Genomic DNA, 72,089 nt, shown 5'->3' on the forward strand with positions numbered 1-72,089 from the left:
TTATTTTAATACTAGAAAACAAGTGGCGCTTAGTTAAAGTTGTAAATGGAGCTCGACGTTCGACTCGCCTACACTCTCGCGAGCAATAGGAACACTCGTAGACCGTTTTAAAGGGAAGACATCGTTATTTCCGATTATTTGTCGTCATTATTTAGGGCAATCAACGGGAAACACATCAGTTGACCTGTTTCCCTCTGAACGTTAGTCGTTTCGTCTATTTGGCTGGAATATATTCGGGCAGTTACATGTCTTGTCTGTTAATATGCGGCTGGTATAAATGTGAAAGTTCGTAAGATTGGATGTTTTTAATATAATTTTATGTTAAAGGAAGAGTTTTGTTAAGTTTTGCATGAACGACGTCGCGGAAATATTATTAAAAGTGACGTTTATGGATGAAGAAATGTCACATTGGACACTGACAGATCAAATACATAACAAATTCATAACATGTTAAAGAAATAGAATAAGAAAATAAAATGTCATTATAAAATTGAATTCCAGTCTAAATCGCTATTAGTGTGTGTCTCTCTGTTTTCAACCAAAAGGGTATTAATTGTCGGTTGTCAATAAGGCGCTCTTTTCATATACCAGCTATTTTAAATCAAACTTATCAACACCTTATCAACACCCGAAAATTGATTTAAAATAGCTGGTATATGAAAAGAGCGCCTTATTTACAACCGTCAATTAATACCCTTTTGGTTGTAAACAGACAGACACACACTTAACGGTCAAAGTTATAATAGGTACCCCTCTTTATGCGTCGGGGTTAAAAAACGTCATTTTAGAACAAAAGACGCTCATCACGAAAAATCCTGACATATTGACAAAATTGTACTAGATAAGTCTCCTAAATAAAATGACGAGCATATTTTGAACTGCACCTGTAAAGAAAAGCACTTTTCTATCAATTTGTACAAAATGACCGTTCTCATTTGCTCTTAAATGTATTTAACTGCTTTATTTTAAAGACCGAATGGTTTTAGAAATGACGTAAGAGTATTTGATTGATGTTAAAACATAAATAGCATCGTGACTTGGCAAAGTGAAATGTCACGCCACTTAATTATGAGACCAAGTTGTGAGTTCGTAATATTAGTTTAAGCTCTGTACGGCTACCATCAGTTTGGCACTGACTTATAAACGCCGTCGATAACGTAATTTACTTTCTATACATCTCGCTCGTACTCGCATATTAGCGCAAACGAGATGTATAGAAAGTAAATTACGTTCTCTATAGCGTAAATGTCAGTTTTGACACTGTCAGTGACTTATGGTACGGGCTCTGAGCCCCGAGCGTTCGCGTTTGCGTTATGTCTATTTTTGTATGTGATTTTGAACAGCGCTCCAAGCGGGACGTTTTAGAAACTCAAAATACCATAGAAAATGTTACTGAACGCAAACGCGTACGTCACGTCACGCTATCGAATGAAATTAACACTGAGCAGTTTGAACATAAACAACTATAGTGCTAAAGTCAGAAAATGTAGTCATTAACTAAGTAACAACTAGTTTTAGTAGTAATAACAAGCATAGAATGTCCTAGAATGTACTTACTACGAGTATATACAAGATTGCCTGTCAAATATCAAAAACGCGACCAAAATCAGAATGTCCAGTGTCATTAGACGTATTGAATTTAGAAATAATATGTGATTGTGTGAATTACCTACTCATAAACCCCTAGTTTTATGGTAGGTATTGAAAATAACCTAACAAACATTTTTATGGCAGATATATAAGCCCTTTCCATAATGGGGCATCCCGTACTTAGCATATTAGTAGAACCGTAGAACATTTCTTATGTATAACATTTCTTCTAACAGACTATGCTACTATATACTATTGTCACCTGGCTGACGGGACAGAATAACAACAAAAAGTTGATCCACCCATATATGACTGAATTAACTCTTTTAGTAAATATAAGTTTAGTTTATTACAAGTTTATTATTCATGATTTTAACGATAAAATAAGCAACAACATCCAACGCCCCAATCCACAAACTTACAAATTAATTAGCATTTAAATTATAACGATCATGCGCGCACGCAGGAAAAATGGCGGCGCTGGGCGTGGCCCAACGAACGCACCTGATTGGCCGGCTGTTTAATATTAATTAACATTCGTTACGTGCAGATGCCTTGATATGAGGTAGCTGATTCGTTTTTGTTCACTAGGACAGTAATGGGATCATTGTTGTCGTATTTTTAGTTTATAACTTAATTAGTTAGTGCCTACAGTTTTAAAATGATGTAGATATAGTGACATTGTTTGTAGATATAATTGTTGTCGATAAAGGCGAGTTTTTATTAATTTGACAGATTGGAATTATTGACAGCCAACAATTATATATCTTGAACTTAAAAGTTACAAAAGCAATCACTATTCACTACATTTACTAGGTTCCACCATCTATATAAACACCATCACCACCAGTCCACTACCACCAATATTACTACCACTACCTATTGTATTTGTATACATACACTTTTACAGGCCAATTCAAACTTACACTGACATCAGAATGATATCTGAACGATGTCACTGATGTCTGAGTATCTACGTTCGACGAAAATTTATCCCAGGATTGTCAAAAATAGTAACAATTTGTTGTCACTCGATAATTGTATTGGCATAAATGTTTACTTATAACATTTGCGTGAAATTATTTGTTTCTTTAATGAACTAGGTATTTTAAATTACAAAACACGATTAAACCACGTTAACTGAACGTATTACCAGCAAGATCACATTGCACCTCATAAATATTCTATCCCATTAGAAAAAGAACTCCCAGTTACGGCGAAGACAAATCGCCTTTCTATTCATGTTATTTGTAAAGCAAAACAGATGCGATATCTCACTGGTTTTGAAAAGCAAGGCACTTTGAAAACTAATTGACTGAGAAATCCTAAAAAACTAGTTTTCACCGAGGGATTGGTACATTCGTTTTAACTAGGGAAAACGCGTTATCACTCGAAACGTTATTTTAGGTAGTATACGGGACTATGGGTACGGTTGAAACCGTTCGAATATTTACAAAAACCGCTATTGAAATAAAAGAGTAAACATACAAACTATAAACTAAAATAAACCTAAGATTAAAACTACATAACTTAACAAGTAAAATATTACCCCCCACTCTGATCCCCCGGACCAAATGTGCCAAAAATAATAAATAAAATGAAGTTGTATATTGAAAGTAGGGATCCAATCACCGATAATAATGTTATATGTATTAGGTACCTAATGTTAGTAGGTAAATAAATTACTAACAAAATGCAAAACTATTAAATACAGTAAACTCCAGTCTCGGCAATCAAGTAACAAAGAAATGCCTAAAGTTATTTTGCAAACTAAGTAAAACTTAAGAAGTATGCTTGCGTTTGCAACTTGAATATATAAAGGCAAACTTCCCAACCACTTTGAAATAATTCCTTAGAGTTCCGTGCTTACTAAAACGATTAAAAATTTATCATTTGTCACCTAGCCTGTCACGTTCTAATAAGTATGTAAGTGAGAAAGTGACGCCATAACATGACAGCCAATAGGTGATGACACCGCTGCAGATTTTAAGCATTTGTACAGAAATTGATTTGTTTCTCCATAGTAGGCGGTGATAGGCATATAATAAATAGGTGGATCAACTTTTTTTTGTTGCTCTATCTATCCCGTCAGCCAGGCGACAATAGTAGCAAGGGTGAAGACGAAATGATAATACTACCTTCTACTAATGTGCTAAGTGGATGGCTCATTATGGAAAGGGCTTATAACTGTCATGTTTAGTTATTTTACATACCATAAAACCAAGATTTTTCAAGTAGGTAACCCAGGCGACTGTAACCATGGGAAGTGTGAAAAAAAAGTTTTAGTCGCTAAAAACTGCTATAAATGCATGTTGTTTATAAAATTGTGATTAATTTAGTAGCTCGTAAGTTAAATTTCACCTGTGATATTTCCGACATGATTGTAAAATTGTTATGGAATAAACTATCTTATCTTATCTTATAAAAAGAAAATAGAATAAGTAAGTTGACATTTTGTAGGTATGCAAAACTTTTACTCGCTCATTTTTAGGGTTCCGTAGCCAAATGGCAAAAAACGGAACCCTTATAGATTCGTCATGTCTGTCTGTCTGTCTGTCTGTCTGTCCGTCTGTCCGTCTGTCCGTCTGTCCGTCTGTCTGTCCGTCCGTATGTCACAGCCACTTTTCTCCGAAACTATAAGAACTATACTGTTGAAACTTGGTAAGTAGATGTATTCTGTGAACCGCATTAAGATTTTCACACAAAAATAGAAAAAAAACAATAAATTTTTGGGGTTCCCCATACTTCGAACTGAAACTCAAAAAATTTTTTTTCATCAAACCCATACGTGTGGGGTATCTATGGATAGCTCTTTAAAAATGATATTGAGGTTTCTAATATCATTTTTTTCTAAACTGAATAGTTTGCGCGAAGGACACTTCCAAAGTGGTAAAATGTGTGTCCCCCCCCCCCTGTAACTTCTAAAATAAGAGAATGATAAAACTAAAAAAAATATATGATGTACATTACCATGTAAACTTCCACCGAAAATTAGTTTGAACGAGATCTAGTAAGTAGTTTTTTTTTTATACGTCATAAATCGCCTAAATACGGAACCCTTCATGGGCGAGTCCGACTCGCACTTGGCCGCTTTTTTTGTATTACAGCTACTAAAAAAACTATATTTTTTTCTCATCAATCAATCCCATTACTAAATAAATAAAATTTGTCTTTAAGAGCCAACAGGAGTGGACATTTCTCCATACAAACGTACTCGACTGTTTCCTCCGTGGGTTTTGAAGCTAGAGCAATGATTTTTTCAACACAGGTTAATATTATCAATATCTGTGTCGGACCGTTTTGCTTTTTTTGATATTTTTGTTTTTTAAGGCGCTAGAGCCCTTCAAAAATGGCCAAAATGGCCTAATTGACTATGCCGTAATGAGACGCGTGCTATTCAAAACTGACATCAATTAGTCAAAAAAGCAAAACGGTCCGACACAGATAATGTCATAATCATTTAGATTTCCAAATTTGGTTACAATTGGTTAAGTTTTGGAGGAGGAAACAGTCGAGTACGAAACCTCGATTTTTGATTTTTTTTTTTTTTTTTTATTAAAAATGGGCTTACTCATGGCCACAGACTAGCCGAGGCGAAGACGTGGCCTACGATGGAGCGAGTCTGCCCAGAAAGTGCCTGTTCACCCTTGATTTAAAGGTTGCCGGGTTATATGAGCTCGGAAATATAGACGCCGGCAAGGAATTCCATTCCTTGGCAGTGCGCATAAGGAAAGAGGAAGCAAAGCGCTTCGTGCGGATTCGTGGAATATCTACCAAGTAAGGATGGTGACAAGAAGCTAACGGGTAAGCTTCAGTCTTGATATTTTTACGCAGGATTTTTCGCCTTGTCCTTATCGCACTAGTTTTAGGAACCGCTTCCGTTAGCGAGACGGGTATATTTACCTAAAATATTTAAATCTTAGCTCCTGTTGGCTCTTAACGAACAAGTTACGGAACCACTCAATTGCTCGCTATTATGTAAATATGCAGGAAATCTCGTAAAGAGGTCGGTTACCTGCCTGGAAATGTGTTTACGTCGCCAGCAAAGTGATGGGAAACTATAACTTTCCTGCGTATGATTAATAAACATATTGTAAGCGGTTGTTTTTGTTTATGTTGTGTAGGGGGAAAGATTTGACATGTCTTTCGGCAGATGAATGATTCTTGTCGGATTTACATGAAGATGTAGATAAAACAAAATTAAAAGAAGCATAGTATAGTAACTTGCAAATCAATTATCAAAAGAAAACAACGATTTCTACTAAATTGGACAAATAGGCAAATATAGGCTTTATTAATTAAATAAATAAATAAATAATTTATCTAATTTTTTTAAGAATCATGTAATATTTAATAACCAATTTAAACATTATTTGTATTGTATGTTTAATTGTTTATAGTAAATGCTATAACGCAGTAGAACATTTAAATCACCGAACGACAAACATACTCGTAGGTATTAATCACATAAGTTTTGAATAATCACGTGACTCATTGGCCAGAATAATCGAATCATCTCGAGATTGACGACCGGTCTGGCCTAGTAGGTAGTGACCCGCCTGCGAAGCCGATGGTCCTGGGTTCGAATCCCGGTAAGGGCATTTATTTGTGTGATGAACACTAATATTTGTTCCGGAGTCATGGATGTTTTCTATGTAGGTATATAAGTATGTATTTATCTATATAACTTACTTATACTTATGTATATCGTCGCCTAGTACCCATAGTACAAGCTTTGCTTAGTTTGGGGCTAGGTTGATCTGTGTAAGATGTCCCCCAATATTTATTTATTTATTCCACGTGTGGTGTTCAATAATGTGTGGCTACTGTGGCTAGTTAGGTAATGTTGGTGTGACTCTTAAGGGTAACATTCCATTTCTGACCGCAGCTACTACTGGTACTGAACGCGTCGGTGTTACTCTCAATTTCCATAGTAAAATGAACAGTAGTGCAGAGCTGTCGTTGGAAATGGACTGTCACCTTAATGTGTGTCACCTGTCGCTGTTGCGCGCAAGTGCGAGTCGGACTCACCCACCGAGGGTTCCGTACTTTTTAGTATTTGTTGTTATAGCGGTAACGAAAAAACATCATCTGTGAAAATGTCAACTGTCTAGCCGTCACGGTTCATGAGATACAGCCTGGTGACAGGCAGACGGACAGTGGAGTCTTAGTAATAGGGTCCCGTTTTTACCCTTTGCGTACGGAACCCAAAAACATGTCTTTAGAAAGGCCAAATCCAAATACATAGTACAGTCACCTCCAATAATATGTTACACAACGAAGGCCGCAAAAATATCTGACACGATCTTATTTGTAGAGCCATAAGAGCGTGTCACATATTTTTGCGGCCTTAAAAGAGTAACAAATTATTGCAGCTGACTGTACCTGTGTATATTGTGCAACGAGGGGGGTAAGTGAAACAATGGAAACTAGGGTGTTCATTCACGACAGCCTCAGGCTATTACCTATTAATAAGCATAAATACGAATCTTCGAATATTAGAAAAAAAAGATTAATTGGACTATTTACTTTTTTGGCTTTAACTATTGACCACCATCATATTACGTAATAATTGGTCATTTTTAAATTTTACAGCAATGTCGTAACAGACTCAATTAAAAGCTAATTTATGAACGATTTGATAGACTGGTCAATCCTGATTATAATTCATTTGGAATCATCCAATAATAAGTTTTAAGACGATTAAGATAAGGTTCAGAGTCGTATGTTCATTAAATAAATACAGGGTCGATGGTCACAGAAGGTTATAATCTTGTAGTAACTCGACTGGTTCTTACCAAACAATTATTAATCTCTTGACACGTTACAGATTAAGTTTTAATTGGCTTGAGACTTAATTTTTAGAGACAGTTTTAAACTAAATTAATTTTAGTAGGTATTTTTCATGTATCAACCGCACCAATTCCAATACATGTACCGACGAGTATATTGATGTCACAATGTAAGTTGGTCAAAATGGCCTCCATATCTACATAAAAACCGGCCAAGTGCGAGTCGGACTCGCGCACGGAGGGTTCCGCACCATCAACAAAAAATAAGCAAAACAAGCAAAAAACGGTCACCCATCCAAGTACTGACCCCGCCCGACGTTGCTGCGGTCAAAAATCACGTTTGTTGTATGGGAGCCCCACTTAAATCTTTATTTTATTCTGTTTTAGTTCTGTTTATTTGTTGTTATAGCGGTAACAGAAATGCATCATCTGTGAAAATTTCAACTGTATAGCTATCACGGTTCGTGAGATACAGCCTGGTGACAGACGGACGGACCGACGGACGGACGGACGGACGGACAGCGGAGTCTTAGTAATAGGGTCCCGTTTTTACCCTTTGGGTAGGGAACCCTAAAAATAGCCACAGCCGAATACAGAACCTTCTCATTTTTAGTGCATGTACCGCACAAAACTTTGTTCGCGGTACACTTATTTGGAATTGAAGTCGGTTAAAAAGTAACTCCATTCGAACTCTGACACGGACACTAAAGTCAAACCTCTGTATAACAAATTATCTGTATCGTTATAACATGTTACAGTTTTCCAAAAACAAGCCTCTATCCCCGGCGGGATTGATAATTTACCCATCCAAGGGCTATGATTAGGGTCGTTACACACGAGATGATTAGTGGGTGCTGACGTCAACGTCTCATGTGAACAACGCCTAAGATCGTACACAAAGTTGCTAACCGACCGAGAACCTTATTTAATAGTAAAAAGGTCTGTTTTATGTCAGTCAGATGTGCTGAAGTGAGTATGAAATCCGCGACGCTTAAGTTGTTTTTAAGTTTTTTTTAATTTTGGGTTTAAAAGAACAAACAATGTCTTGGGTCGTTAGTAAAAATGTGGTTATTATGACATAACTAGGGATACCGGATACGGGTTTCGGATGAGTTTTTAACCATTGGTTTAGCGAATTTTTGTTTTTTTGTGGTCAATTTTATCGGCAGGTTTTAGCGTGTTTTTTTTTTACTTAGAAGGTTTAAAGTGGTTTTAACCATATGATGCATAAGTAGCTAATGAGTTGCTTTACAATTAAAATGTATAGTTATACTATACCTTTTATATATATAATAGGTACATATAAAAGGTATAGTTTAGTGCAGTATTTCATGGAAAATAACTAGTGACGCTGTGAGCTGTAGACCTCGCAAGAACACGAGAAAGTTTTTAAACTAAATTTCATCACATACAAAAAGCTCCACTCCGTCACATTTTTTGGGGACAAAAAACAAGACAACGAAAATAATTTTGACCCGCTTCAAATAAAACGGAATAAATGTATTGGCTCCGCAATTTCGAAAAAAAAAAACAAAAACAGATGACAAAAAAATGTAAGTAGTCAATCATTTAATCATTTATTGCTCACATAATGTATATACATATAAATATATTATATGTAATATATGTTTAGTATTTATGTATTAAATATATTAAAAACGGGTCACTCATGTATTTTAAGTCGAAAATTGCTCGTCATGTTTCACTTCGTACCTCGTGTTCGTGTTTCGTTCGTAGTATTTATGTATGTAGCATGTATTTTATTTTATAATATTATTTATGTATTTTATTTACTTTTGGACATATTGGTTAGTTTAATACTTTTAAATTGTTACTGTGCATTCCGTAAGTTTGTCTATCTAATTTGAATTCTCCCCTAGTCCCCTCATCTACTCGAAGGTTAGCTGGAAGAGATCCTTTACAGGGATGAGTTCGCCTTTGTACCTTATTTATTTCTGTAAATATTATGTAAACCTGTGTTGTGTACAATAAAGTGATTACTACTACTACTATAATTTCAAGAGAATCGCTTGAGAATAGCGACCTGTATCCGGACATACGAAAGCATTTGATTCGTCCAAATTTACTAAAGGTTGCATAACTCTTTGTACTAGTCAGGATTTGAAGCCGTTCTAATCCTTTCCTTCAACCATCATCAGTTCAACCAACAAATTCAGTTTATATTGCAGTTTGTTTGTTAAGCAATATCGGATGATCCTGGGGATTAAATTAATTGAGATTAAGGATTACCGTTTAGGTTGCGGTTAAACTTACCGACGGCTCGGCTTACTGACGGCTCGTAATTGGGTCGTAACTATCGAGTTTACACAGAGTGTTTGAACGATAAAAGCACCATTTTGACATTTATTTAACACTAGCGACCCGCCCCGTGCGAAGCCGGGTTAACAAATCATACATAAACCTTCCTCTTGAATCACTCTATCTATTAAAAAAACGCATCAAAATCCGTTGCGTAGTTTTAAAGATATAAGAATACATAGGGACAGACAGACAGCGGGAAGCGACTTTGTTTTATACTATATGTAGTGATTATATACTCACAGTGTTTTTCGCTCGCTGGAACTTGTTAATGATGCGAACGGGGTCTACTATCTATTATCACACGTGAGTAAGAGTCATCTTCTGCAGCGGTATCATGGTCGCGTTTTTATCACCTGTCATGTCATGTGTCACTTTCACACTTACATACTTGTTAGAACGTGACAGTCATGGTGACAAATGATAAAGAGCCGGCCATCTTAGCCCTTCTGATGACATTTAATTTGACACGTGTCACGGATAAAGCGGAGTATCTGTTACTGTTCTTCTAATTGAGTATTATTCTTATTGTAGGATTACCATGCATGTCGTAAATAAATTAAAACTTTTTTTAACACTAATATTTAATTCGAAGCCCAGGTATGATAATACTATTACTTATTCTGTGGCCCAGGGCAGGGGCCCATTTCTCTAACGGTACCTATTAGACTAATATTATTAGTCCACGAACTGTCAAATAGTATGGGTTGCCATGACAACAGACTAATAAAATAATATTAGACTAGAAATATCGTTCGAGAAATGGGGCTCAGAAAGCGCCTGTTCCACCTATCCCTACCGGGTTGTCTCCACTGGTGAGGATGCATGGATTTTTTTTCCGTCTTTCCCCACTGGTAGTGATAGGTGGAATCTATTTAGACGCTCCTATTTTTAGTGGGGATAGGTGGAAATATTATGGCTTTGTATCTCTACTGGTAGGGATACTTAGTTAAAAGACAAAATATTTCCACTCATCTCTACTAAACATGAAGTGAGAGAGAGTGAGAGTCAAGGCGAGGCATTGGCAGTCAGCCTAGATATAGCGAAGGCATTCGATCGGGTCTGGCATCGGGGTCTCCTGTCGAGGTTACCATGTTATGGATTGCCGGAGGGACTGTGCAAGTGGATCGCTAGCTTTTTGTCCGGCAGACGCATACGAGCTGTAGTAGACGGAAGCTGCTCCGATAGCATGGGCATTAACGCTGGCGTCCCGCAAGGTTCTGTGCTATCCCCAACGCTGTTCTTGCTGCACATCAATGACATGTTGTCTATCGACGACATTCATTGCTATGCGGACGACAGTACTGGGGATGCCTTTTACACAGGCCGTGCCAACATCCCTCGTTCTGTGGTGCTTGAGAGTCGTGAAAAGCTTGTGTCGGACATTGAGAACACTCTATCCAGAGTTTCGGTGTGGGGTCGGGACAATTTAGTCCGATTCAACCCCACCAAGACACAAGTTTGCGCCTTCACCGCTAAGAAAACCCCATTTACTGTGGTCCCACAGTTCCAAGGCACAGCCCTTACCATGTCAGGGAGTATTGGGATCCTTGGTGTCGACATCTCCAGTGACGTCCAATTCCGTAGCCACCTGGAAGGTAAGGCTAAGCTGGCATCGAAAAAACTCGGTGTGCTCAATAAAGCGAGGCGATACTTTACTCCGGGGCAAAGACTGCTGCTTTATAAATCGCAAGTCAGACCCCATATGGAGTACTGCTGTCACCTTTGGGCAGGAGCACCTGGATGCCAGCTTGGACCCTTCGACTCAATCCAAAGGCGCGCTGTACGAATCGTCGATGATCCCAAACTCACAAGCGGTATTGAACCTTTAAGTCTGAGGAGAGACCTTGCCTCCTTATGTGTGTTCTACCGCTTGTACAATGGGCTGTGCTCTGAAGAATTGTTTGACATGATGCCAACGGCAGCTTTCTATCACCGCACCGCTCGCCATCGGCAGGGTGTTCATCCACACACCCTAGAACCTAAATGGTCGCGTACTGTGCGGTTTAAGAGGAATTTCCTCCCGCGGACGCTCCGGCTGTGGAATGAGCTCCCTTCCGAGGTTTTCCCGAGGGTCTACGATATGGGGTTCTTCAAAAAAGGAGTGTACAGGTTTTTAAAAAAAGGTCGGCAACGCGCATGTAACACCTCTGGAGTTGCAGGCGTCCATAGGCTACGGTGACTGCTTACCATCAGGCGGCCCGTATGCTTGTTTGCCACCTATGTGGTATAAAAAAAAAAATGAAGTGTTTTCTTGAGTGTCTAGATATGATACAAAAATATGATAGAAATGATACTTTCACGCCTCGTACAAGAAAAAATGTGCCCCAAAAACTCAATTCCAGACCGTCTCATTTTTGTATTGACTTTTTTTTTATGAACGTTACGCTCTGGGAACAAAAATCATACAACATTTTGGGTCACCTTTTTCATGTTGAAAATACAAATGACTCTGAGTAAAATGAGCTTCATATGGCAATATTTTGGAGATATAAATGAAATATACAAATTAATTAAAATACGCTCGCTCGCCGGTAAGGGTTTTACCATATGATGTGTCTATTATTTGATTTTGACTATACTAAAATAATCTAATCAACCCCGATGTACAATCTTCCTAAACCACCAAGAAATGACAAGGTATGCAATTAATGATATATCGTTTTTTTTTATTTATTACATTATCGACACAATACATAACAGTCACTTAATTTAATAAAAAAACATTATAGGTAGTAGAGATTGATGAAGTAAAATATCCACTTAGCCCTCTTGGTAGCGAATAATGGAAAATAAGTCCACCTATCCCTACCAGGGGGGATAGCTTAGTAGATATACATGAACTTTTTTTCCACCTATCACTACCGGTAGGGATAGATGGAAAAAAAATCCATGCATCCCTACCAGTGGAGATAACCCGGTAGGGATAGGTGGAACAGGCGTCAGAAAGCACCTTTTTGCTTATGGTCAAATACAGTACCTTATTCTATTTTCAAACTGTCGTACTTTAAAATGTTATAATACCACAATAATGCAGTACCTACTTAAAAACCAAGTTTTTACCAGTCCGCGATCCCTGATTACACTGGTGGCAATAATAACGGTAATTTAAAAAATAAAGCCCCATTCTTAGAACCGATTTGCTTGTTTCCTTTGGTGAATGCAGGTGATTAGTTTTTTTGCCAGGCACTGTAATAAAACGTTCTGTTGCTGTACCTACTTAGATAGTGTAGCAATGGTGTAATTATATTATGAGCTTTAAAAGAATTCATTGTTTATAAATATCTGACACAAGTCGTTAATTTACAACACAGCGTACAATAGTATAAAGTAATTTAATAATAAGTTTTGGCAAAAATTTCATTTTTGGTACAAGCTTTTATCGCTGACTGTACTTTTCTTACGAGTTACGACAGACAACTAATACTCATCGAGACAATTCTAAAAACCCCTAACACAATTAGGTTGCGTGGTTTCATCTCAGAGTTTCTATGGCCACCTCCTGTCTCCTTCATCAGATCAGCTCGATGGTACCATAATATTGCATTGTCACCCGACTTACATGTGTATGCAAAATTTCAGCTCAATCGGAAACCGGGAAGTGGATCAAATTTAACTTGTAAGATTCCATTACATAGTTACATACAGGTCGACCTAATAAAAGCTTGTTAATAAACATAAATAAACTATTCTGCTAAAACAATTATTTTTATCAGTGAAAATATGTTGAGATATTGCTGTCACCACGTAAGTTAATAGTTCTGTCCAATTTGTTTAATTAAATTTCTAGTAGGTACCTACATAATAACTAAATGCTCTGCTGATAATATGGCTGAGAAATAAACACGAATTTTATTCTGCTCATAAATTCAATATGTAGTTATATCTTATCAGGTAACACACTTTAAAATTCTGTCCGCTTAGAATTTTATTCAAAATGAAGTTTATTTACCAAAAACGGATGTCCTTAGTAACAAAAAAATGATACCCGCGGGACAACCCACTTTTTTGTTGTTTTTCATTTATTTTTAAAAATCGATCATAGGAAACGATTATCCTCGCTATGAAAAAAATGAGCGAACACAATTGTTAGAATTGAACAATCGAATTGTATCTTATTTCAAGTAAAGCACACAAGCAATTTAATATCAATAAATGTGATGATTTTAATAAATTAAAGTTAATTTTAGAATAATTTGTTTAGATTTCTTTTTACGTAGGGTAAGCTAATAATACTGTTATACAAACTACCGGCCTCCCACTCAATAAGTAGTGGGGAGACGGGTAAAAACGAGGTGTCCGGATGGACGAGCGGCAGTTGTTGTCGAGCATTAGTCGTAGGCAAAGGCCTGAGTAGTGGCTCTCAAGTCGAGAGTCCGTGTTATAAAGTACTAAAATAAGTGTCACTGTTGTGAAATTGTATTTAATGCGTCTGTGAAATAATAATTAAGTGACTTGAATAAAGTGTACTGATTGTGAATCTTGGAGTTTTAATTACATTTCAGAAGCAGGGATAAAGAACCGTAAGTAAAAATCGACACTAAAGTAATTAGTAATGTTGACAATACATAAATAAATGTAAGTTATTGAAATCGCACCACAATGGTGTATTTATAACTCACGCCTAAATGGGGATAACATGAGGTCAAGGCACTGTGTATGGTTGTAAAAAGAGAAAATTGGGTTTTGTTGGAGGATAAATATTTTTTTTGTTCTATTTTTAACCATATGCGGACAAGTGTGTTTTACAGGCTAAATATAAAGTATGCCTGATATCGGCCACGTGGATCATGCATTTCCTTTCTACTACACGTGCCGTACATGTTAATATATTCTCGTAGGTTATAATACCACGTGTTTTTGGTACAAGTCAGTTAGGCTGATACTAGCCACGTGACCCATGTGTTTGTGTACCTGTATGATTTTTATGGTACCACGTGTGTGGTACAGGCCCAGTATGCCTGATACCAGCCGCGTGTGCCATGTTTGTTTACCTGTATGATTTTATGGTACCACGTGTGTGGTACAGGCCCAGTATGCCTGATACCAGCCGCGTGTGCCATGTTTTGTTTACCTGTATAATTTTATGGTACCACGTGTGTGGTACAAGCCCAGTATGCCTGATACCAGCCGCGTGTGCCATGTTTTGTTTACCTGTATGATTTTATGGTACCACGTGTGTGGTACAGGCCCAGTATGCCTGATACCAGCCGCGTGTGCCATGTTTTGTTTACCTGTATGATTTTATGGTACCACGTGTGTGGTACAGACCCAGTATGCCTGATACCAGCCGCGTGTGCCATGTTTTGTTTACCTGTATGATTTTATGGTACCACGTGTGGTACAGGCCCAGTATGCCTGATACCAGCCGCGTGTGCCATGTTTTGTTTACCTGTATGATTTTATGGTACCACGTGTGTGGTACAGGCCCAGTATGCCTGATACCAGCCGCGTGTGCCATGTTTTGTTTATCTGTATGATTTTATGGTACCACGTGTGTGGTACAGGCCCAGTATGCCTGATACCAGCCGCGTGTGCCATGTTTTGTTTACCTGTATGATTTTATGGTACCACGTGTGTGGTACAGGCCCAGTATGCCTGATGCCAGCCGCGTGTACCATGTTTTGTTTACCTGTATGATTTTATGGTACCAAGTGTGTGGTACAGGCTAAGTATGCCTGATTCCAGCCGTGTGTGACATGTGTGTGTAATTTGTGGTTCTACATGTGTGGTACAGGCGAATTATGCCTGATACCAGCCGTGTGTGTCATTTGTGTGTAGTTTGTGGTTCTACATGTGTGGTACAGGCGAAGTATGCCTGATATCAACCGTGTGCGCCATGTGTGTGTAGTTTGTGATTCTACATGTATGGTACAGGCTAAGTATGCCTGATATCAACCGTGTGCGCCAAGTGTGTGTAGTTTGTGGTTCTACTTGTGTGGTACAGGCGAAGTATGCCTGATATCAACCGTCTGCGCCAAGTGTGTGTAGTTTGTGGTTCTACATGTGTGGTACAGGCTAAGTATGCCTGATATCAACCGTGTGCGCCATGTGTGTGTGTAGTTTGTGGTTCTACATGTGTGGTACAGGCGAAGTATGCCTGATATCAACCGTGTGTGCCATGTGTGTATAGTTTGAGGTTAATCTCAGCCCAGAGTGCTGTAATCTCAGCCCAGAGTGCTGTAATCTCAGCCCAGAGTGCTGTAATCTCAGCCCAGAGTGCTGTAATCTCAGCCCAGAGTGCTGTAATCTCAGCCCAGAGTGCTGTAATCTCAGCCCAGAGTGCTGTAATCTCAGCCCAGAGTGCTGAGATGATCATATTGGACACAACATCTTAAAGATAAGTATAATTGACCATACACAAATATGAAGTTTGGTAGCAATATATATATATGGACATGTATGTCCCATGTCGATTATTATATTTGACAATGATAATTACTCATGTGGTTTAGTGATGAACTTAATTTAATACATATTTTTTGGATTTTTCAATATGATTTGTGAGAAAACAATAATCATAGTACCTAATAACGAAGTTGGAATAATTGAATAAATTATATTAACAGATTTTCCCGTAATAATTATTCATTTATTTAACTACAATCATTGCAGTAAGACCATGGCTTCGGATGACGATGAGCGTGCCGGTATATCGTATACGCCACCACTACCGAAACGCAAGCGAAAGAAGCGACGCAGGAGGTCGTCGAATTCATCCTCAAGTGACAGCAGTCCACACCGAAAATCGAGTCGGATGACTACAAGGGACGTCATCAAGCTGCTCGCTACATGGAAAAATGGACCTAGTAAGAACTTTACCTTAAGCAGTAGTAATATGAACAATGTGGTACCTGAATTTAACCCAATGAACAAAGCACAGACTGTCGAAATCTGGATTAATAAGGTCAACGAGTGTAGGACCATATATGGATGGGAGGAGAAACAAACTATTCATTTTTCATTGCAAAAGCTCAGTGGACTCGCAAAGACATGGTATGAGACTCTTCCCTCCGTTGTGTACACTTGGGAGGAGTGGCAACACAAACTCAAGAGGGCGTTTCCAAGCGAAGAAAATCACGGACGCCTTCTTGAAGAAATGTTGGCACGCACTTCCCGGACTGATGAAAGCTATCGCGAGTACTTTTATGCAAAACTAGGCTTACTAAATAGGTGTGAAATTAAGGGAAAGAAGGCTGTTGATTGCATCGTGCATGGTATTGGTGACCGAACAGTAAGGAGTGGTGCTCAGGCTCAAAACTGTACGGAACCGGAAGATCTGCTCAATTACCTCTGCTCTCAGCGAACTACCCCATCTTTTGTCAATAATAAAGGCAGGGATCGTATCGTGAATAGAAGTAATGACTCTAGTAACACTAACAGAGCACAGTCCACTTCTAATGAGATTACAGGAATATGTTATAATTGTAGAGAGAAAGGGCATCCGTTCTACAAATGTCCCAAACCAATTATTAAATGCAAAAAATGTTTTAGGGTTGGACACGATACCGACAATTGCAAATTAGAACCTTTAAAAACAGATAATGTCCACCGTAACAGCGATAGTGAGTAATTTTAAAAATTCTTTATTATGTGATCTTTATAAGTATTTAATTAGCAAAATACGATGTTGATTGTATATTATATTCATTTTGCGAATGTGATGATTCCATAACTTAGTCTCGCATTATTGAAGCGAGAATGTTTTAAGTATATTCGTTATAAAATTATAATTTTTATTAGCCCATTGTAACTTCAAGTATTACCGCCATGTAATCAAATATTTTTACTTTAAATTAATGATCTAGCAAATTGTCAATCCTTGGAGCGGAGCTTGATTTTATTATGTTGCTTTATATTTTACGTACGTGCGCCAGGTGGCAGCACGATGTCTGATGGCCGAATGTGATGATTTTAATAAATTAAAGTTAATTTTAGAATAATTTGTTTAGATTTCTTTTTACGTAGGGTAAGCTAATAATACTGTTATACAAACTACCGGCCTCCCACTCAATAAGTAGTGGGGAGACGGGTAAAAACGAGGTGTCCGGATGGACGAGCGGCAGTTGTTGTCGAGCATTAGTCGTAGGCAAAGGCCTGAGTAGTGGCTCTCAAGTCGAGAGTCCGTGTTATAAAGTACTAAAATAAGTGTCACTGTTGTGAAATTGTATTTAATGCGTCTGTGAAATAATAATTAAGTGACTTGAATAAAGTGTACTGATTGTGAATCTTGGAGTTTTAATTACATTATGTATCTTCCATTACAATGTGGTTGTTACAATGAAGTTCAAATGAACAATAGTTCTAAAGATCGACAACTGTTTGATAGATTGTATATCCTTGGAAATCTCAATTTGAATCTTATTTTATCCAAGTAGAGTTCCAGCGAGGGAATGCTGCCAGCATCTTTGGCACAATGCCGCGGGGGCCTTTTCTAGTTTATATTTATCTTTAGTTTTTAATATTAAATTGCAATTTTATGTTGTGGTTGAATACATTTTTAACAGTCAGTAGAGTTTATAATTTATATTTATAATTATTTTTTAAATACAAAACTAAAATTTATTTTTTCTACTCCAGCACTTAAATGTGTCAATTAAATGACTGACAGTGATATCTAAAGCAATGTCATTTGAATGCTTTGTCTATAGGCTCATAAGATGACTGCTAGCAGTCATCTTATGAGTATAATACAACTGCTTTATTTTTTTTAAAGATACAAGTTCCGATCATCTTGATTGAAAGAGGTATGTTTTCATTTACAATAATCATTTTTTTTTTAAATAATAACTCAATTTTTTTTAAATAATAACTCTTTTTTTTTAATAATAACTCTTTTTTTTTAATAATAACTTTTTTTTTTTTTTTTTTGCTGCAGCTGTCATAGAAAAAGTAATGTATGCAACAGCTCATAATTGTATGTATATATGTATAAACTCTTTATTGTACAAAACAAAGAACACAAAAATATATGTGCCTTATAATGTTTATTAAGCGTCTTGGTTTGTGAATTTTTTTACACTTTTTATCCGTCTTCGATGTGTGGAAAGTTAAAACACCTAGTAGGCTATGAGCCGTATTTAGGTTAAAAAGCGGCCAAGTGCGAGTCGGAATCGCCCATTAAGGGTTCCGTATTTAGGGGATTTATGACGTATTACAAAAAAACTACTTACTAGATCTCGTTCAAACCAATTTTCGGTGGAAGTTTGCATGGTAATGTACATCATATATTTTTTTTTAGTTTTATCATTCTCTTATTTTAGAAGTTATAGGGGGGGGCGACACACATTATACCACTTTGGAAGTGTCTCTCGCGCAAACTATTCAGTTCAGAAAAAAATGATATTAGAAACCTCAATATCATTTTTGAAGACCTATCCATAGAAACCCCACACGCATAGGTTTGATGAATTTTTTTTTTTATTTTCAGTTCTAAGTATGGGGAACCCCAAAAAAAACTACTTACCTACTAGATCTCGTTTAAACCAATTTTCGGTGGAAGTTTGCATGGTAATGTACACCATATTTTTTTTTTAATTGTATCATTCATCATCATCATTTTAGAAGTTACAGGGGGGGGGGGGACACATTTAACCACTTTGGAAGTGTCTCTCGCGCAAACTATTCAGTTTAGAAAAAAAAAATATTAGAAACCTCAATATCATTTTTGAAGACCTATCCCCATACGTGTGGGGTATCTATCTATCTATACCCCACACGTCCATACGTATGATGAAAAAAAAAATTTGAGTTTCAGTTCTAAGTATGGGGAACCCCCAAAATTTGTTGTTTTTTTTCTATTTTTGTGTGAAAATCTCAATGCGGTTCACAGAATACATCTACGTACCAAGTTTCAACAGTATAGTTCTTATAGTGTCGGAAAAAAGTTGCTGTAATATACAGACGGACAGACAGACATGACGAATCCATAAGGGTTCCGTTTTTTGCCATTTGGCTACGGAACCCTAAAAACAATGATTTAAAAATGTCCAGTATTACAATTAGTGCATCTTGCTCGCACATATTGTTAATGGACAAATGGACATCAAGAACAAATCGAATAACTTAATGTTGAATAGGTAGTTTATGAGTCAAAAACTTTATTGACCTTATTTAAAAAACATGTTTCGTGTAAAAAATATATCAAACATTAATCATAAGTGCCTAAATCATGGTCTCAATGCTAACGCTTATTTTTAGGGTTCCGTACCCGAAAGGTAAAAACGGGACCCTATTACTAAGACTCTTCTGTTCGTCCCTCTGTCTGTCACCAGGCTGTATCTCATGAACCGTGATAGCTAGACAGTTGAAATTTCCACAGACGATGTATTTCTGTTGCCGCTATAACAACAAACACTAAAAGGCACGGAACCCTCGGTGGGCGAGTCCAACTCGCACGTGGTTTTTTAGCGAACATATACCTATACAGTAACCGACATAATATGACACCCACCCCGAACATGATACTTTGAACCACCCACGATAGCCTATCGCTTTACAACCGCTTACAAACCCTAAAGGTCTCAACACACTACACTTTACTTCAAACATAAGACGTTGTATGCGAGTAGGATTACAGGAAACCAGTTGCAACAATTGTACCATTCATATTCCGGATGTGACTAAAATAGCAGCCGATTATAAGCCCATGCTTCATTGTGTGCGGTGTGGCGGATATAAAACTGTGGATTGCAACAATGAATGGCGTTACTTCGTTTTGTGGTCTCCTAAGCTTATAATATCAGCTGGAGATCCGTCATTTGTTTATGATATAATGGCTCCGCCACACGATGGCCCAGCGTTGGACCAGCGAGATTGCCATGCGATGGTTATGTCTTCTATACGATGGCACATCGCTGGACCAGCGAGCTGGCCATGCGACGGTTGAGAGCATGCACTATGGAATAAGCCACATGTAGATGCGTACGCATCATCGCTGGCCCACTACCTTTGATGTGCGGACGAAAAACCGACACCGTGGCCATCCCATCGCTATCCCGCCGCGCCATAAGCCATCGACACCATTACCACTACCCTCTACCCTCTCTACACGCTGGCCCATCTTATACATACCGTACCTTAAACTGTTTTTTGACAAGTTTTCACAGACAATAAACTATGACATTGATACATCAACGCGGTTTGTTTACAAAGGGCCGACCGGGAAACGCGAAATCTGCCTCTTTATCGCTCGAATGTGCAAGAGTGATAGAGAGGTTAGATAACAAAATTTCGACTCTCTCGTTTACGATAGACCCTTAGATTGTGACGGATTGGGTTTACTAATGAATGGGCCAAAAACGTTTCCCAAAGTATCACATCCCAAACTATGTTTCCCAAATTATCATTTCCCAAAAAAATGTTTGGCAAAACAACTTATCGCAATTTTTCAGTTAGCAATAGTCTTTTTTGGCAAGTTATTGTTTAGCAAATAATTACTTGGTCAAGTTTCATTTTACCAAGTATTATTTAGTCAAATGTATCATTAAGCATAACTTACATGTCCCAAAATATTACATAGCATACCATTTACATACCAATAGAGGGCCTGCAGTATTTTTATTTTTGCTTTCATTTGAAATACTTTATCATTTTGGTTATGTTTTACGCAAACGGATGTAATTTGTTGAACCATGAACAATAATATTTCTGCAATAATATTTTCTAGAATTATATAAGGACCTAAAATAAAAATTAAGTAATTAAGATTCGGTAATCAATGGGATTGGCCGGTCAAAGTATTTAGCAGATGGCGCCAGCATAGATTGCTCTGTCAATCCCTAGAATTGTGTCAAATTCTTGTTTTTTATATAGAATTTTATGCCCTAGATGCCAGCCCTATAAGCCAAATCTCACAGAACTCAACTAGAGAAGGGGCAAGCCCCGGCAAGCTATGATGGTGCCATCTATGCAAACCATTGATAGTTGCCAATCCTATTCAGTGTAGTGTAACTGGTAAAGCGGTATCCAGACGGGATGATCAAATCGATCGATTTGATCAGAAGTGAAATTGACTTGATTTTGACATTTTGATGATTAAAAATTTAAAAAACATAGTAATTTTTTTGGTACTGCATTGTACCTAACTTAATTTATGAAGATTACCCCCAATCTGCATTACACAGAACTGTGATTTTTTTATATTATTTCCAGTCAGAATCACGAGCTCTTTCGACCCTAATACGAGAAAAAAAGTGTCCCCAAAATTTCATACAAATGCACCAAAAACTTGTGGACATTTTTTCTCAGTTAGAATGGAGAAAGCTACTGATTGTGAGTAGAAATATTATATCAATTCAAAATTCTAACAGAATGAAATTAGGTTCAAATTTAAATAGAGATGCCTATTTGCCAAATTTGCGAAGTGACAATTTGAGCAAACATCTTTTTGGAATATAATATTAGCCAATAAAAAACGTTTGCTAAATAAGTTTTTGTCCTAATAACATTTGACAAAGTAAAATCATGCCAAATGATAATTTGACCAAATAAGTTATATGCGAAGTGTAACTTTGCTAAAGGTTCCTTTGGGAAATGAAACTATTGCGATAAGTTTGTTGGGAAGTGAAATTTGGCGAAATGTATTTGGGCCAAACGGAAGTACACCGACGGATTGTGGAAGTGGCGCCCCCTATGCAGAGTTTCGCGTAATTTCCCTATTGCAGCTGTAGTTGCCATTCGTAAGTCACCTTAAAGAAACAATGGGCCTGATTCCGATTTTGAACTAGATATCTATTATATATCTCTATTAGACATCACCAAGATATGTCAGTGTCAAACAGGTGTCAAAATTGACGTGTTTGTTTCAATCAATCTTTGGGTAATATGGCTCCATCGATACTGTCGATGATTTCGCCAACGTCGAAGTGGATCCCTCGTGGGATCGAATTAATATTATTTGTAATAAATAAACTTCAGCCAGTGTACGGTATATAAAACTATAAAATTATGGCCTCTAGGGCTCTAGCCAGCCACGGTTAGAGGTAGAAATACCAAATGCTCGTAGAGCACGACGTTGTTCGGTTGTATTATGAGCTCTTGTAAGGCGATAGCTGGACTTTACAAGGGCCACGTGGGGCTACCTGGCGTTGACGCCAGAATGGCGATTAAACTCGTATCAAGATTAATTCTTCATTATCCGCACACTTCCATATTAGTTTACTGTATAATAAGCTATCAGTATTACACTTTAAACAACATTAATGGGCAAAAACAAAGAAATTAATCACGACCCGATGTGACCAAGATGGCGGTCGACAAGAAGCCGACGTGTTTGTTTGAAGAACCGCCAATATTGACACTTGTTTGACACTGACATATCCAATCCATATCGTTTCAATATCTAGTATTTGACGTACCTAAGTATCTTAAAGTTCGAATATAGCTGAATTGCATTATACTTTTGTACAACTCAAATCATACGCGGCCTTCAAAATCAAAATCTGATTGCACTTACCCAACAACGCATATAATTTTGTTATGCACACGGATACTTATTAGAAAAAGGTCTCAAGCCAACATATAAAGCTCATATACACTTGCATTCTTCTAGAATTGTTATGAAGATGCGCATACGCTCACAATGAGACTCGTTAGGCTCGTTCAGGAAATGCTACGGATTTGGTAATCATTGTACTTTAACTGACCTTCGTTGGACCCTATGTCTTTGGGATAAGGCTTACAAATAGCCAGTTGACAGTGTCGTACGCATGTAATCAGATGACTTGGACGTATGAGAAGTGTATAGAGATGGTGTTACCACCATTCGCTAAAATCTCTAATTAAGTCTTCTGTTTACAGAACTTAACTTTTTTTACGGATTCTTGATAATACTTAATTAATGAAGTAATTTATTTGTGTTTAGTAGTTTATCTATAATGATTTATAATCTAATTAAAAATTCCTAATGAAAATATATTAATAAATAATATTATAATATAATTATATTATTTATTTATTAAATAATATTCGCTATTTTTTTTTCAATAGTTCTAACAGAAATAATTGTAATGTTTTAAATAGGTAAATACTAATTAAAACAATTAATAATATCCTTAAATAATTTGTTATTTTTATTCACAAATAAACCCACGTTATATTTTTTCATTTATTTAGTGCTATCTAAAATAAGTTCGACGTCTAACGATGGTACAGTCGAGTTCATAAACATGTTACATTTTTTCATCTTATTGCAATGGTGATATATTTATGAACCCGACTGTACAAACAGCAACACACTTAACTGTTCATCGGTGTACCTTATGCCTTTTGTAATAAGGTTTATCTACACACATATCATTAGTAGTTTATGTAACTGTACATAATTAGGCATTAAAACACTCGTGTGTTCCTATTAAGAAACTCACTAACGTTCGTTTCTTAAACCCACACTCGTATTTTAATGCCTCTCATTATGTAGCAGTCACATAAACTACTATTACGAACTATCAGTTAACAGTGTGGGATGGTACTTAGTACTTTCTGAAATTAATCAGTGAACGGCACAATCTTTCTATTCACGGTAACCACAGCTACCTACATAATCAACGGAAGATGACATTTTGTGATGTGGCAAACCCTTTATGGCTCTACTGACGATCTGAATGTACCTTTATGAATGGAATTAATTGGCCTTTGTATGGGAATAAATATTGGTAACCGTAGGCTATTTCATAGGTTGTTCATATTATTGGTTTAGACAAGTAAGTACACAAGAGCTTGTAAGCAATTTGTATATTTCGCTATTAAGTCACTTTATGCACTATTTACACAATGTTCTGTAAAATGTTAACCTGCGTAACTCTATATGTTGTCTGTATATCGGTTATCTCTTCACGCTAAAACCGCTGAACCGATTTAGATGAAACTTGGTAGGTATACAGAAGTTAAAATAAAAATATTGAAAGCAAATTCACAAATTTTCTAAAATCCATGTTTCTCTCACACATTGGCATCCAAAGCTTCAAAAGAATCAATGTCAGAACAAAATTGAACAACGAACCAAATTCACGTCAAACCAAAACTCAATCCTTGGGCTAACACCAGTCAATGCAAACCAACATATATCTACCAGAAATCAAGGAACAATCGTCCTTGTGACTTGGAGATAGAGTGCAGGGAGACGGCAAAACGTGTGTGGTACCAGTCAAATTCTGACCAACATATTTCTATAAAAAAACAACGAAAAATCGTCCTTGGGATGTGGAGATAGAGTGCAAGATGATGGTAAAAGTTGTGTGGTAGATAGTGACACATACGGGCGCGTTCATTGCAGAGATTTGTCCAGAGATTGTACTCCATCCATCAGGCCGAATGTCAAAACTAATACAGACCTAGTCCCGTGAGACGATCGCATTCGTAATTATACACCGATCAATCAGGTATTTAAACGTCGCCTCAAACCCTGGCTTGTTGCATGGGCACCCGTTTTACGATTATAACTAGGTACTTAAATTACCACGAAAAGGAGTCAAGTGATCCATAATTTTATAATATGAATAATAATGTCATGATCTCATGATCTAGGTTATTTCATATTGATTTGCATATTTTTACGGCTCGACATATGTAAATAATGTTCTACAATTATAACGTGTAAATTGTTTTTTCCAATAAATGACTTATGACTTATGATATATTGAAGCTTGAAAGCTTCTTATAAAGGACGCTTTTTACACTAAATAGGTAAGCTACATACAAAACTTACAAAATACATATTCATTATCAAAACAAATGATAATATTTTATGAATCAATTGCGGGAAAATGGGCACCCATTTAATATTCGTTGCCATACGCTTGGAATATAATTGTATGGATTTATCTACTTTATTACATACCACGTACATACCATTAATACCCACATACCTACTCGTAAGTATAAATATTAGGCTGGCGATTTTCAATAGGAATTTCATAACAATACGTTGGATTCAAGTTAGAATAGAACGGCTTAATGTGATAATGTTATCAAAAGTATTCTACCGACGCTTTACCCTAATAAGAATTTTTCATGTGGGTCAAACATGAACAGTAATTCTTGTTACAGTAATATAAAGCGTCTTCTTTGATTGGACTAATATGTATGTATTTGAATGCAGCCAATGTCATCCGATTAAAATTGGCAGCCGATACGGGAATGAAATAGATTAAATAGATTGATATCATGGTGCGTTAATGAGAACAATATATTTAAATCTAAGTAATAAGATGTCTTATCAGTACGGAACATTGTAGGAGTATAATGGTAGACGTATCATCTTATTAGATTTCATTTCTATAGAGTATTTCACTGTATTTAAAATATTTTTTTTTTACACCATGCATGAAATAAAGCACCAGAAGATTAATAATATACATAGCCAGCGTAGACGGTTCCTTCGTGGAGATCATTAAATGAATGTATAAATAGCATTAAGAAGAAATTGTAATATTATTATGTTTGCAAAGCCTGCCACTCCTGGGCCTGATTCTCAAAAGCTTGTAACTTGTAATACAAGTGGAAATCCCTTTCTAACAAAAGCTGTCAAAATGTGACATCCGCTTGTATTACAAATTACAAAGTTTTTGAGAAACGGGCCCCTGCCGATGGTACACAACTAGTTGCAACGCGTGAATTAAATCATTTGTCTTTGCAATTTGAGTGTTTTAGTGTGACCTTTTCAATGTGTTAACTGTCGCGTTATACCACAGACTAGGAAAGTAGGAAATATAGACTCCGTACTGCACCATTGAAGGGTTCTCCGGGCATAATAGGCGCTGTATATTTGTAAAGTATTTTGTTTGCCCATACAACTCGTGCAGTACCTATTTCAAATTTATACATTACTAGCGACCCGCCCCGGCTTCGCACGGGTTAACAAATTATACATAAATCTTTCTCTGGAATCACGCTATCTATTAAAAAAAACCGCATCATAATCCGTTGCGTAGTTTTAAAGATCTAAGCATACATAGGGACAGACATACAGCGGGAAGCGACTTTGTTGTATACTTTGTACTTAGTGATAATGTAGTGATACTTATACAGCCCGTTTCATGAAAACTTGTAATTTGTGAAACAAGAAGTCTCTTTCTAATAAAAGGAGTAATAAACAACGGCTTGTACTACAAGTTAAATTATAAAATTTTATAAAATGTAAAATTGATGTCCACCTATTTTTCTAACAACCACATTTTTATCTGTTGTTATAAAAATGTGACGATCAGTCTTCGGACCACAGGTCTAATAGGTAAGTGATCCGTGTGTTTCCCAAACTTTCCACATGACTGTCAAACGAATTGTTTTACACTGCGCTAACTGAGGTGGGCGGCTTGGAAATTAATTTGACACACATTTACTGAGAAACTAGCGGATTCCGTGCAATTTGCTATTCTTCAATTACGAGTAAAAATAGGTTTTAGCTAATGTATTTAAATAGTTAACACTTCATAAAATACCGATGCATGGTAATGCAGTTTTTCAACTCTTAAACATATCTCGCGAGGTGAATAGTTTCATCATAGGTAGCGAGTAACTTTTACAATATGATCAACCCCGAAATCGCGTAAAATTCTATTTTATATCGTATACAATCTATGATTATTATAAGATTTCTAATTAGATTCGATAAGTATTACTTTCTAATTAGTTTTCTACTACTAAAATCATTAGTGTGGCGCCACACTTCACATTCACATGTGAACTGATTTTAAAACTATAAAAAATATAAATTTTAAAGAATTACCTTATCGCATTCAAATAAAGCAAGGCGCGATAAATTTCAATCAAATACTTACTAGTATTCACAAAAGACCGTGCTAAAAGCTTATTCCTAACGTATTTTGTCGAAAAAATGCACAAAGCGGTTGAAATTAAGATTATTTTTGTTAACAGTAAAAGGTTATGATGATTCACGCGTGGGAGGCGCAAAATAAAGTTCAACACGTGTACCTAAATGTGAAAATAACAATTATGTTGTTTAGTTTCCAGGTTTCCACCCTCAGTTTTGCCCGCATTGCTGTTTTTAGGTAACCATATAAAGGCTGAATAATTGGGAAATGCTGAGCTAATGTGATATTAACGGACGAGGGAAGCGAGGCCGTTGAATAACATGAGTGTGGCAATTCCTATTTCGACTGCCATAAAAGCTTTTAAAACATGTGTGGTAAATATTGACAGTATAGGTATTTTAATCTAGTTATTTATTTGCTTTCTGTTTGTTTTTCCGTTATCAAATCTTCTATCATTTACACTGTCATACTCACATTAAAAAAAATCTTTTGTCTACTTACTACTACCAAAAGGTTGTCTGAAAGAGATTGTTTTATAAGCGCTAGTACCGCCTGCTGTCTAGTTGTTATGCTTAATTTGAATATATTATAGGTAGGGACTGTTTATTTTTTTATTGGTACCTACCTAACAATATTTGTGTTTTTTGGAGGTCCCAACATATTCTTACTAGGATACCACAAACCGTTTCTATTAAATAGTGAATCTGTTTTATTACCTACTCAAGCGTATTAGTTCGTTCAATTGACCGAGAAACATTAATTGTTATTCAAAGCTCATGACTGAGTCATATTATGATTAACATAGTCAATATTGTTCTAGCATTCACTCATCACGTATCATAATACGTATTATGTTAGTCTATTGAACTACTGGCAATAACTTACTCAGGGCCATACCTATTAATAATATTTAGTTTCCTCAAAGTATCGGTAGTAAACTTTGACCTTTTACTGGAGACAGTAAATAGTTTAGATTGAGATAATGTTATACATATATTATTATTATTGTACATATAATTATGGCGCCATCTGGGCCGCCTTTAATTTTTTGTGAATTTTTTTTCGTTGATTTGGATTTTGAATACTACATTTTGGTTGATTTTTTTTTTTTTTCATTTTGGTTGGTTTGAAAGAGCTCATTATTATTCTGGGCGGAATAAATATGAAACCAAAAATTGACCCGAAAAAATGTATGTAGTTCAGTTTCAAAACTAACATAAGTTTTCGTCACTTATAACTCAGAGCATCTGGTAGAAAGAGTTTCTATCTATCCACCAAATTATATCGATCGCTCACAAAAAAAAACAACCACACAATAAAAATTGGCCCATCTATAGATTAAAGTAGGTATAGATGGTCAAACCAATTTGTCAGTAAATAGGAACAAAAAAAACTATACTCATCCTTTTCTTTTGGGTGCTAGTACTAGTGTTAGACAAAGATAGTACCTATGACTCTCTGTGTCTATGTTTGAAATAAGACAGTCGTTTGACACACTATAAATAGATTTAGTAGGTAAGCTGTCTGAGAAAGTAAAAATACTGACGTTAAAATGTTGTTACCAGCAAATAATGTTTGATACACACATTATTTTACTAGTTTCTGCTTCTTCCAACACAAAACTGCTTGAATTAACATTTATTTCTTAATTAATTAACAAGGAAAAGATGAAACGTAAATAAACTCTGGAATTTAATGGACTGTATTAATAATATGACGAGTAAATTAATTGATGGTAACTGAAATAATAAGGTAAAACTTACTTACAAATCTTACAACAGGAAAATTCGAATTAGATTTTAGTCCATTGTAGATGGAATAAACGATGCTTACTTGAATCTGTTTAAAAAACTATTAAAATAAGGAAAACTTATAGAGTTAGACCAAGAAATGTCTGCAGCGATTTTGACAGCCCTCGCAGTGCCTGTGTTATTTTAAATGTCAAACTTCTATGAAATTATGACGTATAAATAACACTTGCACTGCGTGGGCTATCAAAATCGCTGCAGACTTTTCTTGGTCTAACTATATAAGGCTAACCAACTGTAACTTAATTAATTAATTTCGGTTCACTGGAATACTTAATTATACCTATTTTGTAAAAAAGATTCCGACTGAGACCGAGAAAATTTACTTTATTTGTAGACAAACTTGCCACAGAAATTATGAAAATACTAAAACTACAAATACTTACATTAAAAAAAAACAACGGGTTGCACTCAGGGAGTGCCGCCAGAAGTGAAAACTCAAAATACTATATTTCCGATTAAACGTATTTTACACTTATGTTTAGTATTTTATCTAAAAGTACTATATTTTTTTGGAATTACTATATTTTTGATGCCTTATTCTGAAAAATACTATATTCGACCAAAAAATAGTTGGCAACCCTAGTCTTACGTCTTACGGTCACGTGATACCTGTTACGAGTTTAACATTTTTTCCCCATCACAAAAAGTGCACAGCGCCGCTAAAGAAGTATTCACTTCAAAAATATGATTTAAGAAGAAACGGGGCCGTGGAAGACGCCCTGCTACTTGGCTGACAACGGTCCAAAATGACCTGAAAAACACAAATATTGACGCCGGAACTGCACAAAATCGTACTGTGTGGAGAAAGAGGACAAGGATAGCCGACCCCAGATAATGGAAAAAGGTAGAAGAAGAAGATTTAAAAAGATTTAAGAAGAAAAATATTACGGGCCCGATTCGGATTTTGAACTAGACATCTATTACACACATTACAAACATTATAAGATTTGTAAGTTAAATAAAAGCTAGCTCATTGTAATTAATCAACTCTAGTTTACCACAAAAGAAGCACACCAATTATAATCACTAGTTATTCAATTATAATTCAATGACTTATAAATCTCGTGATGCACAGATTAGCTTATCCGCCATCTTTACTGACGCACAATCAGCCAATTAGCTGCCGGCAACACTGCCATTGTTGGCCTGTGGAGTTATTAGCCCGGACTATGAATAGGCCTTATGTTAGATGTTTTGGTCAATTTACTTATTAAATTTGACGACGCGCCTTAAATGGTAGTAGCATTGGGCAGCTAATAAAGTTTGGCCATGAATATATGATCTCGCGCCATGTTGCGGAATTTCACTGGAACTATTTTTTCATAGTACAATACATGAGAATAACAGCGCCCTCTTGACAATTATCATATATTACTGGTCAGGCTTTACAATGTGCCGAAGAAAAATATGATTAAATTTTTAAACAGGTGATTCGTCTGTTCATTTATAGTCCGACAAGAAATTGTAGAAAATTATTGAGGGCGCCACTTCCTACGAAACTGTCACATTTTTGACGTAAAATGTTTAAACATGGCAACAATTTAGTAGTAGTAGTAATAGTTCTCGTCTCACAAGTCAAAGGTCTACACCTCGACATTGGCAGAATCCACCTAGCTAAATTTAACGAGGACTAAAAGCCATTTTATTAAAAAAAAATTGTATGGAATTTTTAGTTCCATTGTATTTCATTTCTACCATTTTATGTCGCATTATACCTCATATATCATAAGAAATAGATCTTGACTGTCAGCGATTACTCGCTGGACACAAGCATTACCTACCTCTTTGTAGTATTTGTGGAGTAGCTTGCACTATGAATTTGCCTTATGTTAGGTAGATGTTTTCGTGGATTTATTCCATATCGTGAATATTCGTTATCGTGTTTATTCCATTTCATTTGACAGTAATCTGTTTAGCTGTGCGAGGCAGGAAGTAACTGCCCGGTTTGCAGACTGATAATGATAATAAATGTATAGGTATTACTATACTAATTATTGTATTGTTTATTGGTACAGTCAGCATGAAAAAACCCTCCAAAAGTATGTGCCACCGTGAAATTATTTCCTCCCCTTCATCGACACGTTTTTCGAATTTCGAGACGTCAAAGAAGAACCCAAATACGTAGACTTCGTATATTATTTAAGATCCTTCACAGAAAACTAGATACGAAAAAAGTGTTTTTTAGACAATGTTTAAAAAAATAATAAAAAATAAAGCATTAACTTCTTTCAAAATCCGGACGACAAAAATGGAGATAAAAGACTGAAGAACTGATAGCCGTTGGTCTTATAATTCTATCTGTGGTGCAAAAGTAACGATTCAAAACGTAGCATATGATACGTAGTCGGATCCGTTATATTAAATTTGATGCTGGCTGATTTTTGGCGAACGAGCCGACTGTACAGTCGCCATCAGATATATCGGAGCGGTCAAGGCATTCACAAATATCTGAACACGCCTCTATTGTCAAGTGCGTGTTCAGATATTGTGAACACCTTGGCCGCTCCGATATATCTGATGGCGATTGTACATACTATACTTACCAATCTTCCTTCTTCCAATATGATTCAAATGTCATTTGATGTCAGGTGCGCATTCGAATGGACCTCAATTAAATGGCGCCAATTAGTTTTTAAATTAATTTTTAAAATGTATTTGTACAATACAGTGTCAAAACCGCAATTACGAAGTTAAATATTTTAATGAGATGAAATAGCAATCGCTTTCCAAATTATCACACCGATAAAATAAATTAAGAATATTATTCGTCCGGTAATGAAAATGGTGGATTAAATAAATAAAATAATTAAATGATTTCGTCGCCCGATCTCTTCTTCAAAGTTTTCAATTAAATTATATTAAACGAAATGGGTACTTTAGTTAAAAATGTATCTGAAGGCGTACTGATTTTTTTTTTAACCTAGTGCTGCCCACTATACAAAATGATAGCCAAGGAAGTTTGAATCTTGTTCAATTTTCAATTAGGTTAAATTTCATTTGTTCGAAAACATTTCGAGACAAATGAAATGCTACCTACTTTGTTATTAATTAAGGTTGACATTCCATCGAAACTGAGTGTACATCCTTAATGTACATTGGGCGGCACGAGGTTAAATCAGCTGTATAATATTGGTTGCTTAATAACTGTGGCACATTTGCTCTATTGCAGAATGATTATTTATAATACCACCATTATAAATTTTACAATTCATTGAAAATCAGGGTTGGTGAAAGTACTACCGTAGGCAATCCTAACTTCACCTTTGGTATTTCCCTACTTCGCCTCAGTAATACAGTGAAACCTGGATAAGTGAGACTTCAAGGGACGAGCAGATTTGTCTCACTTAAAGAGGTATTCCACTTACCCAGGTTCTCAGTTAGCCAGGTACAAATAAATTTCTGTCTCATTTACAGGGGGTCCCATTAATAGAGGTGAGATAAAGAATATATTTCAGTTATAGAGGTGGTTAATAAGGTATTTTGTAATTATCTTTAAAAATAAATAAGGTAAAATAATCCTTGTCCCTAAATATTTTTGAAGTCTGTTAAAAATATTTATTTGAATTTATTTTGAATGATTCTCCAAAGGATAGATTTTGCAATTAAATTTGATACCTACGGACTTCATTGCGTCTTAGAAATCTATTAAATGAAAACTTGTTTATTTGTGTTACTTATCAAGATTTCAGCTTTCGTTTCGATATTTTTAACTAGATAAAGTAACTAAATGAAACTTGAAGTCGTTTAGACACAATTAAGCAAATGCGGAATTTGTGGATAGACTAAGAGTTAGTAAGAATACGGAAATTGATCAATAAAGTCCAAGTTAGAGAGGTTATAGATTGACGTTATCCTGAGATAACGTCAATCTATAACCTCTCTAACTTGGACTTTATTTTTTTAGAATTTTATAGGAATTGACCTCTGTATCTGAATACAGAGGTCAATTCCTATAAAATTCTAAAAAAATAATTAGGAAAATGTAATCTCATAAATATAGTCTCAGTAAAAGAGGTAAAATACACTCTCAGTCTCATTTATAGAGGTAGATGTGACTATAAAATCACAACAACTATTCCCAGTTATAGAGGTTCGTTTTTTCTCACTAACAGAGGTAATTCAGCGCTAAAGTGTCGGGACCGCACCATGAGTCCCAGCTATAGAGGTTTCTCACTTATCCAGGTCCCACTTAACCAGGTTTCACTGTATATACTCGTAAAAATAATAAAATTACCAAGAAATAGATATCTATTGGATTCACAATGAGCTGCATTAAAATAGTTTAAAAGTAAAAAGTCAAGATTTTATAAAGATCTGCCTATCTTCGCCACCCGTTCCCAACTTTGACATATCATTTTTTTATTGTGAAAATTTTAATCCTGAATAGTAAACATGACATGAATTCGATAAAACAATTTTTAGTAGAATTATGATTTAATGCTAGTTAAGGCGAAGTACCTACACTAAATACTAAAAGCGATTTTAGGTGCGTATTTTGCCAACCATTATTTTCAATAAACTGTAACATTGACTGGTTTGGAATTGAAATGGGGTTTGGTGATCTGTTGGGGACGTTGGGGTTAAACCACCTGCTTGTAATATTTTTAGTTTTTCAGTTTAATTTAAAGTATTATATAAATAAAAGGCGTTGTAAGTATCAAAACGTCTCAGTATAATTTAATTACCGCTTCAAGATATCTTTGTACATTTTTATACAAAACAATAATATTTTATTACGTCTAATAATTACAATCCAAAAATTACATTTATTTAAGTTTATAATTGTTAAACCTAATATCACGATTTAGCTTAAATATAGAATAATAGGTACGTAAAGCGGTTAGTACGGTTACCACGAGTTGGCATTTGACAATTTTTGCGCTGGGTGAACTCGTTAGCAGTCTCTAGCGTAATAGTCAAATATCAACTTATGGTAGCCGTATAGGTCTATACCGATAACTTTAACATCGCGAACATAGATTATATTACATCTTTCCGTTATATTGTTAGAAAGCACATCAATTTTACATCAACATACTTGCTTTTAGCTATAAAATATTCCAATAAGCAAAAATAAAATCAGGCCAATAATAATAACTTATAAATAAAACAGAATATTTGAAAAGCTGAAATGAACCGAACAAAAAAATAAGGTATTTTTATACCTATCCCATCGAATGATGATCCCTATGACAGTTCATTTAAATTAAGTATATGTAATTTAATTTAATTCATTTATATGCTTAGACATTTTTTGGAAGTATATGTAGAAATGTATCATTTAAGTAATAAAAATACGGTAAAAAGAAATTTCTATAATTGTTTTATTTTATTTTATTAAGTCCAACCAAAAGCGACTTGAAGGAACTGTCATAGGGAGCATGATTCGACGCGATGGGTATAATTAAGATTATTTAAGCAAGATGACTTTGTAAATAAAGTTATAAGTATATTAAACATTACTAGTTTACATTATAATAATGATTATTATAGGAAACCATGAAAATCATCTTAAACTATTTGGTGTTGTTTTACAGTGACTTTGCGAACTTCATTCAGCTCGAATAAACTTTGTAAAATACGATTAATATTAAATTTAAATATTTGAAAGTTTTCCATTATCAGACTCAACATTTTCACGCCATTTTTGTACAAAATATTGTTTCGATTCGTACATTATAGGTACCGTACCAACATTTATACCGCACTAGATTACGTATGTGAAAATTGACAGAGTGGTACGTTATTCACAGTGTTATATGTACAGATTTATATAAATACTTGTTACAACATTGAAGCCTTAAAAACTAGACTAAAACGGGGGTAAGTAACGAGATTGTGTTTCAAACAAAATAAGTACGGCCTTTTCCCGAAGCGCTGGCCGCTATAGAGCGCGGGACAGTCGGGGAGATATCTTCTACCCTAGAATATACGTGACCGGCGCCCGGGGACAACCTCAGGTCATAATTAAACCGAGGACATGTCCGGTTGTCGATGGACATGTAGCTATTGTTCGAGTTCTCCCCTTCCCCGTACGTGTTGTCGGATGACGGCGAGCTCTCGTTGTTAGACGATTCGCCGTCCGTCCTCTTACAATACTGTAAGGAATTCGTGAAATTCTGCTTTGAGCAACTATCGTTTGTGACCGGCATCGTTGTGTACCTCAGCGTCGGGGTCTGTCGAGACTTCTTGAACATGCTTTGCTCAGAGCCTTTTACTGTGATAATCGTATCGGTCGAATTGAGTAGGGCTACGAAACGGTCCCAAAAGCGGGGGTCGCCCCAGGACACGTTCTTAAACTTATCTAATACGAAACAGAGCTCGTCGTTTATTTGGTTGTTATCTACTAACTTAATAAATATCACTTTGTTCAAATCACTCCTGTTTAATGATTTTAAGTAACTGTAGAATATGTTTTTGAAATGGATGTCGCACAGATCACCGCAAATAAAATTGGTTGTAATGACGATGATTAAGCGTTTGGATAATTTGGAACTTTTTGAAAAACTGTCAATTGTGAGAATGTTTAGCGGTGACTCATTCCTAATCGGCTTCTTCGAAATCATTTTCCTATACTCTAGCTCCGACATTATGTTATGATTCACGAAGTTATTATCTTTGGTATTACATATCACGTAGTATTCGTACATGTGGTTCGGGTTATCCAGGACGTGGTCGACATCCGGGCATGATTGTTCCTTAAACAACGGTACTCCGTATTTCGTATAGAACCAGTCACTGACTTCGTACCGAAACGCATAAAATATAGCACCTATGAGACAAATTACTACAAGGATAATTATCACGCCGCAGATGACGGCGAAATAATTGTTAGGAAGAAATATAGATTTTGAAACGATTTCGTCTCTTAAAACTGTGGGATCGCTAATAGAGCCCATGTACTCTTTGCAATGACTCAGAACAGAAGCGATTGTTATTTTAGTAGGCTTGCCCTCGGTATCAGTGCATAACATTTTTTCCGGATCATTTGGATCGCGGCGCAACCAAGAGTCTAGTTCCGCTATACTCTTACAGTCGCAAGAATATTGGTTGCCTTCGATAGAAACATGAGCTAAACTTTTAGAAGACGACGCTAACAGTTTCCAAGGAAAAAAGTTAACAAGTTTGTTGTCGTCTATTCTGAGCACTGAAAGGGATTTCAGCGAGGAAAACGTATTATTCGCAACGTGAACAATCGCATTGTGATCTAAGTATAATTCATTCAAATTATTCAGATGTAAAAACTCATCTCCTTTTAACTCGACTAATTTATTGTTTTCTAAATGCAAAACTCTGAGCGAATCGACGCCTTTGAAAGTTTGGTTATTAACTTCACTCAGCTTTGTATTGTTGAGGTATAAAACCTGTAGCTTCTTTTTGCCTATGAAAACGTGATTTCCCAGATGACTGATATCGTTTCCGTCCAAGTATATCTCGGTAGCGTCCATTGGAATTCTGTCCGGGACTTCAGTATAGCCGGCGTTCGAACAGTCGACTACATTCGCATTCCAAGTGATATCGTGATAGCATCTACAGTTGCTCGGGCATATCATCTCACAATCGCACGCGACGAAATCACAGCAATGGCAAAGAGCGAAGCAGTGGCTCTCGTACGGGCAAAGGAAGTCAGAAGGCGACATGTCTATTATAGTTTTCTTTTCTTTAGTGCGCGAGTACACGAGCGAGCACAGCGACTTATCTAAATCTAGAACCCTCGGGTATTGACGAGTGTGACTCAAATAATTAATGCGTTGAATCCATTCCATCGAACAATCACACACAAATGGGTTTTCACTTATAAAGAACTCTGGCAGGTCGCTATCTTCATCTATTTGATCTAACCTAAATGCATTCATGTCAAGTTGGATCAGTTTGTTATTATTTAACGTCACAATGGACAGTCTTTGTAGTTTTGAAAACGTGCCGACTTGAATGTGCTGTAAATTGTTATGGTTCAAATACAGTTTTTCCACCGATTTCGGTATTGAAGTCACAGTAAGCTGGGAAATGTTATTGAAGCTGAGGTCTAGTAATTTTATATTAACATCTGTATTCATGTCGTCGTTGACAAAGTTTTCAATGTAATTTTTATGTAGATCGAGCCATTCCAAGCTATTGGGGAAACTTCGGAAATCGAAGGATATAATTTTATTTTGGGACATATTGAGCCAAACCAGACTGTTGAGAGTGCTGAAAATACCATCGAAATTGGTTATTTCGTTTCCATCCATGCGTAATAATTTTAGATTTACGTTTCTACGAAAGCAACCGGGAGCGACGTGTTTGATGTTATTGGAGGCTAAATTGAGCACCTGTAGCTGGGGCAGATGTTCGAAAGTATCGTCATTTAAATATGTTACTTTGTTATCAACTAAGCGCAGCCCGAAAAGTTCGGAGAGGCCGCGAAAGTTTTCCCGGTTCAGATGGGTTATATTGTTGTTGCCGATGTCCAATGACCTCAGCGAGCGGAGCTTGCGAATTGATACAGGAATAGATGACAAAAGATTATCGTTTAAGCCCAAGTCTTCTATAGCCGTCATGTTGTCAAAAGCGTTCTCATCTATGTGCTTTATTAAATTGTTGTCTATAAAAAGTTCGTGCAAAACATGCAAGTCAGTGAAAAGATGGGAATGAATGTGTGTTAGTTTATTGTTTGATAAAGTCAATGAGTGCAAATTTCTCAACTCTTCAAATGCGTGATCATCGATATAATTAATGTCGTTATGATCCAAATTTAACTTTTGTAAACTGTACAAGTCTTGGAATAGATAACGGTCAATTTTATTTAATCGATTATAGGATAAGTTTAATATTACCATACGAAGTAATCCTTTAAAAGTACCCTTATTCACCCATTTACTAGTCAGTGCATTTTGTGATAAGTCTAAAATTTGTAGATATTCTAACCCATTAAAAAGCGCCGGTGGCAATACTTTCATAGTATTATTACTGAAATAAATCTCTTTTAGAGACTTCGTATCTGCAAATAAATCTGGTGGAACTTCGTTTAAAAAGTTACTAGATAAGTTTAAAACCTGTAGGCTGAGCAACCCCTCGAAGGCATTATCTTCTAGGGTAGAAATAACATTGTTTTGCAAAAACAGTTTGGAAAGTGAACGCAACTTCGACAAACTATTGTCAGTAACTACAATTAAATCATTATACGACAAGTCAAGCACTTCTATAACTAAGTTACAACTTCTTACGCTTAAGTTTTGTTCTCTAAACGAATCCGAAAATCCGATAGTTTTTATGTTTTGCAAGTGGTTGTTAGTCAAGTTTAGAGTTTTCAAACTGTAGAGCGAGCAGAAAGTTTCTGTTTTCGTACTCCAGATGTTGTTGTCGCTCAGGTTGAGTTCTATCAGCTCGTTGAGCCCGGCGAAGGCTTGCTCGTTGATCTCCATGGTCATGGCTGACCACTCGTTGTTGTACGTCGTCACGTGGAGTCGCTTCAGGTCCTTGAAGTTCTCGAAGGCCCGCGCGGGAATCTGTCGCAGCTTACACTTATCCACAACCAGCTCCCGCAGTTTCGACAAGTTCGTATGTTTGCTTTTCTTCTCCGAGTGAGTAGTTAATGAGCTCTCGAAGAACAGAATCTCGCTGCACTGGACGTGCAGCGACGTGATGTCGTCGTAATGAGTCCTGGAGATGTTCTGCAGCAGGAGATCCATGCTGCTGATGGTGCGTATCTTGCAGAACAGCACCGCATCCTCCGAGTCCGTCTCCTGGCGGTACCCGCACTCGTGCGGCTCACCGGCGACCACATGATAGAACAACACATACACTAACAGACGAAAAGTTCTGCGGCAAGTTTTCATTGGCATTTTACGGTACGCGAGCGACGCGGCTGTGCCATTTAAGCGTTGATCGCATCATAAATATTCACGTGGCGTGAACGTCATCGCGGGGCACGTGGAGTGGACGCGAACGGTCGGGACGGCGGATGCCCACCGACTGAACGGGTTCGCTAACTCCGCCTCCGAGGCCCCGCCGCCCGCCCGCCCGGCGCCTACTACTAACTTCATCTCATATTATCGAGGCGAGGGTGCAAACCGTACAATTATCGGCATTAATTATAAACTACGTTACAACGGACAATTTCCGGGAATATGTTATTATTAGGTATTAAAAGCTCTAAAAACATCTTTCTACTTGAACAATTTTCTAGAGTATAATATCGGGGAATATAGGGCAAACTTTTTTAAAGAGTGATCCTTAAGCTAATATTACATCGGGCACACCTGTTGTGAAAACTTGGAACTTTTTACTCGGGTCCGGGTCTCGAAAATGAGATAAAAGCCTTGGGAAATAGTTTTGTGCCCCACATGTTTTACGCTCCTTTTTTCGCGTGGAACGCTTAAACTGTACTACTATAGTACTTATGTACTTGTGTATAGATAATGTGGTGTGGTTTGAGGAAAATCTTACAATGGAGCTTATTTTTATATACTTATTTATTTATTGAAATCGTGGCGAAATTATGAAATAGGCAAGACATAAAAACAATATATGGGATTAACGAAGATAACGAAAGGAAGAATTTAATAAAATTACTTATTAATTAAGAGAGTAGACTCACCACTTGAAGTATGTAGGTAACAAAATTGTTTTTTTTCACAGTCCGGACAAACTTCGTGACGACGCAATACTGCAATTATACATGACGTGACGTAACTACGCACAATATTGCAAGTACCTAAGCTGCTTGTAGCGACACTATTTCAGGGCAAAACAGAATCTTACTGTCAGCCTTTATAGTGAAATAGTAGTTTTACACTAGTAGCTAAAACTACAAATAAAAATTAAGTTAAAAAAGTTTTAAGTTAAACGGTTTTTAGTCAGAAATTGTACCAAAAACTAGAAAAGTGCCCCTGCACAATACTTCAAATCCTACTTTAAAATCAGAACTGTATCAATCCTGGCGGTTACGGCAGGAAGTAACTGTGCAGCATCAGAACTGCAGAAGAGTTGGAAGTCAGTAATATGTCACTAAGGATTTGTTTCATAGCAACAATAATATAAGTACCTAGTTAAACTAGCAGGTCTGTACGACTTTCGGTTTCGGGTAAGGTTCATCGAAATCGGTTAAGTAGAAGTGTTCGAAAAATCGATTGCAAGATTTGAATCACATACCTATATGTAGATACAAGAAGATACGGGGTCAAGCTAAATAAAACCGTTTAAAAAGTGACATCGTTGCGACATGGAAATGTACGATTGTACGCGGAAACTCATTTGAATGCCGCCCGTCTTCGAAAGGATTGAGTTAAAAACATTATAAGCGGACAACATGTAAAACATACTTGTTTAGGTTTACAAATCACCAAACCCTGTTACCTACCAATGTTGGACAGTTCATTGAAAATAAGACTTGGTAGTTACCCGAAGTTCGCCTTTAGTATCTACATAACTTCGCCTTAATTAGCATTTAATCATACGAGGGGTATTCAAAATATTCTCGGTATGAGAATGAAAACAAACAAGTACGAAAAGTTTGATATTTTTATTTTTCAATATACTCCCCCCCTATGTTCATACACTTAAAAGATCGATCAATTATTTTTTTTAATCCCTCGTAAAAATATTTTTTATCTTTCGTGTAAAAATGCTCCTCCACTGCCGCCTTCAATGCTTCATCGTCAGAAAATTTATTTCCACGCAGATCCTTTTTAAGATTGGGGAGCAAAAAGAAGTCGCTGGGGGCTAAGTCCGGACTATACGGTGGGTGAGTAACAGTTTTAAACCCACGTTCAACAATAGCTGCCTTGGCAATATGAGCAGTATGGACGGGGGCGTTGTCATGCAGAAGCAGAATACCTTTAGTTAACTTTCCTCGCCTCTTTTCTTTAATTACATCCTTTAATTGACGTAGAATGTTAGCGTAGTACTGTCCTGTGATATTTACACCTTTTTCTTTATAATCGATTAGTAATACTCCTTCACAATCCCAAAATATCGTGGCCATGACCTTGCCAGCTGAAGGGATGACCTTCAACTTCTTGGGATGAGCTGAACCCTTAATGTGCCACTGCATGGACTCTTGTTTACTCTCTGGGTCATAATGATGAACCCAGCTTTCATCTCCAGTAACTATTCTTTGCAGCACCTCATCAGGATTTTCACCGCACAGGTCAATAAAATCGGAACAACAAGCTACACGCATGTCTTTTTGAAGCCGAGTCAGCATTCGCGGAACCCATCTTGCACTTACTTTTGACATATTAAGATGGTCATGTATAATATCATGTACGGTACCAATAGAGAGATTGGTTACTTGTGCTATAGATTTTACCTTCACTCGACCATCTTCCAATATAAGTTTTTCCACTTTATCAATATTTTCTTGTGAAGTAGCTACTACAGGCCGGCCAGGTCTAGGGTCATCTTCAATACTCTCCCTTCCGCGTTTAAACTCGCTTGACCACTTTTGAATGGTAGATAAAGAAGGAGCAGACTCACGGTAAACACAATCCATTTCCTCTTTTATGGTTTTTTGATTTTTACCCTGTTTTGTCAAGAATTTTATCACGCATCGATGTTCTAATTTAGTTAACATTGTCAATTCGCACAGGATGTTCATGTTTGTTCAGCAATTGCAGAAAAACAAAAGACTATCTCGGTTCGAATTATACTTTTTTTTAATGTCAATGAATAAACCTTAGCGGCCAGTAACGAAAGAAATTTTAGAAGAGGTCGTAAGATATCAATACCGAGAATATTTTGAACGCCCCTCGTAATTTCACTAAAACTTGTGTCATGGGCGTTTGGTATTTCAACATTTAGGCATAAGTTTTAGTATAAATTTAATATTTAAAAAATGATTACGAACGGTTGGCGAAGTTAGGTTAAGTATCTATTTTTTTTACGCAGCTATATTTATTGTTAAATAAAGATATCTATTCATTAGCAAACAAAAGCGGGGCTCCCTCGACTCCGGGAAAGAAAAAAACATTTTCAAGTTTCACGATGTGCCTAGGAATTTAACGATCTGCCTGATCTTACGATCGGCCGCCGACATACCTATATATAATATTACGCTGCCTACAGCCTTGTTAGCGTCTTTGTTTTTCTATTTCTCCAGTGGGTGGTCCAGCCATCACAACCTACAAATTGCCGTACTTGTGCATACCTCGATACGATCAATTATTGCGTAAACCTCCGAAGCATAACTTGACTGGCCTTTGAATCTTGTGTCGTTGACATAAGGGCCAGTTATTCGTATCAAAGATGGTGTAATTATACCTACTACGTATTCCCACTAAGCGCGCGCGGGCGAGAATAGTTACGAGCGAGTGTAAAATGATCTCAAGATCCGAAGTATATATAATGTGCTATTGGCGGTACAAAATGGTAAAAGTTTGGAAAATTTCAGAAACATTTTGGATTAGGAAACTTTCATTTTGGAAATAGAAAATTTCGATTCGCATAGGTACATTTATGAAAACTGTCCAAAATGTTCCCCTGACGAAATTTCGACATTTTGAATTTTTCCCAACGGCAGATCAGTAATTCGAAGTATTTTTTTACCTACACAGTGCGAGTAGGACTGCTACAAGTGCTACAGTGCCTACTTAAGGATGACACACGCTAGACCGGGCTGTGCCCGGGCCGGGCGTCCGACATGTCATTTTGTAATTTGTATGACGGGTGATCACATATTGCTTTCCATAGAAAACTTAATGCAAGCGTCGGGAAACTGCGGCCCAATTCTAATAATGCGTATAAGATGTCACAGCGATACGATGCCGATCTGTCAGTGTCAAAAGTTTTTGGTTCAAGAAATGTCACTTATGTCACTTCTTCTCTTTGTCTTTGCCGGTTCTTCTCAAAAGTGGCTTAGGGGATGGTTATTGGCTTCGTATATATAGTTTGTCAAAGGACTGTCTCATTTCAAGCATAGACAGAGAGAATCATACTATCTTTGTCTTACACTAGTACTATAATAGGCTATAATAGCACCCAAAACAAAAGGATAGTTTTCTTACTGACTGTCAAATTGGTTTGACCAACTATATAGTCCACTATACTGGTTTATCAAAGCCTTCGCTCTACCAGCTCGGTATGCGATGGCAACAACGTTTCAAGCCTTATTGAGCCGAAGTATGTTATTACGTTTTTGTTCAGCTATTGCATTATTTATAGGGTAAAGTAAATAGTTGTATAATAGTAAGAGTATCCGGTATTATGGTGTTTGATAAGATGCAGTATGGTCCATTTATGATTTTTATCTGAATTTTCTGTTATGGGTGGAAATTAGAGGTCAAAACGAAAGCCTACTTATACAAACACGGGATTAACGACTATTTCTACCTGAAAGAGTCTCGGACACAAGTAATTTACCTACAATTAGGAAATCACAGATAAACAGTAAAATTTCGCTAAACTTAGATACAATTTTAAATTTTTTTTAATGTTCTAATGTGTACTAAACACTTATTATACTCTTATGTTTTAACGATGAAAAACACATGGCAAATACACTTACATATGTTACGGCGTAAATAACGAAAAACTTAAATCATGATTTTTCTATACCTACATTTTGACTCACAGCCGTGCGCTTTATAATCATTGAAAAATCATGCAAAAATCTAAATCAATCATAATCCAATCATTCCCAACTTTCCAGACTCAATTGTGAGCAGTCTTTATCAGAAATTATGGATTAATACAACTGAAATACCATTGAACTGTACCAACCCTTTCTCGTATTGAAATCCACAACAATACATATCAACAAACAATTTCAAACAAACGTGAGTTGACTGTACCTACGTATGTACGAGTAGATACTCGTACTTTGTAGCAAAAATTATATTACAAAACAGTTTTATAGCAGACACAATATCTCCTAGTGCTTTACATGATGGTTCTACGTTTCTTTATAGGGTTCCGTAGTCAATAAGGAACCCTTATAAGTAGTAGTTTCGTTGTCCGTCTGTCTGTCTATCCGTCCGCGGCTAAAAATAAGTATATCGTCAAAATGAAACTAGTATAATAACAAGTTCTCGAGTGTGGTCTTAGTTAAGTTTCATGTAGATACAATGAGCAGCAATAGTTGCTAAGCGGGCGAGGTATTCAAACTGATCTTGACGCGACCTTATTGTTAAGAGAATAAGAGCGCGTCGAGGTAATTTTGAACACCTCGCCCGCTTAGAAACTTCTGCTGCTGACTGTAACTATGTAAATTACCTTCCTTGTTTACGGAGATGATTACTATTATTGCACCGCGGAATAATAACCATATAAGCCGATTTCCCAAGATCGTGAACAGAAAACCAATTTAATACACATCTTATTATTTTAAACTTCAAATAACTAAAGCGTGGAGTGAACGCATGGGTGCCCAAGATGAGGGACGGACATACGGTCGGTGCGGACGTCTGACAGACTGGTCGAAATACCGTAAAACGACATACAATTACAAACCTCGATAAAAACTTATAAACCAAACTGATGTTTAAGAGCCCATCAACGTGCACACTATACTTCGTTTTTTTTAGGATTAGAAATTTGGTAAACAATCTTGATGTGTCTTTTAATTGAAAAACACTTTTTAAAAATCAATAACTATTACTTATGAAAGCAGAAGACTATAAAAGATCGTATTAGATTCATAATTGTTACATATTTACCGTAACTTATTTTTAAAACGTGTTTTTCAATTAAAAGACACGTCAAGATTGTTTACCAAATTTCTAATCCTAAAAAAAACGAAGTATAGCGCCACTGCTAAATAATCGTGATTATTTAAATTTAACGAAATATATTTAAAAAAGGGGGCCGCTACGTACCTATACTGTATCTTGTAATAAAGTACCTACCTTTTGAATACATAAAACTATTTGCTGATTTCGTCAATCTATGCGTCCAAAGTTAAAACGGCAGTTTTTGTTTTGAGTTCATTCAAAAGGTACTTTAATACAAGATACAGTACGTAGCGGCCCCCTTTTTCTAAATATATTTCGTTAAATTTTAATATAATCACGATTATTTAGCAGTGGCGCTAGTCTGCACGTTGATGGGCTCTTAAACATTTATGTTCGGGTCGTTTGTATTTTAGTTTTTTTTTTGTTTTTGTGTAGTTCCAATGAAATAGTAGGAAATCCCAGCTCACCCCGTAGTTGGGGTCAGAAGGGATTTCCTACTAAGGTGAGTTTTGAAAATTGTTGGACCGACACTTTGGGATCATGAACATTATAATAGCTTGATTTGTTATTAGAATATAATTATAATTTACGTAAACCCAAAATATGATGTTTATAATGGCACACTATAATGTAACACTTCATCATGTCAAAGTGGTGCAGAGCACTCTGCAGAGTTGGATGGATTCTAACAGAACCCCCAGTCTAATTTCATTCGATAGCGAGACGAGCGTTCGCGTCTGCGTCATATCCATTTTTGTATGAAATTTTGAACAGCGCGCCAAGCGGGACATTTCGGAAACTTAAAATCCCATACAAAATGACACTCAACGGAAACGCGTACGTCACGTTACGCTATCTAATGAAATTTACACTAGGGGTAACCGCGAAAATGGAAGTTCGCAAATTGCGGGCATCTTTCTCTGTCACTCTTATTACGCCTTCTTTGGAGTAAAAGAGAAAGATCCCCGCAATTTGCGAGTTTCGGTTTTCGTGGTAGGCCCTCAAATTCTCAGAGTGTATGATCGTGTGTCACGGCCATTATTTGGGCGTCCTTTGTTTTATTTTCTCATGAGTTTGTTTTTTTGGTAATTATATTCGCCGCTGGAACGCCGTAAAGAGCGGTTATCGATGCTCGTCCCGCCCCTAGCCGTAATCACCTTGTTAACGCGTAGGGCGGGGATTTATCGATAAAGTTGGACACGGCTTGACATGATTATGAAATTTTAATTAAACAACATTGATATAGAGTGCCTACCTATTGATGTTGAAATAATTTACTCTAATCATAATAAGTATCATGTTCATCCTTGTTCATCACATGAAAAGTGTTTTTTTTTCATTGGAAACTACACGAATTAGTTTTAGGTTTTAAATTTTTCATTAAAAACATATAAGGGCCTCAGAGTCAGAATTATTTTGACATAATTCTAACTCTGCAGCGTGCGTGAGCAACTCTCTTCTGACTTTTCGTCTCTCAGACACAGTCGATACACAAATGTAATGCAAAACATGTGAAACTACATACGAATCTGGGAAAAAATGTGCATAGAGGCCCTTTAGGGACGGAACGTCACATACATATATATTTTAATTACATCTTTTATCCCAACATATCGATAAAGCAACAAAAATGTGGACGATAAACTCAAATTATCGATAACCCGGCGCAGCCCTAGTCAAAGCTAAACGGTATGCATATTAAATTTGATTCGCGTGCCGTGCTGAAAGCATATTTTTTAGACCTGGCAAGTGGGCTTTTCGCTTTATTATTAACCTTATTATTAGGCGCCGAAAACTTTGACTTAAGCCCCCCACACACGTTTCCAGTAGCTGCCGTGAGATCCATTAAAGGTGCCGTTTGGTTTCAGAGTGGCTAGCGCGAAAACGGAAATTCGCAAATTGCGGGGAAACTTCTCTTTTACTCGAATGAAGGCGTAATTAGAGTGACAGAGAAAAATGCCCGCAATTTGCGAACGATTTTCGCGGTTATAGCTCAGACTACACCAGCGTTACTGCTGCAGTATTGCGGCGCGATGCTGATGTCGCGGATCAGCGGCTTCGCCAATCCATTTTTCTACACAAATATTTCTAAATTCTACCAGATTTTTATTGTACATGCAATTAATTTTTTTTGTGTTGGTAAATAAATATCTTTTTATTTAATTTATTTATTTACTAGCAATTTTAAGCAACTTACCTACTGTACAAGTCGACTTGCATCGTGTAAATAGTCCTTTACACTTCGTTATGTCACACCGCGACACGCCCGCGAACAATATGCATTTTTAAATACTACTCAAAAGTTTCCGAGGCCCAAAATGTATGAGTTTTTTCCATAAAAGCGTACGTGAAGCCATTTTTAGGGTTCCGTAGCCAAATGGCAAAAAACGGAACCCTTATAGATTCGTCATGTCTGTCTGTCTGTCTGTCTGTCCGTCTGTCTGTCCGTCTGTCTGTCCGTCCGTATGTCACAGCCACTTTTCTCCGAAACTATAAGAACTATACTGTTGAAACTTGGTAAGTAGATGTATTCTGTGAACCGCATTAAGATTTTCACACAAAAATAGAAAAAAAACAATAAATTTTTGGGGTTCCCCATACTTCGAACTGAAACTCAAAAATTTTTTTTTCATCAAACCCATACGTGTGTGGTATCTATGGATAGGTCTTCAAAAATGATATTGAGGTTTCTAATATCATTTTTTTCTAAACTGAATAGTTTGCGCGAGAGACACTTCTAAAGTGGTAAAATGTGTGTCCCCCCCCCGTAACTTCTAAAATAAGAGAATGATAAAACTAAAAAAAATATATGATGTACATTACCATGTAAACTTCCACCGAAAATTGGTTTCAACGAGATCTAGTAAGTAGTTTTTTTTATACGTCTTAAATCGCCTAAATACGGAACCCTTCATGGGCGAGTCCGACTCGCACTTGGCCGCTTTTCTTGCTTAATATTGTATTCGACTTTGGTGAAAATTATTTTAAGGAACAGCTGTTATTCTTTCATGCCTTTTAAGATCTGTTTGAAGGTGTGGATTATTATACATTAACACGTAATTTAACGTCCTCATTCATAAAACTTTACGGGCCTGATTTAGTGGCCTGATATTGTTTTATATTATGTTTTATCCCGTTCTTATATCTTTAATAGGTATTTATCTTATATTTAAAAAGTGAGTATAATAATCGTTTGTCTTTATCTGTCATTTTGACCTTTGTATTTGTAAGAAAGGGATAAAACATAATTGAAGTAAGTAAATCAGGCCCGTAAAGTTTTCTGAATAAGGTGGTAAGATTTTATAGAATATAATTCGGATCGTACTATTTATGCGGTCATTGATTTTAAAATATGACGTATACCTACTGCTTACTTTCCACATTTGTTTCACAAACGACTGTCTACCCACAGCCATAGTTTGATAAATTATCAAATCAGACCCCAAAAGCAAAGAATGTCCCCTAAGTCCAAAGCAAAGTCTGCGAAAAATAACCACCCTAATCACGTAATGCCAGAAACTAGAAACAAATTTAAAAATAGCAGCGTTCCCCTCGACTTCATATGTTTACACTGTACTCATGACGATGAAAAATTAAATCGTACGTCAGAAACGTAGCTGAAATGACAACCCTAAGCCTACTTGTACAAAACGGCTGCATTTACTACAAAATTACTGTCACTTACGTCCTTTTTGATTACAGTATGAAAACAAGAGCAACGTCTTCTGCGCAACATTGATTTGCTGCTGCTAAAATAAATTGTGCATCTTATTTAAAGGGGTATAAGCATCGATATATCTTGTGATTGTGTTTCGTAACGGTAAACATAAGTTTGTGTATTGTAAAATAAACACAGTGTAAATTAGTGTTAGAAGCATTCGGTACAATTAACATATAGGGCTGAGACAAGTCATTAGTCATGTTCCGACGATAATCTTGAGATAACACCGTTTGTCATTCGGGTGTGGCTGAACTATTTGAGCCCTTGTTAAATTGATCACTACAGCACAGTATGTTAAGACAAAATGCCGTATTTACATACGGTTATCATCGTCTCATACTCCGTTTTTGTTTCTAGAAACGTAGATTGTTAGTAACGTCTTCTTTACTACGCACATGTATGTATTAGACGAAAAGCATTGTTCTACGAAATACGGCTTACTGTATATAAAATGACTGTTAATAATCGTATGTACATCGTATTTCTATATCCATCACTATCACTACACCTTATAAAATTAAAGTCGCGATAAACTCAAACACTACTGAGCGGAACTTTATGCGGTTTTCACCTATCAATAGAGTGATTCTTGAGGAAGCTTAGGAGTATACCTACTTAATTTGTTAACCCGTGTAAAGCCGGGGCGGGTCGCTAGTTATTATAATATCAGCCTAACTTTATGCTTGATGGGTCTCTAATTCAAATATTAATTCAAATTTTATCAATACAATTAACATGAACTAAAAAGAATACTTACATATTTATTTTGTGATCAGTTGTAGTCTGGTCTAAGAGCGGTTTTAGACTAGCGTATTTTTAGCTTAAACGCGCGTTATACCAACGCGTACGCTCGTACTTATGCTAGCCTGAAACCGCCCTTATACACAATTTACACCAAAGCATTTAGGTAGGTACTTTTTATGCCTCTTAGTTCTGTTTATAAAGCAGTTTAATAATAATATTTTAGGGCTGAGCAATGAAAAAAGTAAGCTTTAACAACAAGTTTGTCATAAGTAGTCATAACATCTAGCCCTATACGGCTACCATCAGTTTGGCACTGACATAAACGCTATCGAGAACGTAATTTACTTACTATACATCTCGCTCGTACTCGCATATTAGTTCGAACGAGATGTATAGAAAGTAAATTACGTTCTCGATAGCGTATATGTCAGTTTTGACACTGTCAGTGAATCATGGTAGTCATGGTACGGGCTCTAACGTCAAAACTTGCCAATACAAATTCAATTTTGATTTGTCAAATAAAGATTCAAAATTCAATGGAAAGAGATACCTTTTTAGGCCTCTGCCCAGCTAGCTGGAGATTAGATATCTTTTTTAGTTTGAATAATCATGCGCCACAATCACATTAATACTATGATAAGCCAAAACAAGAAAATTCAGTTTTACATATTTCAAACTGTCAGATTTTTTACAACCCATATTTTTATGATTCAAATTGCGGTAACAGACCTCATTGTATAACGGACATCGGTTTTTTGTCCAACTTTGAGCCTAAATTATAGACCAGATAATCACTTAGGGTTGAATGGCATTAACTGTTTCGTCGTTTATATCGCCACGTAATAATATGGAAATCTGATATCGTTTTTGCAGTTCTAAGCAAAAAAGACGTATGTCACAATAATGCTTTTGGAGATACGGCTTTTTTGTATAACACGGCTGTTTTACGACTGGAAAATAAAGCGAGGTTTATAGCGTAGTTTTTGAGTTTAGTTTTTTTATAGGCGTCTATAAAAATAAAATTAAATGAATAGATAAGAGATATTGTTAAAGGTTATAATAAAAGGTGTGTTTATTTATTTAAATTATCGCACATAAAGACTTTTCTGTTAAATTCCTCCGTTTAAGTTTAAATCATAAAGTGATAGTAATATGAATGAAATTAAAAATAAACGGATTTAGAAATAAGATTGTTGTATTTTCTTTTACGCCTAGTTTAATAAGTTGTCGAGAACTGTTTAATTAAAGTTTATAGCCTAACTTGTACCGGTTATAAAATGAGATTATAAATTTAGTGAAGTGCGATAGATGCTTGTTTAGTATGAATTATTGTTATGCTGATTAGGATACCTAATGATTATAAAAATAAGTATTTATAGCTTAAATTAAAAATACAATTTTTTAAATTAAATTAAATAACAGTAACACGTACACGACTGAGACAAAGGTAGGTACCTAACCGAATATAACTTTCGTTAACTGGTAAATAATGTCATTTCGCATGAAGTACGCCATTTTTGCCAGTAGCAGTACTGATAAATCCACCACCTGACGCTAGATGTCGACTACGAAAATAACCCGCGTTTTGGGTTTTGGTGTGAAAAGTGATGTATTGTATGGAGTTAGCACTCTGTCCTTGCTTATTTCTCTATGACATTGGCTAAGACTTACAGTCAAGGAGAGGATTTGTGTCCCATTTCTTACCTAGTATCAATATGAAAGCCGCCAGGGGCCCGTTTCTCAAAAGCTTGTAACTTGTAATACAAGCGGATGTTACTTTTTGACAGCTTTTGTTAGAAAGGGACTTCAACTTATATTACAAGTTACAAGATTTTGAAAAACGGGCCCCAGGCCGCTCATGATTTAGATAGATAGATTTCTTTATTTCAAGGTGAAAATTACACTACAAATTTGCTTTATTTGCTACATTCGTCAAAATTATGTTTATCTTCTCATCATGATCGTCAAAAAATACATTATAAATTTAAAATATAAAAATAATAAGATTAATTGTGTCTCCCAATAAGGATCGTCATGTACAAAGAAAAAACATGCCAAACAATTGATTAATTGCCATGTTATTGTCACGGTGACAAAGTTCGAAATGGCAAGGTACCTGCAGACCATCGCAATCAAATCGTTACCACCGGGTCTTAAGTTAACGACATTAAGACAAGCTCCTCTCATTCTAGATAAGACCTTTCGAAGGGGGAATAAATTGGATAGCGTTATGCAAAAGTGCGAAATCGATAAACTAGGACCGACGTGAAATATTACCCAGATATTTTGGATATTTGGATACACGGTTATAATATAAAATCAAATATTACAGGGCTACATCAGGGATCATTACAGGACAGGAGCGACATTTTAATTTTTCATTATTATTGCGATCATTATTGCGAGCAACGACGCCAATCTGTCCGATCTCTGTTCATAATACATTCCGCACTTTATCGTAAAACTATGTCAATTTTTGAAAAGTGATGTTTAGGTTAAATAAAACGTTATACAAACATATTTTCTTCACATCTGAATAAAGATTACATAAAATAAACCTTTTTATAAAGGCTTCACACGTAAAAGCAAATAAACTTTATCTTAATGGCCACCCGCGGCTATTAGCTTTATAACGTCGTCTGATATTCACTAACAGCTGTTTCTCACGTCACTATATCAACATATTCTAATGAAGGTATTAAAGTTTTTGTTTATTATTATGTTATTATTCTTTAATGAGCTAATGACAAATAAAACTTATTGGTTTCTCATTCGAATCAGTCGAACTTGTCAACGCACAGTAAAAGTCAATAATGACCATCATTGGCGTTATTCATAAACGGCTGCTAACTTAATCAGTTGATGATCGTCGTTTGTCCCTATCCGTCGTTTGGCCATAGAGAGGGACAAACTATGATCATCAGCTGATTAACTTAGCAGACGTTTATGAATAACGACGAATATTTTTAACTATTTAGGTGCATCATTTAAGTATTCTCTTCAAAATAATCAAATAAGATGACTAAAACACTTAACTATTACAAAAATAACAATGTAAGTAGTTAATAGGTACCTATGTTTGTGTGTGCTGTTTGGATGTAGAGTTTATTTCACGTGAGGTTATACAAAACTAACAAATAGTCAAGACGTCAAGTACTTAAAGTCAATTTATGTAGCGGTTTCAATGGAATTCTCTTAATAAATGTACCTTATTTATTACAATTGAGTATAATTATGTATACCTTACTATTGTCATACTGTAAATATTGTAAGTTTTTTTTTTATTGAATATTGCAGCAATGTTTGTTTAGCTGTTAATGAGACCACAACTAATAGAGACATTAATTTAAATCATCTAGGGAACAAAATAAATTGTGTTTAAAAATATTTTGATTTGTGTTTTTTAAGTAGTCACACTTATTTATAAATTATAAACTGAACTTTTCTTTATTGTATGATATCTATTTCATTTTATAATCAATTTAAATATTTATTAAATCGAAGCTTTATTACATAACACCATCCACATTGTTGGTGTATGATATTCTAAGGTCCGCGAAATTGCCCCCCAAATCGAGTCACGTCCGAGCCATTAGTCCGCTTATATTAAACTTTCCCGATCATTGGACCGCTTTACGGAAAATATGAACTGAGCGTAGTGAGAACTTCAAAGGACGCAGTCGAACGAGCAGCAGTAAGAGGCACTTGAGTAACCAATACTGGGTTTTGTGTGGGTTTGATCGAAAGGGCATGCGTACAAAGCTAGCTTGATTGACGGTTTTGGGGAAAAAGTAAAAAAGTGTGATTTAAGAACATGTTTTTATACCCCTACGGTAAACTAAACTATTTAATAAAAATTCCATGCTCCGTAGAGTCTGTTCGGAAAGAGAAGAGTCGTAGAATGTATTGGATCACATACATTTCACGACTCTTCTCTTTCCGCACAGACTCTATTACCTCGTCACGATATCAATTTCTAAGAGGTATATCGATATCATATTAAGGTCTTACTAATTCAATGTGTTTCATATGGAACTAAACTAACTCCGAAATCACGAAAAATCCTAGATGGCCAACTAAATATCAAAGTTTCATCAATCATTGGAAACGGGTCGTCTTATAAGGAACTCTTTCTTATACCGCATTTGGCCCATTTCATTCCTCTTGAGTGTAAGATACTTCCCCAATAACAATCATCTCAAATCTCAACCAGTTTTAACCCCACAGATCAAATATGAGTAACCCCCATTAAAACTCATAACCGTACTAGTTAAACAGTTTACGTGTACAAAGGGCTTTATCTACAAGTTCATAACAGGGGCGTTTTAGAAACGCTTAGCGAGGAATCTGCTCACATTATTCAGTACCCGTACCATGAGTCACACAGTGCCAAAACTGAATACGCTAACGTCTACGTAATTTACTTTCTATACATCTCGCTCGCACTAATAGGTATATGCGAGTATGACCGAGATGCATAGAAAGTAAGTTAGCGAGATGTAGTGCCAAACTCTACACATTTTCTAAAGGGAACTCACCCTAAAGCTGGCGTGATACCGCTTTGGACCGAGCAAAGTGGCGTGCTCTTGTGTTGGAGGCCAAGACTCATTTTGGGTCATCGCGCCAGCCAAGTAAGTAGTAAGTATCCCCGTTTTACCCTATTTCGAAACCGATGTCTCATAACACTGGTCCTGAAAATAGTGTCACGAACAACGAGAAGACACTGAGTTCATAACTGATCCGGTAGTAAAGCGTAGACTCCCCAATTACGGGTACATAGGTACGTATCGGACCTCTAACAACGGAGTTCCGTATCTGCGCCCTTGGGCGGTTTTAGGCTTGAAAACTGAGTTATTACGTACGGTTATAGCAATCGAATGGGTCTCTATTGTTTTCCAAAAAGTTTTAAGTCATAATGTATTGTTTCTCCGCATTTTCGTTAGTCATAATTTGTGTGGTTTAGAAACGCGTAAGTCTTTCAGGATTGCCATAAAACAAACCTAACCTAAACTAACCTATCTATAGGATAATCTTACGAAAATCCTGAAAAGTTAACGGTTTCAGTTTTATGACTAATGTTTATATGATAAACTGTACATTATTATGACTTAAAACTTTTTGTGGAACAAAGGGATATATCGCTTTTGGAGCGCCCTAGTATCACACGTGTGATACTAACTCAATTTAGGTCGTAACGACAGTATCAGATGTGTGTTACCTCAGATCAATATTGGTCAAATTGCTTTGCATCAATTTGTTGTATGATGGTCGTTCGACGGGTTAAGGTTAAGGTTGAATGTCAACTGCAGCTGCATTACTGTTGCGGCCTGTGGCCACCGCTGTATCTGTCAATATCCTTGATAAAGTGAGTGACGGATTGAACGACATAATCGCGGCAAATTAATATGGCGGCGAACGTCACTCATAACAAATTAGCATGCAGGTATAAATAAAGAATAAAAAAAATTGGGAATTCCTCATATTTTTATATATTTAGGTATCGAAATTATTTATTATGGAAATTTCCCTATTTCCATGATGAAAGTTTCCCTTGTTTTGAAATGTTCCAGAACTTTTCCAATTTTTTGGAAAGTTGTGCAACTTGAACATGTAAGTCTAAGTATTTCTGTAACTTGTACCTTGTACATCTGTCAGCCTAAATATATTTTTATGGCAATGACTATGACAATACGTAATCCGGCAGATCAACCCTTACTAGAGACGACCAGACTACAATATTGCGAGTGCATATATTATAATGTCCTTTTACATAGTCAACGTCTGCTCGTGACACTTTACTGTTTGATTTTATAACAAAAAGAACCTTACTTTATTATAAATATTTATTTTGATAATAATTTTCAATCTTAAAACTGCATAGGTATGGTACCTACAGTCTAAGATTTAAAATGATCCATTTCGTACCTTGTCACAGTGACAATCAATATGAAAGTCGCTAGAGACCTCATACTATTGTTACTGTGACAAGGTACAAAATGTGTCCAAAATTAAAATCTTTTCATTGTACTACGTTGAAATTCAATACGTACGTAGTAATAATAGTAATAGTAGTAACGTAGTAATAGCTTTATAGTGAAGTCTATTATATATATAATACCTTTCGAAATAGTATTTCCTTATTTTTAAACAAGAGACAATATATAACATTCATTCCATGTTACATTCATAAGGTTAGTGTTTTTATTTAGACTAATAATTTTGGATTAATTATATCATTTATATAATTTAAAGGAACTATATTCTTAATAATAATAATATTCAGCATCCATGAATACAAAATTTCCGTAACCCACATTTTTAACGAACTAACAAGGAAGCCGATTCTATTGTAACAATTTGATATTTAGACTCTCGCGTTTTCTCATCATTGAGTTATTACTAATTACTATAGAGAAATACCAGACAATAAAATTGTCACAATCACAACCTGTACCACGAGACCAAAACGTCGTAAGCGCCGTAAAGTTCATGGCGCTTACGCGTTTAGGTCGCGAGATTTACGCTCCGCTTCTATGGTTTGTTGTCAAAACAACATCAACTCCTGGCGCAAAATACTGGTTCTCTGGACATTATTCGATAACGCGTCTGCGCAAAATGCGTATCGTATGCGAGTACGAGCGAAATGGATAGAAAAAAAGTTTCGCATACGCTTACGTATATGTCAGTTTCAAACTAGTGGTAGCCGTATAGGGCGATCCTCAAATTCGTATCAAAATACGATCATAACCCTATCAAATACTCAAAACAGAATTGGTCTCAGGCTCTCCAGCGTCTGAATTGAGATAAAATAACACAATAAGCTCAGATGCGCCATCTTGTAATTCGGTTATATAAACGAACTAGTTGCAAAGATACCCCAAGGGGGACAATTTAATTGTACCCTTTGTCTGGCGAATTGGTAATGTAATGCATTCTGTACAATTATTTAACACTTTCGTTACGTTAATTTAAATTGGGAAAACGCAATTTAAGCCTACACCTAGAGGTGTTTTTTAATAATGCAAGTATTTTTATTGACTAGATACAGGAAATTGTATTTTCGTAATTTTTTTATATACCTATTTAAATATTGTTTGAGAAATAGAAAAACTTCAAGTATAAAATGCAGGCGGTTTTGTAATAAATGTGGAAACTTACAATTTTATTGAAAATACAGCAGCAAAAAATTTCTCCATTTCTCCATTCTACATTTTTTATATGTATGTATTTAGTTTTTTAGCATAGTTACATACCTACTTATTACGAAAACATTTCAGTGGATTCCGGATAATAATAAATAATAGATATCGTACACTTCACAATCCTATATTTGTAGTCATAAAAGCTATAACAGGCTACTTCTGTCCTACTGTCCATTCTAAATTATCTTTGAAAATAAAATCACTGTGTAATTACAGTTGTACTAACAAATGAATATCCACGTACACACTACACCAGTGGTTCCTAACCTTTTCAGTCCGGTCACCCCTATGACTAACTAGGGAACCTCATTTTACCCCTCCTCCCAATGGTTATAAAAAATAAAACGTCTACGTTTGTTGTATTGTTATATTAGGTTAGCTTATTTACCCAAGTAAAATACCAGTTTTACCCCCACGGGGGTAATTACCCCCAGGTTAGGAACCACTGCACTACACAGTAACAACCTACAATGTTCATATGTTATCCACCCATTGCACATTGCACCAGTAGTTAACCTAACGTTATGTTATCGACACCCGAAGACACGAACCGTGTCCTCACCGTATGTTCCGATTGCTCGGGTTTTCAAGATCCAGCTTGACTTGACCTTGAGATACGTGACTTTAAGATACATGACCTTACGATTTGTGATCTTAGCGTGCGTGGCCTTAAATACGTGACTTCCTTCTCGTAATTTAGGGATGTTGACTGTATTTAAAATAAATTATTTCACACCATGCAGAACAAACGTAGACACAATTTCTATTTTATAAATCGTTAGAACGGGTTTTAGACGTTAAATGGAACTGGTTAGCCGCGACCACGACCAGTGAAACCTGTGTCGAAACGTCGGTAAATAAGGGTAATTAAATAAATTTTGCGATAGACCCGTCTATAAATGTGAGTTAATAGTGACTTGTTCATTTGTAAGCACCTTACCCTCTCCGATATATCTGATGGCGTCTGGTTCTCCAAATTTCGTTTGTGCTCAACAGGCGATCAGAATGTCCCCCTGAACAAACGGACCGTGAGATAGCCAGAAGACTGCATAAATCTACATAATCTGTGGGTGACAGACGACAAAAACACGCCAATAATCCGCACTGTGAATGGGAAGAAAACGCTCCCAGCAAATGAACCCTCGCAATAAAAATCGATCACTAATGTGCCGTATGAGTTTTGCCGCATGGCATTTGGACTAAGCATCGCGCTAATTTTTCATACATCACTCGACGTCGGTACCATTAAGAGGAAATACCAGCTGAGCCCCTTCTCAGATTGTACATTTTTATACTAGTCAAACTGTAATCTAATACCTATAAAGTCTATAAACGAGCAATTCTTGCATATTTATTTATTTATTTATTTATTTATTATTTATATATATTTCGGGAATCTCGGAAACGGCTCTAACGATTTCGATGAAATTTGGTATATAGGGGTTTTCGGGGGCGAAAAATCGATCTAGCTAGGTCTTATCTCTGGGAAAACGCTAATTTTTGAGATTTTATATGTTTTCCGAGCAAAGCTCGGTCTCCCAGATATTGTTAAATGATATTGTCAATTTATGATTTTATTATTAACTAGCAACCCGCCCCAGCTTTGCACGGGTTAACAAATTATACATAAACCTTCCTCTTGAATCACTCTATTGAAACATCGGTTAAAAACCGCATCAAAATCCGTTGCGTAGTTTTAAAGATCTAAGCATACATAGGGACAGACAGCGGTAAGCGACTTTGTTTTTAACCCCCTACGCAAAGAGAGGATGTTATAAGTTTAACATGTCGGTCTGTGTATCTGTATGTGCATGGTATCGTAGCTCCCAAACGGATGAACCGATTTTCGTTTAGTTTTTTTTTGTGTCATAGATAATTTTATCCCGAGTGTTCTTAGCCATGTTCATCTTATAGTCGGCGGGTTTTTTAAATTTTTAATTTTGGTTGTATACTCTTGTAGTGATAGTGAAGCGTAGCATTTAATGCAAGACTTCCTGATACAAATCTATCATAGTTACAAATGGTCCTTAACTTATGCCCGGAAGATGCCTCAAGTCTAAATAAAGCAGGAAATCTGGCCCTGGTTACGATTTACCCAGCGGTACGATATAGACAACTTTCCCCTATATTTACTCGTGTAAAAAGGTAAAAACGCAACCAGACAACGACAAAATCTGTTTCATTGTCTGGTTTCGTCTTGCATTAGGCTTTGTTCACACAAACTTATCCATTCAGAGCTAGAGCGTGAAATGAACGCACCCTATTCGGACGCCAGCTTCGTCACCCTTATTTTTTTGTTCATCCTTCCATTGCAAATTGCAGTGCGGATGGAATGACAACGACACAGACATATTTCTAATTTAGACCACTGATAAATGGCGCGATGTACAACTGAACCATTTTAAGAGTAGGTAATTTTTTTTCTAACTCGATAAAATTTTATCGAGTTAAGATTAAAGAAATTAACAAAATATCCTTACCATGAGTCACTGACAGTGTCAAAACTGACATATACGCTCACGTCTACGTAATTTACTTTCTATACATCTCACTCGCACTAAGCGAGTACGAGCGAGATGCATAGAAAGTAAGTTACGTTGTCGATAGCGTTTATGTAAGTGCCAAACTGGTGGTAGGTGGTAGCCACACAGATGCATTCTATGATCACAGTGCTAGGTTTTATTACAAACAAGTCTGCGAAACGTGACAGTGACTTTCATAGAAATTAAGCAATGACTGACAATAATTTCATGACTCTCTCTCTCTCAACATAAGAAGGAATAGACACGCTTGGTTTTTAGTTTCGATCAAATTAATAAGTGTGGTTAAGTATATGTACATATACATATGTGTGGTTAACCACACTTCTCATACGCGATTACGACTTAATACGTATATATGCAAACGAGATTATTATTGCAGTGAACGCATACTTGGTGTCCATGCAAGCCACGACACATGCGGAATCTGATTAAGTATATGCCTTTGTACAGCGATTACCACTCCTCTATAGTCAAACGAGATTACTATTATATTGGATGTACGTTTGTTGTCCATACAAACCACGACACTTGCGGAATCTGTTTAAGTATATGTCTGTGTACAGCGATTACGGCGCGTGTGTAGTCAAACGAGATTACTATTATAGTGAATGTGTTGGAAGAAAGCCTTTTTAAAAATGTATAGAGGAAAAAATGCCACTTTGAATGAAATGGGTTTAATTTTCCAGTATCTTGTTGTGCGTGTGATATTTAATTAAATATTCTGTGTTGGTATTTTTTTACCTATAAGAAAAAATACAAAAAGATGATATTATAAGTAGACCCCGGATTCTTGTCGCGATCACGTGACAAAAGGGTGATTTGGGGAGTAAATGGAATGGTAGAACAAGATAATACTTAAATTATAAGATAACATAAAAAAGTACGTCATATTTTTTTGGTATACAATTATTTCGTCCCACTGTTCCATTCAGGAAATGGTATATATAATATGTGTATATATTAGAATTAACTATTATCAATGTATGCAACCTATACAAACCTATATGTATAAGTTTGACCTTAGATATAAACTGTTTGCTTTATTGGCACGTCACTTTGATGTATCAATGTGTCAAGACACTGTCTCATAAGGCGTATGTTTTGTTTGTTGAATTGAAATAAAATAATGTCTCTAAATAAATATCTTGAATAGCCTAACCGCAAGTCATTTAGAACAACTGTTGATCTGTTACGGAGAGTCCGTTAACAATAGAGCGACGTCGACATTTTAATCTTTTTCTTTGTATTATCTTATCTTAATAAATCCGTATTAATTAATAGGTACTGTTCCATTTACTCCCCAAATCACCCTTTTGTCACGTGATCGCGACAAGAATCCGGGGTCTGATTATAAGTTGATCATTCTTTTCTTACAATACCTATAAATGGTTAATTTACGCATATTACAAAATGCTTTTATGAATGTGAAGAAAAATAACTACATACTACTTAATACTGATTCTATATTACAGTTTTAAATAAATATTTAATTGGGGCTCCCATACAACAAACGTGATTTTTTGCCGTTTTTTGCGTAATAGTACGGAACCCTCCGTGCGCGAGTCCGACTCGCACTTGGCCGGGTTTTTTTTTTCAAGTTATTGAACAAAAGTGTCATCGTTAGAAGAGGGTTTATGTTTTAATTATTAGCTCGTGTTACAGCCCCCCTCCCCCTCCCCTTTTACTTAGGTAGGTAAGGTATGTATATTATTGTGTGGATTGCTAATTCATATTTACAGCTTAAACAGTTATTAACGGTCTATTAATTAACCAAGCGAGTCCCAGGAACCAAATTACGTAATAAACAACTGTAATATAATCTCAGATTTAGACACATGGGTATCTTAATGTCAAACTTACGAAAGTAAAACACACGGAATGATAATGCACTGAAATACGTTACAATTTTTTAAATAAAAGAGGATTCAAATCAAAAAATAAGATAGTGGATGCTTAGTTTTAGTTCACTGTGGCGGTCTAGCCAAGGTGACGATCGCTATCGCTTCGCCATCGAATCGCTTTGTGTCTCTCTAACCCTCTTCCATAATTAGTGTGACAGTGACAGTTGCGTTTCATTCGCTACGTAGTGTTAGCGATTGGCATGTTGGCTACGGGGCCAGGTTCGTTAGGTAGCTTCACATGCCCGAAGGGCAAACTGTCCAGAAAAAAGGCTCCGTCGACTCAGGGAACGAGACAAAGATTTTCACGTTCCACGATATGCCTAGGAATTTGACGATCTGCCTGATCTTACGATCGGCCGCCGACAGAAAAATTAAGAAAATAGGTATCACATACCAGGGCAATTAGGTACGTGATAAATTCCCGTGTGTCTACGCCCTAAGTTTAGAGACTCCCAAATTGTTTGAGTTTTCAAGTATGCGTGATGGGTTATAATAACGTCATATTTACACTAAACTATTGGCGCCCTCTGTAAATATGTACCAGAAACTTGGGCGGATTGGGCCGGGCTATTATGTGTACCTGTCAAGTTTAATTATTAATCTTTGTCAAGGCGATTTAATAGGAAGGATAATTGGAAGCATAGGTACGCGTACGTAATCAGTAATGTTAACGCAGTGTACTCAGACTAGGAATCCTCTAGACGGAGTTTATTAGAGCAATTATTTCATGAAACCGATGCTGTCAAAAATACGGGGGTGCGGGGGACGAGGTGACCGAGTCCCGTGCCGTGGTTGGTCCGTTCAAAGACACGGATCAAACACGGCACGGGATTCTGGCACTTGACTCGAAGATGGAGTAAAACTACCGTATATTTGTGGCAGAGGGGGTAGCGTTACTATGCTCAGTTTAAGGATGTCTTGTTGCGAACGCGAACGCCGTGGTCCCGCCGCGTTCGCGAGTTGTTCGCTTACGTAAGGCTCGACTACACTTGTAAGTTTTATTTACGTAAGTAAGGACACAGCTATACTACAGAATGAGAGATTAATATCGTTATCTCATTCTAACATTCTAATAAAAAATGTCCCTACTTACGTAAGTAAAACTTACAAGTATATCTCGGGCCTTAGACACAGCGCAGATTCACTGCCAGCAAACCACTAGGCGGGTTCTCTGTTAGTAGACGCCTTTCGCTACATACGATTTTTCCCATGTTATCGGCTATGCTCGTAGCGCGTGCTCGTGTTGGCACTGTTAGTGTGCAGAACCCTTATAGGAACACACTGAAAAAAGACACAAAATAGATCTTTACCTATAGATGACAGGAAAACCTATTAGAAGTGCAGTCAAGCGTGAGTCGGACTGAATGTACGGAACCCTTGGAACGCGAGTCCGACTCGCACTTGGCCGGTTTTTTTTAATAATTCAATCTAGAAACTTCATACAATTAGTACGACAGTGTGTCAGCACACAGCCAAGCTCTGTTAAGGGGCCCACTGATTAACAGTCCGCCGGACGATATCAGCCTGTCAGTTATAACAAAAAGTTGACAGCTCCGAACAACTTACCATACTTACAAAGGGAACATTAATTTAGTTCCGTTACTAATTTGCAGTGGCAAAACTAATCTCGTGTAATGCTGCCATTGATATAGTATAAAGAACTGGATACCCAATCAGCCGCCAAAAATGGCCCCACAAAAGTGATGTCAAAACAGATCATGCATTACTTTTTCGTTTAGTCTTGTTTGAAACGCTCAAATGTGAAGTTGTCAACAATTACGAAATGTGCCGTTAAAATATGTAAAAATAACAATGATAAAGCAAGGAAAAAGGATGGAATGTATTTCTTTCGGTTAGTTCTTTGGATAGCATTACATAATTTATGTAATTTGGTGGTAATTTTATGGTTTTGAATAAATTAATTTGTTAGTACCAAAGAAGGGATGTCAAGGAACAAAATTCTAATGAGTCGATGTGAGGTCAATATTTATTTTTATTTTTATATGGAATTCATAAGAAATAATATTATGTTTAAATTGAAGATTTCCAAGAAAACCTATGCGACGTGCAAAGTGGACTGCTATTTAATTATAGCAAGAGATAGGGGTGATGCAGTTTTAAACAAGGCAAAACGGCACTTGTGTGTTCGGCCCATTTCCCTGTTTCCGACATATACACCACCAATAAGGGCTTATATCGACTAACTGTAAATGCTAAACCTGTCGGAACACAGTGACAACCACAGGATTTTTTTTATAAAGTATAGGTAGACTTTATAAAAAAAATCCAATCAGTATCTAAATTTCCCCGTGCACCCGTGCTATGAGTAAATGTAGATCTTAAATACACAGTTATTTAATAAGTAGAATTTATTTCAAGGAAATTAGTATTTAAAGACGTATACTTACGAATTAAAAATTTAATTTGTTTGAATTTGAACCACGAATTAATTTTATTTGAGCTCCCGATTAAATTAAATTTGTTTTATTTATTACTTCAATTGGTTTTCCTGTACAGTAATACATATTAAAGTTTACCAAAGTGACTCCATTCATTCATTAGTCTCGTTTGACGTTTTTTGACGTAAATACGTTACGTTTAGTGCCATCGGACTAAATTTTTTAACAGTGTTGGTACTTATGTTTGCAAATTTGACACTTAATGCTTACGACATTAAGCTCTTTTCTGTACGAAACATTTATCTTGACTCAAAATTTACGTAAGCGTTTTTATCATCAATGCAAATGGTGCGAAACGTCATTGGGATCCACATTTCTTGACGTTTTTGTTCTGCTTTGTGTGTCTATTTCTTTTATATTAAGTCAGTGAATGCTGCCCTATTACCCGACCGAATCAAAATGCCCAACTGCATATTGCCTTCCATAGCGTAGGTATACGAATTTTCAACTCGTTAGAGTAGTAACAAGCCACAGATCTAGAATGACGCTTACGTAAAAAGATAATTGAAGTGTCCTATAGGGAAGTTATTATAGTCCGCCAAGGAAATATTAGTTATTGAGGGATTTGAGGGCGCCACTTCCTATGTAGTAACTGTCACATTTTTGACGTAAAATGCTATATATAACAATTTAGTATGATTTTTTTTTTGTTCCATTTTATTTACTTAATTTCAACTATTTTATGTCGCACTATAAGTACGTAAGGTAAGCTCCATATGGAAGAATCATCCTTCAGGTAGGTAATGGCTCCTCTACACGATGGCCCAGCGCTGGACCAGCGAGATTGCCGATGGCCATGCGATGGTTGAGAGCACGCACTATAGAATAGGCCACGTGTAGATACTTACGCACCATCGCTGGCCCACTACCTTTGATGTACAGACGAAAAACCTACACCGTGGCCATCCCACCGCCATCCAGTCGCGCCATAAGCCATCCGACCCCACTACCCCCACTACCCTCTCTACACGCTGGCCCATCTTAGTGGGCCAATATGATGGTCCATCGTGTAGTGGAGCCAAATGGCAACACATTCGTACGTTTCCGTGAAAATACGATGGAAAACAATTATGCACTACATCTGTACATTCTAGATCTGTGTAACAAACTAACCAACTAGTTAAAAACATCTCAACTGCATAGGCATTCCAACAGAGACTACGACATTTTATCTTGTTAGTGTAACCAGAGTCCAGTAAATACGAGGTAATACAGTAGACTGACAACCCCCATATAAAGCGAGAATCGTCATTCAGATGGCGCTTAATATTATTTTTATATTAGCTTGCTTTTATTATGCTCCAAAACAACGTCGAACGCAAGTCTAATTTTACGTTACGCGGTTATAAATATAGTTGGTCAAACCAATTTGTCAGTAAATAAGAACAAAAAAAAATATACTCATCCGTTTCTTTTGAGTGCCAGTACTAGCGTACGACAAAGTATGATTTTCTGTATCTATGTATGTTTGAAATGAGACAGTCCTTTGACAAACTATAAATAGCAGAAAGGGTTCAGAGGGCCTACCGCGAACCACGTTCGACGTGTTACCTCCCTGTCACACTTACGTATGAATTACAAGTGCGACAGAGAGGCAACACGTCGAACGTGGTTCGCGGTAGGCGCTCAGTTTTCACAACGCAAACGACAAACTTCATACGGGTAAAATTGGGATAGATGAATAAGGGAAATACTTAGTACCAAACTTTTAAAAAGATCTATGCTAAAAATAATAAAGCTCATCTTCTGCATGATAATTGTAACTATTAATAAATGGACCAACTATCCCACTGTTACGCTAAAACTTGCTAAACTAAAATAGGTACAAACATATTGGATAGCGCCATCTAAAACAATCATGATTGACTCGCCGCAGAGAACACGTTGTACAGTCAGCAGTACTAGTTGCGGAGCGAACGAGGTGTTCAAAATGATCTTGACGCGACTTAATTGCTAAGAGAATATTTATTATTATTTTATTTATTTTCATAAGACACAGGTGTTACATTGAAATAGGACTGCCAAACTGCGAAACAGTTTGATAGCAGTTAGTATAGCTCTCGATATACATTTTTGTGTCAATTAAATATTTATAAACATGCTGTATTAATAAGAGCGCGTCCAGGTAATTATGAACACCTCGCCCGCTTAGCAACTCTGCTGACTGTACGGCTCAGAGAGAACGTGTTGTGCTTGTCGGTCTTAAATATATCCTAGTCCCTGATGTAACCAAAATGGAACGTCCGTTCGGGAATTTTGTAATTACGTCCTCAAAGACACCTCGTTCTTGTGACGCGTACTAGAAAAGGTCACGTACGGAAAATTAGAATTTGGCCCGGACAACCAGTTGCTAGAATTTGCCTTCTGATTTTCCTATTAGCGAATCTCATTTGTGATGGTGTGGGGCCGAGAATTGAGGTCGCTGAATATATGAATGTATTAAGTTAGTATATGTCATTTGTTTATCGTTGAAGACGATAACTTAATGCCTACAGATTCCACTGCTTTTCGACTTGATCTTTACCCCTAGTGTAAATTTCATTCCATAGAGTGACGTGACGTATTACGCGTTTGCGTTATAGTCGGACAATTCATTCATTCTTTTATTATTATGGCTTCAGTCCAGTGGGACAATTTCGCCAGTATCAAGGTATGAGGAGCAAGGTAATACGACTAAAATTGTACGTTTAGTACAAGACAGTGTACGGTGATTTTATTTGCTCTTGTAAAGCGATAGCTGGCCCTTACAAGTAGCCACGTATATTTAAGTCAGTGCAAGTAGCACATGGAACATGGATGGCCGTTGACTCCAAAATGGTGGTTAAACGCGCTTCAAGATTAATTCTCCATTCACTGCAAAGATTCAAAGATTTGCTCACCACCACATTAGTTTACTGTAGGCTATCGATAACATGCTGGGCCGGTTTTTTATTAAGAAAACCAAGTGCGAGCCAACATTAGTTAACACGTTTAAATTTCACTAATTTCAATAAACAAGAATAGACTAGCTTAGCCTTTAAAAACATAAAAGGACTAGGTTATTTAATCCTTTCAATACGAGATTCTGACTTAAGAGCCCACTAGCACTATAAACTCAAAACAAAAACGGCCGTTTTAACTTTGGACGCATAGATTGACGAATCCAGCAACATAGAAACTAGTTTGATGTATTCAAAAGGTACTTTAATACAAGATACAGTACGTAGCGGCCCCCTTTTTTAAAATATCTATCGTTAAATTGAAATAATCACGATTATTTAGCAGTGGCGCTAATGTGCACGTTGATGGGCTCTTAAAATATTTCTTATATTTGAATACATTTTAATTCGAAGCCGTTTTTGAAGCCATAATTAAATCGATATTACGCACAAAAGACTTAATTAAAGTACGACTTCAAAACTTCGCCGACTGCTTTCTTAGTTCACCCCTAATTTGGCGACATCTGCAACCCCATTAGAAAATAATTACCTAAAAGTAAATTATGCACCCTTTAAAATGCACCTTTGGCCGAATAAAACGTATTATATCGCCATGTGGCGATTTAAAAGACAATTTCTTAGGAGTTGCATCACACTTGTCTAAATTAGAAATGGGGGAGGAAAATATGATATTACGCCTCGGGGTATGGGGGCGGAATACGTGTCTTGGTAGTCTGAGTATTTTTATTTAAATTGGGTTTAGATATGATTATTGTTTAAAGAAATACGTAAGTATTAAAGTTTAAACGTTAATTATGGTTCTGAGGGTTTTTGAGGAATAGGGAGTTGATTTTTAAACCCGAGCTTCAATTGTAAGGTATGATGTGGTTGGCAACCTTAACAGAAATACGCGATGAAAGTGTTCAGAAATGAATTCCTCATATGTAGTTTCAAAATCAATGATCAATTTGACCCCATGAATCAAAGTAACCCCATTTAACCGGTACTACGAGCACTAGGGTTTTGGTTGCGAAATGTGTAACAAATACATAGTTTTTTTTCTAGCTAAATTACCGGATGAACTTTTTTCACTCCACAAGTCCCGGCCAAAAAGTTCATCTGATATTAGCCCTATAATACTTATAAGATGACTCACGCTAGACCAGGCCGGGCCGGGCTAGAGCTTCCGGTGCTTCGTTTTCTATGGAAAGCACAATGTGATCACCGATCAGCCGTCATAGAAAATGATTGTCAGACGCCTCGGCCCGGGCACGGCCCGGTCTAGCGTGAGTCATCCTTAATTCAGGTACCTACTTTTTGAAAAAAAATGGATTTACATAACGTGAATTAATAACGCAATTGCTTTAAAACGAAGATTTCCTTCAAACCTAATCGGCGCCATTTTCCAGAAACGTATGAATGAAAACACTCAAAACGCCACGCGACCAGGCCGGCAATATAATTACCGGCCCGGAGCGGGAGAAAAAAGAAATATTTATTCACTAGAATGGCGGCCGCCATTGTTAAATATTGTCAGTATTATCACTTTTAAAAACGCTTCGGACAGGCGAAGAGACGAGACAAAATGTGACGTCCCACTACGCTATATTAACGCCGCTCCAATACTATTGCGGTGCTACGCGACGTAAGCGCCAGCCGCCATAAGGTACCCTTTCCCGTGGAACGTCACAAATGAATACTTAAAGTGCATTCAGGGGGCCTAGACATGATTACAATCACGCACGTAAACAAACGCTAAACGAAAAAATGCAATCGTAAGAAATGTCACGTGACTATCCATACAGTATTTGAGTTTCGATTGGTGATTTTCATTTCGACTGTCCCTGAAATAATCTGGATGGTACATGGTACAGTCAGCTGCAGAGAAAAGGTACCTACCACCCCAGCATAGAAGTTTGTATGCAGGGGTGGTACCTTTTCTCTGCAGCTGACTGTACGCTCGTCGTCGTGTAAGTGCATCGTGAAGTATAAAACATAAAAAAGACATGAATCTACGCACGCTTGTTGTAGGTCAATTGTCAAATGTGGTTTGGTAACGAAGTAGGGACTTATTTACCTCCGAGTTCTGGCTTTGGGGCCCCAAGATGACAATCGTACATCGGACAAACACCAAATAAAAAGTAAAAATGTATCGGCATGATAGATGATGAAAAGTCACCTTATATCTCACCTACCAGCGCTTCGGGCATTTATTACATGTCAAAATACTGGTTGTAATACTTACATTGAGTACAACGATTAGTTCTATGGAATGGTTCTGCGGCAATAGAATGCAATGGCTTTGTTATACTGAAAGGTACTGGACATTTCTAACCTACCGATATTTTAGAAGAGCTTTTATCGAGTGCAGTTTAGATGCAGTTCTATTCCGATTTAACTAACTGGAATAAGAGCTGTGTTGAATAGACTCAATTTATTTGAAATTATTTGAAAATTTTATATTTAGTGCATATTTATTTAAATTGTGTCAACCGCGACATGTTTCAGAGAGCCTATTAGGTGTCCATTTTCAGCACCAAGAGTCTATATTCCTGCGGTTAGGGTTTGCAATCCGGATCCGGAATGTATGAAATTATCCGGATCTGGATCCGGATCCGCGGATATTCCCATACATTTCGGATCCGTCGTGCAAACCCTACCTGCGGTGAATAGGGACAAAACTTAAAATGTGATTTACCTGATAGTTTCTTAAAAAACCGGCCAAGTGCGAGTCGGACTCGCGCACGGAGGGTTCCGCACCATCAACAAAAAATAGAGCAAAGTACTGACCCCGCCCGACGTTGTTTAACTTCGGTCAAAAATCACGTTTGTTGTATGGGAGCCCCACTTAAATCTTTATTTTATTCTATTTTTAGTATTTGTTGTTATAGCGGCAACAGAAATACATCATCTGTGAAAATTTCAACTGTTTAGCTATCACGGTTCGTGAGATACAGCCTGGTAACAGACGGACGGACGGACGGACGGATGGACGGACGGACGGACAGCGGAGTCTTAGTAATAGGGTCCCGTTTTTACCCTTTGGGTACGGAACCCTAAAAACACGCACAGAAATTGTGTCATACATGATGTACTGTTATTTCAATCAAATAATACAATTTGTGTGGGGATTTTCTAAGAAATTGTCAGGTAGGTATATCACATTTTAAGTTTTGTCCCTATTCACCCCAGTCGTCCCTATTCCCCCGGTTGCCGGTACTAATAGAATGTTGTGCAATATTAAAATAATATGCAGGGTTCTTAAAATACAAGGGCCGAAGTTAAAAACCGAGGCGAAGTACCTTTAAAGTATAAACAGATTTAAGCAAGTCTTTTTCTTTATAATTACTTTTACTATAAAAGTATAGATACTACCTACTTACCTTTTAAGTTCTACTTACTTTTAATAGATGCTTATTAATTCCTAGGTCCCAGCTAAGATTCCAGTTGTGTATAAAGAATATCTGCATTGTATTCTAATATTTCTAATATTCCCAAGCACAGATGCCATCGCCTTTTTTGCCAATTCCTCGCAAAATTCCATCCAACCAATTACATTCCTTTTAGGCAAATCAACAAGCTAGCTGTTACTGTAGAAATTCAATCCGACCAAATCTGTATGTAAATGTATTGTAATTGTGGGCCGATATTCGAATTACAATTTCTATGTTGATTAGTTCTGTTACAGCGAAATTTATGTTGGCTCCTCTGACTGTTTCTATAGTATAATTTTGTTTTTATGTACATATACAGTAATACCTACAGTGTTATTACATGTTCGAGAACGGTGTTTATTTTGAAATGTAAATGTGAATACTGAATAGGTAGGTAGTAGGTACATTTGTTATTATATGATGGTAGAGGTATGTCTATCTATGCATATATTAAGGTAAGAAATGGTCTCTTTCTTTTTGATTATTTCTTAAATTTAACAAGATTACATTTTCGGATAGGTAAAGCTATTATTGTAATACGAAGGTATGTTTTCTACAACTGTTACAAGGAACCTAAGACAATATTATTGAAGATTTGATTTGTTATCCGCTTTCTATTATCATGTCAGTTTCGTAGGTACCCTTAGGGTAACATTCCATTTCTGACCGCAGCTGCACTACTGGTACTGAACGCGTCGCTGTTACTGTCAATTTCCATAGTAAAACGAACAGTAGTGCAGCTGCGGTTGGAAATGGACTGTCACCTTTACGTGGGATCAGTACCCTTTTGGTTATTTTGCCTTAAATATTTTAATGTAGGTTACCTGCTGCTTAAAATACTTTAAGCCAAAAGGTAAACTTAATTAAACATTAAATAAAGTAAACGTGAGTTTTAGACTAGCCTCTCTTGTGCCTAAAAGAGCAAAAAGATACAGAGAAGGAGGCGTAAAAATATGTACATTGCCAAGAAAGAATTAAATTTAAACAACCGTAAGAGCATTCAATTATAGTCTACAATCTGAAGTTCTGAACAATCTCCCAACTAAGGTTCAAAATTACTGTCTGAATGTCGTAGTTCTATGGCAAAATAACAAACAAAACCAAAAAGAACATTGGAACTTAATTACGAATTAAACTTGTGAACCATAGTACTGTAGGTACATAGTATAGGTGTGAAAGCTCACCTGGTAAAGTGTCAACCTCGGCGATAGCAACTCATTACTATTATGAACTTTAATTTAGTATCCGTTATACATTTGCATAATTCCCTCGGTATAAGGAAGGCACTTTTCTCAAGCGATTGAAACGGCGGGGGGTTAACACCATACTTATGTCACCGCGAGTGTTACGACTATAAAATTTACAAGTCATCGATGTTTACTTAGGACCACCCCACACTAGTGTCTCCCGAGCGCGGCGCCTAGTCAACTCTATGGCTGCTGCTCGACGCAGCGTTGGCGCAACTGCGCAGCAACGCCATTTTCCATAGCGCTGACTTGACGCCGACGCTCAGAAGACGCTAGTGGATGGCTTTATTGACACCAAAGAGTTATTGGGCTATATAAACCTCTTCAACAATGAACTACTCTTTGTTGACACTAACTTACTTATCAACCAAATCTTGTCAGTAAAAAAGGCGCGAAATTCAAATTTTCTATGGGACGATATCCCTTCGCGCCTACATTTTTCAAATTGGCCGCCGTTTTCTACTGTCAAGATCTGGTTGACCAAGTATATGCAGTAAGGTAGTAGAGTCTGTGCGGAAAGAGAAGAGTCGTGGAATGTATTGGGCCACATACATTCCACGACTCTTCTCTTTCCGCACAGACTCTATTCACTTTTATTAACGAATGATTGACGTAAGAAAAATAAAACTTTATGAGTGGGTTGATTTTACGGTTTTTTTTTTTGAATAGGTAGCCCGTTATAGTGTTGCGTTATAGTGGTGCTGCTGGGCAAAGGGGAGAGCCCCTTGATCTCCACAGCTCCCGTTGTTGTGCTATTTCCGGCCAGTTACTGATGAAGGCGTAGACGACTTAGAAGTCGTCCCGCCATCTCTGTCTGGGCCTGCCACGTCCGCGCTTTTTTTGCGGTATCCACTTGGTGGCTATACTAGCCCACCTATCGGGATGCATGCGGCAGACGTGACCCGCCCAGTCCCACTTCAGCCTGGCGGTCTTCTCCCCCACGTCAGCTATGCGTGTTTCGGATACGATCCGTCCTTTACGGATTTT

General features: G+C 36.7%; 1 protein-coding gene and 1 long non-coding RNA gene across 2 annotated transcripts; both read right to left on the reverse strand.

The window, feature by feature from the left end:
• Positions 1–19,296: 19,296 nt before the first annotated feature.
• LOC134651593 (uncharacterized) lies at positions 19,297–19,644 on the reverse strand. The gene is made up of 2 exons (XR_010097132.1): positions 19,419–19,644; positions 19,297–19,376 (listed from the first exon to the last, which is right to left on the reverse strand). It is a non-coding gene; the product is annotated as an uncharacterized LOC134651593 (long non-coding RNA).
• Positions 19,645–34,722: 15,078 nt separating this feature from the next.
• Positions 34,723–39,300, reverse strand: LOC134651867 (toll-like receptor 6). Its single transcript, XM_063506989.1, has one exon. It carries the CDS (start codon positions 39,105–39,107, stop codon positions 35,127–35,129), a length of 3,981 nt encoding a protein of 1,326 aa, XP_063363059.1. The 5' UTR covers positions 39,108–39,300; the 3' UTR covers positions 34,723–35,126.
• Between the last annotated feature and the right edge of the window lie 32,789 nt (positions 39,301–72,089).

The sequence above is a fragment of the Cydia amplana genome, chromosome 10 (genome assembly GCF_948474715.1).
Source record: "Cydia amplana chromosome 10, ilCydAmpl1.1, whole genome shotgun sequence".
NCBI lineage: Eukaryota > Metazoa > Arthropoda > Insecta > Lepidoptera > Tortricidae > Cydia > Cydia amplana.

Excerpts from the sequence above, each read along its gene's own strand:
- LOC134651867 (XM_063506989.1), bottom strand. The coding sequence starts at position 39,107 with ATGCCAATGAAAACTTGCCGCAGAACTTTTCGTCTGTTAGTGTATGTG.